This window comes from Lactuca sativa, chromosome 3 (assembly GCF_002870075.4).
Source record: "Lactuca sativa cultivar Salinas chromosome 3, Lsat_Salinas_v11, whole genome shotgun sequence".
Lineage (NCBI taxonomy): Eukaryota > Viridiplantae > Streptophyta > Magnoliopsida > Asterales > Asteraceae > Lactuca > Lactuca sativa.
The window spans coordinates 237510646-237582734 of NC_056625.2; the positions used below are offsets into that span (position 1 = coordinate 237510646).

The following is a 72089-nucleotide window of genomic DNA, read 5'->3' on the forward strand; positions in this document are numbered from 1 at the left end:
GAACTAAAAGTATACCTCAAATATAAGTATTTTCAAAAGTATACAAGTATACCTGACAGTCGAAAATCCGTAACTACAAGTAGAACATAACATAAGTAAATGGGTGTTGTACACTGCGGTTAAACCTGGGCAGTTATGTAGTCGTATCTAGTATCAATATAGCCTGGCCAACTATATTCATGCAAGACACGGCCAACATGTGCTTGGGAGTGACTGTGGTACGCAGCATGCCTAAGACTTACCCAATACCCAAACAATGAGCCGTTGCTGCAGCGAATCATGAAATACTATGGGAGTATTTCTTGAGCCAAATCCGTTATAGAATTTCTCATGCTAGCGTTACTCCTTAATCATTTCTTTAGCGATAATTTATCTGTTTGATAAATCCTTCCTGCTTTATCGCCTAATAGAATTCTATGTATGCCATAAAGAGATATCCTTTGTATCATATCTCTTGATTCAACTTAGAGGGCTTATCATCCTCTCTTCCTGATCTTATTAGATCAAGATGCCTCCAAGAAAGAGACCCAGCTCGCAGAACAACAACAACCCTCCTCAAACACCACCTTCTCTTCAAATCGACCTGGCAACCCTTCAGTCAGTTTTAACTGCAGCATTTTCAGCAGCCACGTCGCAAACAAACCCCGGTAGTTCGGGAGGTGGTCCCCAACCTCAAAACCAGGAAAATAGCCAGGAACACCGAAAGGAGTGTTCCTATTAAGACTTTATGCATGCGAAACCTACATTCTTCGATGGCACCGGAGGTGTCATTGCTCTAACTCGATGGTTAGAAAGAATCGAATCCATCTTCGAGATCTGTGCTTGTTCAGAATCCGACAAAGTGAAGTTTGCCGCTTGCACTCTCACCAACAAAGCCCTGACTTGGTGGAACAGCCGAGTCAAATCTCTAACTCTACCTGTAACCAATGCTATGGGTTGGGAAGTTATGAAGGAACTTTTGCACGCTGAGTATTGCTATTGGGGTGAAATCCAGAAGTTGGAGCATGAACTTTGGAATTTGAAGATGAAAGGTTCCGATATCGCTGCCTACACATCCATATTCGATGACTTAGCACTTCTTTGTCCAGGGATGGTTACCCCTGAAAGTAAGAAGATTGAGAGGTTTATCTGTGGATTAACCCAACCAACAAAAGGGAACGTCTTAGCTGCGAGGCCGGATACATACGACAGCGCCAAATGCCTAGCGCAAATCTTGATTGACCATAGTGAGGACGTAGAGGAAGCAGCCACCACTCCTGAGCCAACAGAAAGAAGTGGTGAGAAAAGAAAGTACTGGGAGGCAGGGGATAAATATCAGCCTTCCCAGGAGTACTCGAAGAAACAACAAATGGTGACAGTCCACGCTGCCACTACCCCTGCTGTTGTACCCGTCATCGGTTCCTCAGCTCGAGCACCTATTACCGGATATGCCGGTGTCCTCCCATGGTGTAACCAGTGCAGTTACCACCACTATATTCCCGGTCCCTGTCGTATAAAACTTTGCAAAAATTGTGGCCAAGAGGGTCACCCTGCGCGGAATTGTAGAACACCAACAAATCAAGCTCACGGAGCGGGCATTAATCAAGTCTGTTATGGTTGCGGAAAGGTCGGGCATTATAAGAGAAACTGCCCCAATGCAACAATAGCTGGCAACTCTGGAAGAGTCCTAGCTATAGGACAAGGTGAGACATCCACCGATCCCACAGTTGCCCCAGGTATATTCTTTTTCGACGATCATTTCGCTTGCAGTTCTTTTTCAACTCTAACCTAGAAAGATAAATTGTTGTCTATTCATTCGAATCTCTCCATAAACGTAGAACTTTTCGAAATCCTCATTAGGATTGATCCCGTAACCTACAAACTTCGATTAACCTCAAAACTTAGAGACATTCCTATGGTGCGTCACGTCTCGGTCTTTTAGAAATATCTACCCAACGAAACCTAGACGCTTCCCGATAGTGAGGGTTCACTTGAACGTCTAGTGGAGACTCGATTCTACGTGGAAGCGTGAAGATCCGAAGCAGTAAACTCAGCCACGATTCTCTTTTCAACTTGCAATTTGAGTCCAAATCTTTGAATTTCGGGACGAAATTCCCTCTAACGGGGGGATAATGTAACAACTCGAAGTTTTCCATCGTCGAAAAGTTGTTCTACCCGTGAGACTTCGCCGTCAATCGATTCGTTTCGTTCTCGCTTCGGGTTAATTATTTAAATTTATATGTTATTATAATTGATTGAGTGTCCAAACCTCTTGGAACTCATGAAATTAACCCAAAAGTGTTCATTTCAAAAAGTTAGAAACATTCCCGCCGGGTGACGGTAACTTAATCGGGTGCGACCAAAAGCCCCGTTTAATGTCGGTATCGGGTAGAATTCCACCGCGTCCAAGTTTTGGGAACTATATAAACGTGTTAAACCCTTCATTTGAAGCTTTTTCCTTCTCTCTCTACTCTCTCTCTAACCTCTCTCCTAAAATCCAAGATTAGGGTCCAAAACTCAATTTTAAGGCCTCAAATCCTTAAGGTAACTTCCTAACCTCATTGTATGGCTTATTTGGCTTCCAAATTCGACATTTAATCATGAAATGGGACAACATCTATGAGTTTACGGCCCAGGAGGCTGCCTAGGCCGTAAACACCAATTTGAAGGATTTTAAGCCCTTAAACTCCTTCCTAAACTCATTTGGACTTTAGATATGGCTAAGGGACTTCAAGATATGGACTTTAAACAATTAAAACATGAACTTTGTGAGGTTTGAAAGAGTCTACGGCCAAGGATCATTCTTGGGCCGTAAACTCATATATCTAGGGTTTTCATGCCCTTAAACCCTTCCAAACCACTCATATGTCTTAGTTATGAATTATAGAACGCAGATCTTTGCATTTGGACACTTAAAACATCAATTTTTGGGGGACTTACATGAGTTTATGGCCAAGGCTTGTGCTTGGGCCGTAAACTCCATGAAACATGGTGCAAATCCAATTCTAGGGTGTTTGAAAGCCATCCAACACCACCAAAAGCCTTGGAATAAATCAAAGGACCAACCAAAAATAGTTTTAAGGCCTTACAAACATCAAAACCCCACATTTGAGAGTTTATGGCCATAGAACATGTCTCATGGCCGTAAAGTCATAAAAGGGTGTCAAATGGTGCCCTAAACTCATTTCTAGGCTTGTGGGAATTTTTAGAATCACATGTGATTGATTTTAACACCTTAAAAACACTAAATCTTGGAGATTTGAGAGTTTACGGCCAAAGACCCCATGCCTAGGCCGTAAACTCCCTTATGTATTGTAAATAATGTTTTTAATTCAATCCAAGCTTTAAGAAAAATTAATCCAAGCATTTCAAAGTGTCCATATCCATTTATGACCCAAATTTGCACCATAAACCACCCTACCATGAGTTTACGGCCGTAAACTCATGGGGAATGGGTGTTTTGGACCAAAAACTATTGTATGAGTTTATTCATGGGGAGTAAACACAAGTCCCAAGTCCCTCGCTTCAATTCCCGTCCTTAAACGCCACTCGGGTCCCTCCAAACACTCGTAATGGAGTGTTTCCGCGATTGCAAGCAATAGTCCTTATCAAATAATCAATCTAGGTCCTAATTAGATACAAATGTGTATCTTTACATTATACTTAGGAACCTCATGTGTTTGCAAGCCCCGGACCAACATTTAGCATCCGAATTCGCCACATTTCTTGTCCGGTGAGTTCATACCCCTACCCTTTTTCAACTGTTTTCACTGTTTTCAGGGGGGGGGGGGGGGGGAATACAAGCAAAAGTACAAGGAAATCTTGTACTCAAACTCATTGTTTTCAGTTTAAACGTTTTCATTTTGTATGTTCTAATATCAATAACTGTGTTTATCAAATAGTTCGAATTACGAATTTAACTTTCAAACTAATCATAGATTTCTCGATAAAATGCTCTAATCTAAACTATGTTTCATAATATACGAATAACTTATACTAATTCCCAATTATAACAAATTACGAATAAGAATACGAACACGAAGCTATAAATAGGAATAGAACGAATACGAAACTATAACTAGAAAATAGAACGAATAACACATCTATAACTAGGAACAGAATGGATAACGAAACTATAATTAGGAACAGAACGAATACGAATACGACTGCGAATACGAATACGAATAGTATTAGGAGTAAAATTAGGGATAGGAATGCGACTACGAATACGAATACGAATACGACTGCGAATACGAATATGAATACGAATACGACTGCGAATAGTATTAGGAGTAGGATTAGGGATAGGAATGCGACTACGAATACGAATACGAATACGACTGCGAATACGAATACGAATACGAATAGTAATAGGAGTAGGAATAAGGAAACGAATACAGTAACGAATACGAATACGAATACGAATAAGTACAATCATAACTATTTAAGAATAAGAACACGAATATGAAGATGTGAATTTAAGTACATTCCGAAATATTACCATTAGAATATCAGCATAACTAGATAATACAATAGGTACGAATGGAAACAAATCAGTATATCGAAGTTCAATAAATAACAATTACTTTTAGGAAAGTACGGGACTTTCCTGGGGAAAACAAAACATTACCTAATCACGTGTATATCTTTTACATCTTTAACATCTTTCACATTAGAAACCAACATGCAGGAAAGCATGGGGCTTTCCTGGGTAACAATTATATAACTAGAAAGAGTAGCAAACTGAATAACATTACATATTTCACAACTAGTAATGTACAATTAGGAAAGTATGGGACTTTCCTGGGTTCATAGTTAAACATAACCAGAATCTTGTAACCTAACAATAAATTAACCTTCTCTCTTAAGAAAATATGGGATTTTCTTGGATAACAACTTTTCAATAAACAAAAAGAAACTCGTACATTTTCACAAAGCAAACATCTTATGAACTCATCAGCTTTATGCTGATTTTCAAATTGCTTGTATTCTCAGGTCCACATTAGACACGTACCTAGCAAATCTTTTGGAGAAGACGGAGCGTACAGAAGACTCGTCTCTACTTTTGTTCATATATATTATGTATTACAAATGTACAACTTTACTTTTGAACAAATGTAAACTTTGATATGTAATGTAATGGTTGTTTACTTTGCTTACTATGTACATTGGATTTGATACACAACGTGGTAGTCCACCTCGGAAATGTTTCCGCCTTTGATTTTTGGGGTGTGACAAAAAGTCCATCAGAATTTTTAATTGCTTTTGCTCTTAGTAACCAAGAACAATTTTTCGAAACACACACAACTTCATACCTTGATTTGGTGGATCTACTTGTCCTCGTCTGGAAACCTTCTCGAAGACATTTTTTACCAATACATCGCTTTAAAAGTTCTTTGTTCTTAAATATACTCTCACATTGAATCTTTTGAAGATTCATGTCTACCATCTGTGTTGGGATATCTTCATTAATATCAACTGGCCATGCTGGTACAGGGGGCATACCGTGAAAAAGGTTATCAGGAAACTTAGCTTTAACTTCATCACCCAACTCATCTCTATCGGAATTGCTTTGTAGCTCGGTTATATCTAAACATACATCACCAACATCAACATAATGCCCGTAAACATGATTTTTTCATTTTTTTGACTTGAATTTTTTTTTCTTTTTAGTTTTATCTACCACACGCCTACTTATAACTTTAACTTCTTGTTCGGCAACATCATCACAACGACCACCCACATCATCAAGATAAGTACCAACATCATCATCACCAACATGCTTGTAATTCTTAGAATCCACATAGTGAATAGGTGAATAATTAACATTAACATTTTCAGCAACACTGTGAAACTGAGGTACACTAGGAGTATTGAAAGTACCTATCGGATCGTTGCTCCCTTTATAACTGCATAAATTACCAACAAGCTGGTTTCCAATTTCACCACCCTCATTAACCTCCTCAACTTCATCAACCACCACAAACACTTTCACAGCCCTTCCTCCACTACATTTGATTATGTTTATCAACATTCTAACATCCATGTCTTCAACTATAGCTATATAATAATTTAATTCAGGATGGTGGAAACGAAGACTAATTCTATATTTGTCTAACAAACCAATTTTGCTTCTTACCAAAGATACAAAATCACTATAACTAATATACTCAGAAAATATCAAAGCAAGTTCAGAAATACCTTCCTGTGGACATATGTATTCCAGATTAGTTCCATTAACTTGTCGTCTCCCACCGGTTACAAGACAAACCAAATATTCAATCATTTTTTGAGCAAATTGTAGAGAAAGTTCCTAAACAAATAACAACCAAAATGATATTTTTCTACAAAACTTTTTATATAGCAACATGATTTCGTAGTCAAACCAATTCATTTCATAGTCAAACTAAAAAAAAATACAAAAAAAAAATACAAAAAAAATCCACCATTTCGCAGATACAGTGAGAGTAAATCGCAGATGGGCCTATTTACCCCTATATATACAGAAAAAAAAATTAAAAAACAAATAAATAAAACCACCTGCGAATGTACAAGCACCTAAAGCACAGCTGTGTTTTAGGTGCTTATACATTCGCAGATGAGATGTTGATTTCGCAGATGGGGCATCTTCATCTGCGAAATCGTTGGCTAATTTTGTAATTTCGATTTTTTTGGCTATTTTTGTAATGTCATTAGTGTAAATAAGCTATTTTTTAGGTAACAAATAATTATTTATAACAAAATTTTATATGTTAAAAATAAAAAGGTTATGACATTTTAAAAAATTATACTAACAGCTTAAAAACATGTTTTTTGATTAATTTTAGAAGCTCAAAATCATGTTATAATTTATTATATTTATATAATTAATATATGTAAATATATGTGTAATTTATTAACGGGGTCCCCATGGGGAGTTCAGAACGGGATTGCCTACCCCCGCCCCGCCCCTGAAATTAAAACGGGGGTTAACCTTGCCCCCACCCCCGTCCCCGCCCCCGATTTGTTTTTAAAAAAATCCCCCAAACGGGATGGAGCCCCCACGGGAACGGGGTCCCACGCGGACTTTTTGACATCCCTATAATAAATTATTCATTTTTGAACCGTTGTGACTTGTGAGTCGGATACCGATCAAATGAAAAACGAATCACCCAGCAAGTATCATGTCCCTCCCCCAATATCTCTTAGTGCTTGTTCTCTAACATTATTTAATTCCGTTAATTATTCTTTCATTACTTCACCAGGTTAAATAGGAAATTCATTGGTCGTTTTGGGTTTTATCACTACGCAAACAATCATCTTTTTCTTATCTATAAATTTTTCGTCGACTTTGTTGACTAAAATTTACCAATTCAAACGCTGAAACTTCGTGTTCTACAACTACGTTTTGAGTAATAGTTTCTTCAATTTGGTACTCTCTCCGTAATTTCCCCTTTACTTTTTTAGTTGTTGACTCCGGTATACATTATGTATACATGTTTACTATTGTTTCAGGAACCATTATTCATTATTCGGTGTTTTATTTTTGAGGGATGTTTCCTTTTAATTCGTTAAAAGATTTCTGGAATCTGAAACCAAGGGATGATGGTGGAGCAGCGTTACGGAGTCATAGGAATAATTTTATTGTTGTAGAGGACGCTTATCAACGGTCTCCCACCAATCAGGTCCATAATCTGTTTCACACCATCTTTTTCACAACTTTGAATTCACGAGTGGTTTTATCAAATTAAATTAAATTGTAGATAGTAACATTTGAATCTTCAATCAAAGTTTTTATGATGTAACTCGAATGTCACAGATTATAATACTATTACCAAGATAAATTACACAAAACAAGTTTTATTGTTTACTGTCTTAATCTATTAAAACAATTAAGGCTGGACTATTAACAACACATAAACATAATCCTGTCAATTATCTAATATGACTTTATAAGATTTCAACATAAACTTGTCAATTATCTAATATTACTTTATAAGATTTGAGCCAGTGAAGAGTAATACAGAATACACTGTACACATTAATATACTATAGACTATAAATACGTTATCCGTCCAAAAGTAATTATTTTAAAATTTAAATTATGCTACTAATTGAATAATAATATTGATAATAACAGTAAATCGCTATAAGCTTTAAAAATGCAAAGAAGTAATAAAACAAATGCCTAAAAAATAATTGGGTAAATTACACGAATGATCCTTGTGGTTTGGAGCAATTTGAACGTTTGGTCCCTACCAAACACAAAATGATGTTTGAGGGACCATCCGAGTTAAAAAAAAAAAGTTTTAGAAACCAAACGTACAGATTACCCTAAACCACATGGACCATTCTTGTAATTTACCCAAAATAATTTTAAAATATATTTTATTATTATATTTTTGATATCGGATAATCTGAATATCCAAATTTTTAAAAAATATTATCTGTATCTGAATCCGAAAAATCAAATATCCAAAGTTTTGGATATTTGTTATTTCGGATTTTCGGATCAGGTAGACGGATTCGGATGTTTGAGGGACCTTCCGAGTTAAAAAAAAGTCTTAAGGACCAAACATGCAGATTACCCTAAACCACATGGACAATTCTTGTAATTTACCCAAAATAATTTATAAAATATATTTTATTATTATATTTTTGATATCAGATAATCTGAATATCCAAATTTTTAAAAAATATTATCCGTATCTGAATCCAAAAAATCGAATATCCAAAGTTTCAGATATTTGTTATTTTGGATTTTCGGATCAGGTAAGTGGATTCGGATGTTTTTGAACACCCCTACTTAAATCTATAATGTCTTTAGTTTATTAATACGTTTTGACAAAAAAGTCTTTAGGCTTAGCAATATCCATGTGTGTCCCTCCTTAAGTGGTTGGGGTTTAAGTCTTGTAGTATACAAAATGTCATCACATAATAAAAGTCTACAAAAATAGCATTTGTTTTTATAAATATACGAAAGATTGATTTTGGAGCTGGGATATATTAAAGTTAGGTATCGAATGCGTACGAGTTCCAAAATGTCAAGAACATGAACTGGTCCCATTGGTTTCGGGTCAAGAATTGTTGATTTTGCTTTGTGTTTGGTTCCAGAAGTGACTAACCGATTTCAATGATCATCCCTAATAACATGGTGTCCACTAATTTGCTATTTGAGTCACTTATATTTTAATTGCACGCAATAGAACAACAAAGTATTTTTGGCATATTTATTATGTCAATGTAATCAATTTCAACCAGTTAATCGGTATCTAATCCTGTTCCTACGTGACATCCAATATGGCTATATTTGTCACATTTACATCTCCCCAGCTATCTAATTTTCCCGTACATCTACAAATACTTAATGTGTACTCCATATTATTTAATATTTTTTAGTCAACATGATTAGTATGTTTGTCCGTGCATAGTTGTCACTAGTGTTCATAGCGGGATCTATCACGTTAGGCGTAGCGTTGGACCACTACGGAGCTATCATGCATTTAGCGAGAAAGCGATGGTTCAACGTTTTTTTCTTAATAAATAATATAAATAGAAAATAAGAAAGTTGGTGTTGAAATCAATAACAACATATTCTCTCTTTGAACTGCTGAAATATAAAAATACTATAAACTAATTAAAATATTACTCGATGGAGGTCTCGGACTTCATAGTTCCTAACATGAGGCTTCTCAATCTTAAATCGTCTAATCTCTCTGCTATGTGTGACCTTCAACGTTTTTTTTATATAAGTTAGCTATTCTTATAACCATGCTTGTTATTATTATAATATTTCTTATCCTAATTACTCTAAATCAGTTACAATTATGGTTTTTGGTAAATGTGAATTGATAGTTGAAAGACTGAAAGACCTAAAATGAGAGTTGGAGCATTTGATAACTTAATGAAACTTCTAGAAATTAAATGGAGCATCTAGAATTCAATGGAGCATATAGAAATTGAATAGAGCATCTAGATATTATATAGAGCATATAGAAATTGAATGGAATATCTAGAATTGAATGGAGCATCTACAATTGAATGGAGCATTTGGAAGCACAAAGGAGCATCTAGAAACTAAATGGCACATTTAGAGTTGGGATGGAGCATCTAATAGATGACCGGAGAATTAGAAGAAATGTCATGCAAATGATGCACCATCAAGTGACTAGGTGTGCTACTAATGGCACAAGGTACACAACTTTTGGTCAAGGTGCGCCACCTTATGGTCATGATGCGTCATTTTGGTGATCCTAATGAGCTTTTGAGTGTTGATTTGTTGCTTATGTAATACTAGAAGGATGATGCTCCACCAAAGGGATTGATGTGCGATCATTTCACATGATGCACCATTGTGATGAACGGTGTACTATTGGCTTGGATGAGGTACACTAGGTTGTTCAAGGATGTCCCAAGTTAATTAGAAGTTGAAGTCAAGGTGGATGCCCAATGGAGCATGATGTGCCCTTGTGGCATCACGGTGCACTCCGTGCGCATGGTTGGTTCTCATGTACTATCTCTTAAGGTTTAAGGTTGTAGAAGTAGTTGGATGGGGGATTGTGTTTGGTTGACACCTTTCATGGACCTATGGATTAATGGGATCGACCCATTAGGGTTTTAGGTATGATCCCTAGTCTATAAATAGGGATTCCTGATAAATCATTTATTGGTATCTTTATATCTTGAATCCTTAATAAGTAGGCTGAATCTTTGATGAGTTATATTTGTAATCTCTGTTTGAAAACTATTAAATAAGAATACTTTCTCTTAACAATGGACTTAAGCCAACATAACTAAACCATATAAATATCACGTCTTTGTATGTGTGTGGTTTCGTTAGTTATCTACTTTATTTCCTAACAAATATTAGTAGTGCTTGGAAAGTGGTATATGTGTCACACCCCCGAACCAGGCGGCGGAAACGTTCGGGGGCTGTTGTGACTCAATTGTATACCATAACATTGAATATATATGAAACATAACCACATTCGTCACCATGCATTAATATAGTACAACCAGTAGCGTTTACATGAAATACACTGTTTAAATATTACATTCCCAAAAATAAATTGTTCGATTCGTACATAAATAAACTGCAAGCCATCACTGAATATGATTTCCTTTGATTCATTGGTTCCCTGAGAATACAAGTATTTTGAAAAAAACGTCAACATATGGAATGTTGGTGAGTTCATAAGTTGCATTTGAAAAACAATGTTTAGTATCGTTTGAAAACCACCAGAAAATCCGATATTTTCTGAAAAGAGAAGCTTTTGAAAACGGTTGTGAAGGTCCATAAGTATGCTTGTTTGTTTTCTATACTTGTAAAAATTGTTTATTGGAATTGTATGTATTTCGAATCTGTATGTATTGAAAAACCCTAGGAAAACCCGATGTTTTCTTAATTCTTTGAATTCCATGAATTTATTTTGAAACCATTGCAACGCATGAAGATATCATTACCAGACGACATTGGATTATTTTGAGCATGATTATCTGCTACAAACACGCGTTACACAAACGACTCGTCTATAGCAATACTAACGATCCCGTAGGCGTCGTCCGTACTAATCACGTTATCCAACCGTCCTGACTACGTGTAGTCCCACATCCGAAGAGAAAGAGGACACGAAGGCCTCGATGACTCCCTTAGCCGGTTGGGGATAAAAAGGTACGAGGGGTCCCAGACCCGCCTCGCAAAAAGGCAGACTTTACTAGCGACACTAAAGGACCCTTGGGGACCAGTAGTCTACAAGCCATTGAAAGTCCGGTTACGTCGTGTCGGATCGGTAAAACCCAACACTTCGTAAGATTGAAGTCTTTGGGCCTTAAGATCGGGTCGTCGGACTAGCTAGGCTCAACGAACAAGATTTTACACTTGTGGGGCCCAAAGATAGTGCGTAGACGTCTGTGCACATTCGCATGTATACTGAATTCCAAATCGTTAGTTGTATGAATCGTAGTGTTGTAGTATCATAGTGTCGTCGCGTTAGTAGTTTCGGATTTTTATTGGTTCGAGACCGAACCAATTCGTTTAACAACGACTTTTGGTGTTATAATGTATTGTATTTTGTCGGTAGTCGTGGTACCCTTATTTGGTCAAATTGTATGTATTGAATTAGTCTTGAAATTTTTCTGTTTTCAGCCCCTCCTTGTTTGCAAAATTTACTTTTTCACCCCTTTATTCAAATACTTTTCGGTTTGGTCCTTAAACCAATTTTCTTGACATTTTAACACCAAAAATTATTGAAATAAATATTTTCCAGCATATTTTTCATAGAAAACAGCTTAAGTCCCTGAAATTTCAGTTTTCTCGGTTATAACCCTTCTTTTTCGCAAGTTTGACAATTTTGGCCCAAATTGAAATTTTTTTGCAACTTTGGTCCTTTTTAATTTAAAAAGCATTTTAAACCTTTGAAAAGGACTTGGATCACTTATGGTCCACTTTTTTACAGAAAATCACAGTTTTGGCCCTCCAAAACAGAAAAATTCGCATAATGGGCCTCATTGGGCCGAAATTGTCAATTTTAGCCCATTAAGCTTGAAATTTATATTTTTAATCCTCTAAATGAGTATATTTCCAGAAATTGTTTTATTGAAACTGTTTTGGCACACCTCATCCATCAGAATTCGTGATATGCCAATTTGGACCCTTAATTTTGTATTTTTCACATTTTAGGCCCAAAATTTGTGTTTTTAACCCAAAGAAAATTGTTACTAAACTACTTAACCATTTTTCTTGAAACAATTTGTATGTAGAAATATATTTGAAGCTAAAATCATTTAACACAAGATATACCTCGGTTTTGAGGGGTTTTATGGCTAGATCCAACATTATAACACACAAATGCATACATATAAGCATGGAAATCATACAAGGCATACAAAACACATATAGATCTACACTTTCACTTGTATTCCCCCCCCCCCCCACAAAACTCATAAAAACAGAAAATAGGGGGTATGAAGCTCACCTTGGGTGTGGGGGCTCGGTTTTGCAAAGAAAATGGAAGGAAAATGAAGTGATTTTTGGCCTAAGCACCCTTTGGTGAAGATTTCGACCTCTAGGATGCAAGATCACAAATATGAATGAATTTAGAAGAGATTTTAATGAAATAGAGGGAGTTAGATCATAAGTTAAACATTAACTTACCTTAGATGGTGATTTTGTGGGAAAAGCCTCCTTGAGAAGCTCTTGATTCTCGAAATTTTTGAAGAAGGGGGAAGGAGATGTTCTTCAAGATTTAGAGAGAGTAGAATAGATTTTTGTGAGTGTGTGTGTGTTGTGTTTGGCCGAGAGCAAGAAGAAAGAGAAGAGAAAAGGTTGAGTTGACATTCCTTGATACATGTTGGTCCATGCATGGAGATATGTGGGATATTAGTGAGGTGGCAACCCAAGGTCAACTCTCCCTTTTTCCTTGGGCTTGGGCCGAGAATGGGGAGAGAAGAAAGGATTTTTGGGCTTTTTGCCCCTAAGCCCAATATTAGAGGTAGTTTGGGTGTTCATTGGCCTTATAAAATAAAATTGTGATTTTTATGCTTTAATAAGCTAGATTAGGTTAATCATGGATCAAGGCTTTCATTTCATTTCATTCTAGGCCCAACATGGCCCAAAATGTTGAAATAAATTAGTGTGGGTCCAATTAGAGCCCAATTAGGGTTCTAAGCCCATGATAGTGTAATTGGAAGCTTATTGGTCCATTTGGATCCAATAGGGGAGTCCTAGTCCAAAATGGACTTAACAAGGACTTTTAGGGTCTCCAATTGTTTGATGACTATTTGTAGTACTAGTATGATGTATTTGATTGAAGTTTTTGATTCACATTAGCTTGAATGTATAGATTACATGACACAAAATTTCCAGTTGTGACATCATCCCCCCGTTAGAGGGAATTTCGTCCCGAAATTCTGTTTGAAAGCTAGATTTGAGAATGCTAGAATAGGTGAGGGTACTTCTGCTTCATTTGATCCTCGCGTTCCCACGTGAATTCTGGCCCACGCTTTGCGTTCCACCGTACCTTCACGATCGGGATGCGACTTTGCTTAGTACGCTTCACTTCCCTGTCCATGATTTTGATGGGTTCTTCGACGAACAGGAGATTCTCATTGATTTCGATTTCGTCAAGAGGAATGACAAGGGTTTCATCTGATAGACACTTCTTCAGATTAGAGACATGAAACACGGGGTGTACACCGTTTAGCTCCGCGGGTAGTTGTAGTTTTTATGCTACCGGACCTATTCGGGCGACGATTTCGAAAGGTCCAATGTACCGTGGGTTTAGCTTTCCCCGTTTTCCGAAACGTATAACCCCTTTCCAGGGTGAGACTTTTAACAGTACCCGATCGCCGACCTGGAATTCTAAGGGCTTTCGCCGTTTATCGGCGTAGCTCTTTTGTCGGTCACGCGACGCTTGCAATCGAGCTCTGATCTGAACGATCTTTTCTGTGGTTTCGCGAATGATTTCCGGTCCTGTTAGTGCTCTGTCCGACGTATGTGTTTTTGCTAGCTGGGTATCACCTACTTCAGCCCAACATAATGGGGATCTACATTTACGCCCGTACAGTGCTTCGAAAGGAGCCACCTTGATGCTTGAATGGTAACTATTGTTATATGAGAACTCAATCAACGGCAGGTGGGTATCCCAGGACTTTCCAAAGTCTATTACACATGCACGAAGCATGTCTTCAAGCGTCTGAATGGTTCGTTCACTTTGACCGTCCGTTTGTGGGTGATATACGGTACTCATATCGAGATGAGTTCCCATTGCCTTGTGGAGTGATTGCCAAAAGCGCGATGTGAACCTACTGTCCCTATCCGAGATGATAGATTTTGGCACTCCATGGAGTCTTACGATTTCTCGTAGGTACAACCGCGTCAGTCTCTCCATCTTGTAGGATTCTTTGATTGGCAGGAAATGGGCAGATTTCGTCAGTCGGTCGATTATTACCCATATGGTGTCCAGTCCGTCCGACGTCTTGGGCAGCTTGGTCACGAAATCCATAGAAATCCCCTCCCATTTCCACTCAGGGATTGCCGGTTGCTGTAACAATCCGGAAGGTTTCTGGTATTCCACCTTTACTTTGGCGCATGTAAGGCACTTGCTAACATAGGTTGCGATTTCCGCCTTCATGTTAGGCCACCAATAGTGTTGTTTAATGTCCAAATACATCTTGTCCAAACCTGGATGAATGGAGTATCGTGTCTTGTGGGCTTCCTTCATAACGGTCTCCCTAAATCCTCCGATTTTTGGGACCCAAATACGGTTCATGAAGTAGTATACCCCATTCTCTTTTGCTTCTAGGTTCTTCTCCATCCCGCGCAACGCCTCGCTAGTTCTATTTTCCGCTTTCATAGCCTCTGACTAGACTGATGCAATTTGAGTGGCCATATGAGATTGAATGGTTATCGAGTGTGTCCTCGTACGACGACTAGAGTACTCCTTCCGACTTAATGCATCAGCTACTACGTTGGCCTTGCCTGGACGGTACTTGATCTCGCATTCATAGTCGTTTAGCAATTCCACCCATCTTCGTTGTCTCATGTTCAGCTCCTTCTGATTCAAGATGTGCTGGAGGCTCTTGTGGTCCGTGAAGATGGTGCACTTTGTACCGTACAGGTAGTGTCTCCAAATTTTCAGAGCGAAGACCACGGCTCCCAGTTCTAGGTCATGGGTCGTGTAATTTACTTCGTGCGTCTTTAGCTGGCGGGACGCATATGCTATCACTCTTCCACATTGCATGAGAACGCAACCTAAGCCTTGATTCGATGCGTCACAGTAGACTACAAGATCTTCCGTTCCTTCAGGTAGAGATAGTACAGGAGCTCTGCAGAGGGCTTGCTTCAAGGTTCGAAACGCAATCTCTTGTCGGTCTGTCCATTTGAATGGTATGCCCTTTTGCGTAAGCAAGGTAAGCGGCTTGGCGATCTTAGAGAAGTTTTGGATGAATCTCCTATAGTAGCCTGCTAGGCCTAAGAACTGACGAATTTCTGTGGGCATAGTCGGAGTTGCCCATCCTTCCACAGCTTTGACCTTAGAGGGATCCACATGAATTCCATCTTGGCTAACTACGTGACCTAGAAAATTCACGCTCCGTAGCCAAAACTCACACTTAGAGAGTTTGGCGTAAAGCTTTTCCGATCGCAGCGTCTCTAGGACTTGTCGGCGATGTTGGCCATGCTCCTCTTTGCTTCGAGAATAGACGAGGATGTCATCGATAAACACAATGACGAACTTGTCCAGGAACGGTCGACAGATTCGATTCATTAGGTCCATGAATGCGGCAGGTGCATTTGTTAGACCGAAGGGCATTACGACGAATTCATAATGTCCGTAGCGGGTTCGGAAAGCGGTTTTAGGAATATCTTCCTCTCGGACTTTGAGTTGGTGGTATCCGGACCGTAAATCTATTTTAGAAAAATAGCTAGCTCCTTGGAGCTGGTCGAATAGATCATCGATTCGCGGGAGTGGGTAGCGGTTTTTAACAGTGAGCTTATTTAACTCTCTGTAATCGATACACATTCTGAAAGATCTGTCCTTCTTTTTTACGAAGAGCACCGGAGCTCCCCATGGCGAGTAGCTAGGTCGGATAAATCCCTTGTCCAGAAGCTCACTGAGTTGGCTGGACAATTCCTGCATTTCAGCAGGAGCCAATCGATATGGTGATTTAGCGAGAGGAGTTGCTCCTGGAACGAGGTCGATTCGGAACTCAACCTGTCTCTCTGGGGGTACTCCTGGAAGATCTTCGGGAAACACGTCCGGAAATTCACACGCTACCGGGATGTCTTGGATGTTAGTTTCTTCTTTGGCCTTGTCCACTATGTGAGCCAAGAACGCCAAATTGTTCTTTCGCAAGTGTTTTTGTGCTTTGATGCACGAGATGAGACGAAGATTCGTACTGGGTTTGTCTCCGTAAATTACTAGGGTTTCGTGATTTGGGAGACGAAGGCGAATGGCCTTCTCATGGCACATAATCTCAGCATGGTGGGGGCTTAACCAATCCATGCCGATAATCACATCGAAACTCCTAATTGATACTGGCATTAGGTTTATTCGAAAAACGTGTTGGTTGAGGGTTAGGGTACATCCGATGTAGATCTCCCTAGTGGATTCGGTTTTCCCATTGGCCATTTCCACCGTATAGGTTTCATTTAGCTTCTGGGGTTGTTGTTTTAGTAAATGTTTAAACTTCTCACTTACGAAACTTCGCTCCGCTCCGGTATCAAATAAGATGCATGCATAAGTGTGGTTTAGGAGGAACGTACCGGTCACAACTGCGGGGTCCTGAACTGCATCACTCTGACCCATAGTCAGCATTCTTCCTGCTCCTCTGTTTCCTGAGTTGTTGTTGTTAGGGCAATCTCGACGGAAGTGTCCCGTCCTTCCGCACCCGAAACAGGTGTGGCTATGCCCTGTATTGTTGCTGCCGGCATTGGTGTTGTTGTTATTGCGGTGGTTGTTGTTGTTCTGGTTGTTTCCCTGACTTTGGTTCTGAGGAGGGTATGTCCTGCAGAACCTTGCAGTGTGTCCCCTTCGGTTGCAACTGGTGCAATGGAGTTCCCTACATTCGCCGTGGTGATGGAGGCCGCACTTATTGCATTTGGGAAGATTACCGGAATAGGGTCTTGAAGCATTTGAAGCAGCTGAGGCTGGAGCATGTGGTGTGGCTGGAACCGGCGCAGTGACAGCGTTAACTGCCACTGTTTGCTGCTTTTTAGAGGTCTCGGGGCCCTGACGCCCCTTTCTCTTGTTGTTCCATCCTTTCTTACCATCACCCTCCTTCTTCTTCTCTGTCTCCACTAGTTTCTCGCCCTTCTTGTTGTTGTGATCATATAGCCTCTTTGCCAATCTCTTTGCACTGTCAAACGTTTCAGGGTTCGCAGCTATCACATTCCCTTGAATGGGGGGTGTCAGTCCCCAGATGAATCGTTCGATCTTCTTTCCTTCTGATGTGATCATACCCGGGCACAACAGAGATAGTTCGCTGAATCTCGATATGTAAGCATCGATGTTCCCATTCTGCACCGTGAGATTCCATAGTTCCTGTTCCATCTTCTGTATTTCGCCTCGGGGGCAGTACTCCGCCATTAACATTTCTTTCATTTCTGCCCAGGGAATAGAGTTGGCGACAGGGAGCGTCATAGCTTCTACGTGTCCATTCCACCAAGTAAGTGCTTGATCCACAAAAGTGCAGGCCGCAAACTTCACCTTCATCTGCTCGGGGCACTCACATATCTCGAATACCGACTCTACCTTCTCGATCCATCGCTTCAGAGCGATCACTCCTCCAGTGCCGTTGAAAGTTCGGGGTTTAGCGTTCGCAAAGTCCTTGTAGGTGCACGTTTTAGTGGGTCCTTGGTTCGTCCCGTTGTTCGAACTTCCGGATCCTTGCCCGTTACCTCCTTCGTTGTTCCCTCGGTGAAGTTGTGCCATAGCTGCTGTGACCGCAGCAGACACGACTGCCTGGAAAGCAGTGGAGTCAACTTCGGGCGGGGTTGGTTCGGGATTTCCGCGAGTAGCTGGGCGAGGCATCTTTCTGTCATGAAACGGAAAGATGTTGGGTGTACGTGGTTTCCGTGAGGTTGTGGTCCTACCGACTAGGTGTATGGCACGAACTTAAGTACTTCTATCATTTAGCATACAATCATAGATTCGCAACACATAGCAAAACACGTAAAAGTTCACTAATATTATCCTATGCCTCTTCCACTATTGCAGACTAAACAGACGTTCTCTTTTTGGTGATAAAGGGTATAGTTTTAGGTTCCCTAGCTATCCTGATCTCATCAAGACGTGTGTTAGTTTTACTTTGGAGAGAATGTAGTTGATCAGGCTACATTCATTCCTTGGTATCACTAAGAACAATCCCGAATTAACCGAGATACCAGCATTATTGTGTTTGATTCGGCGTTAGATCCTTATTCCTAATGCAAGCAAGTGTGTTTTATTTACTTGTTTTGTTCAGAGTTATGTTAGTCCCTCTTTTTGGTTTATAGTTGCATATCAATGTGTGGCTCGACATGCTAGTTCACTATAAACAAAGCTCTGATATCAACCTGTCACACCCCCGAACCAGGCGGCGGAAACGTTCGGGGGCTGTTGTGACTCAATTGTATACCATAACATTGAATATATATGAAACATAACCACATTCGTCACCATGCATTAATATAGTACAACCAGTAGCGTTTACATGAAATACACTGTTTAAATATTACATTCCCAAAAATAAATTGTTCGATTCGTACATAAATAAACTGCAAGCCATCACTGAATATGATTTCCTTTGATTCATTGGTTCCCTGAGAATACAAGTATTTTGAAAAAAACGTCAACATATGGAATGTTGGTGAGTTCATAAGTTGCATTTGAAAAACAATGTTTAGTATCGTTTGAAAACCACCAGAAAATCCGATATTTTCTGAAAAGAGAAGCTTTTGAAAACGGTTGTGAAGGTCCATAAGTATGCTTGTTTGTTTTCTATACTTGTAAAAATTGTTTATTGGAATTGTATGTATTTCGAATCTGTATGTATTGAAAAACCCTAGGAAAACCCGATGTTTTCTTAATTCTTTGAATTCCATGAATTTATTTTGAAACCATTGCAACGCATGAAGATATCATTACCAGACGACATTGGATTATTTTGAGCATGATTATCTGCTACAAACACGCGTTACACAAACGACTCGTCTATAGCAATACTAACGATCCCGTAGGCGTCGTCCGTACTAATCACGTTATCCAACCGTCCTGACTACGTGTAGTCCCACATCCGAAGAGAAAGAGGACACGAAGGCCTCGATGACTCCCTTAGCCGGTTGGGGATAAAAAGGTACGAGGGGTCCCAGACCCGCCTCGCAAAAAGGCAGACTTTACTAGCGACACTAAAGGACCCTTGGGGACCAGTAGTCTACAAGCCATTGAAAGTCCGGTTACGTCGTGTCGAAACAGTAAAACCCAACACTTCGTAAGATTGAAGTCTTTGGGCCTTAAGATCGGGTCGTCGGGCTAGCTAGGCTCAACAAACAAGATTTTACACTTGTGGGGCCCAAAGATAGTGCGTAGACGTCTGTGCACATTCGCATGTATACTGAATTCCAAATCGTTAGTTGTATGAATCGTAGTGTTGTAGTATCATAGTGTCGACGCGTTAGTAGTTTCGGATTTTTATTGGTTCGAGACCGAACCAATTCGTTTAACAACGACTTTTGGTGTTGTAATGTATTGTATTTTGTCGGTAGTCGTGGTACCCTTATTTGGTGAAATTGTATGTATTGAATTAGTCTTGAAAATTTTCTGTTTTCAGCCCCTCCTTGTTTGCAAAATTTACTTTTTCACCCCTTTATTCAAATACTTTCCGGTTTGGTCCTTAAACCAATTTTCTTGACATTTTAACACCAAAAATTATTGAAATAAATATTTTCCAGCATATTTTTCATAGAAAACAGCTTAAGTCCCTGAAATTTCAGTTTTCTCGGTTATAACCCTTCTTTTTCGCAAGTTTGACAATTTTGGCCCAAATTGAAAATTTTTTGCAACTTTGGTCCTTTTTAATTTAAAAAGCATTTTAAACCTTTGAAAAGGACTTGGATCACTTATGGTCCACTTTTTTACAGAAAATCACAGTTTTGGCCCTCCAAAACAGAAAAATTCGCATAATGGGCCTCATTGGGCCGAAATTGTCAATTTTAGCCCATTAAGCTTGAAATTTATATTTTTAATCCTCTAAATGAGTATATTTCCAGAAATTGTTTTATTGAAACTGTTTTGGCACACCTCATCCATCAAAATTCGTGATATGCCAATTTGGACCCTTAATTTTGTATTTTTCACATTTTAGGCCCAAAATTTGTGTTTTTAACCCAAAGAAAATTGTTACTAAACTACTTAACCATTTTTCTTGAAACACTTTGTATGTAGAAATATATTTGAAGCTAAAATCATTTAACACAAGATATACCTCGGTTTTGAGGGGTTTTATGGCTAGATCCAACATTATAACACACAAATGCATACATATAAGCATGGAAATCATACAAGGCATACAAAACACATATAGATCTACACTTTCACTTGTATTCCCCCCCCCCCCCCCCCCACAAAACTCATAAAAACAGAAAATAGGGGGTCTGAAGCTCACCTTGGGTGTGGGGGCTCGGTTTTGCAAAGAAAATGGAAGGAAAATGAAGTGATTTTTGGCCTAAGCACCCTTTGGTGAAGATTTCGACCTCTAGGATGCAAGATCACAAATATGAATGAATTTAGAAGAGATTTTAATGAAATAGAGGGAGTTAGATCATAAGTTAAACATTAACTTACCTTAGATGGTGATTTTGTGGGAAAAGCCTCCTTGAGAAGCTCTTGATTCTCGAAATTTTTGAAGAAGGGGGAAGGAGATGTTCTTCAAGATTTAGAGAGAGTAGAATAGATTTTTGTGAGTGTGTGTGTGTTGTGTTTGGCCGAGAGCAAGAAGAAAGAGAAGAGAAAAGGTTGAGTTGACATTCCTTGATACATGTTGGTCCATGCATGGAGATATGTGGGATATTAGTGAGGTGGCAACCCAAGGTTAACTCTCCCTTTTTCCTTGGGCTTGGGCCGAGAATGGGGAGAGAAGAAAGGATTTTTGGGCTTTTTGCCCCTAAGCCCAATATTAGAGGTAGTTTGGGTGTTCATTGGCCTTATAAAATAAAATTGTGATTTTTATGCTTTAATAAGCTAGATTAGGTTAATCATGGATCAAGGCTTTCATTTCATTTCATTCTAGGCCCAACATGGCCCAAAATGTTGAAATAAATTAGTGTGGGTCCAATTAGAGCCCAATTAGGGTTCTAAGCCCATGATAGTCTAATTGGAAGCTTTGTTGGTCCATTTGGATCCAATAGGGGAGTCCTAGTCCAAAATGGACTTAACAAGGACTTTTAGGGTCTCCAATTGTTTGATGACTATTTGTAGTACTAGTATGATGTATTTGATTGAAGTTTTTGATTCACATTAGCTTGAATGTATAGATTACATGACACAAAATTTCCTGTTGTGACAATATGATATATTATGAATTTGACAAGTGTCGTCTGATTCATAACAAGTGGTATCAGAGCTGCGGTTTGTTTATGTTGATTGAAGATGGCATCGACAAGTTCCATTTGAAGAAATTTAAGGGTTTAGGTTATTTTTGGTCACTTAACTTTTGGTTTTGGGCTTATTTGGTCACTTAACTATTTTTAAGTTTTAAAAGGTCATCAAATTTTTGACTTTGTGCTCATTTAGTCACTTAACTTTTGGTTTGGTCACATTTAGTCACTTAACTTTTAGATTTGTGCTCATTTGGTCACCTAACTTTTAAAATTTTGCTCATTTAGTCACCAAACTTTTAAAAAAATTTAAAAGTTTAGTGATCAAATGAGCACAATTTTAAAAGTTAGGTTACTAAATGTGACCAAACCAAAAGTTATGTGACTAAATGAGCACAAAGGCAAAAGTTTGATGACCTTTTAAAACTTAAAAAGAGTTAAGTGACCAAATAAGCACAAAACCAAAAGTTAAGTGACCAAAAATGACCTAAACCCGAAATTTAATGGTTCGAATGATTTCACTTTGTGAAAGGTAAAGACGAGGGAACTTCTAGTTCAAAAGGGTGGTGCGGAAAAATTAGAAGGAGAAGCGAAATTGCCGAAAGACATTACGACTGAGAAAAGGGTAGATATTCTAGAAAAAGCGCACAACACAATTTTGTTGAGTTTGACAAAAGAAGTACTACGAGAGATCGTTGATCAAACAAGAGTTGTTGTCCTTTGGGAGTAACTTTGTGACAAATATCAAAACAATTATCTGAAAAATAGAATGTATTAGAAGCAACGTTTTTATATTCTTAAAATGTTTGAAAATACCCAAGTGAAGGATCATCGAGATAACTTCAATAGGATCATCTTGAATTTATAAGGTGTGAATGTAATGATTGAAGATGGATATCAAACACTTATCCTTTTATGTTAACTTCCAAAGTCTCATAATAATCTCATTGATACCATGCTATATGGTAGGACGACAATTACTATGAATGATGTGAATTTTTTTTTGTTTTCCAAATAACTTAAACTAAAGGTGTCGGTTAGTGAATATATTTTCGGTTTCGGTTTATTCACATGCAAAGGAAGAACATCAGATAGAGGTGGAGGTACTCGAAGGAATTCGTGTTACAATACTAAAACTTCGGCTAATATTAGATGTTATCACTTCATGGAAAAAAATGCACTTCATAAGAGATTGTATATTGCTGAAGAAAGGGAATCACAAAGCTCAATCAAGGAACAATAATAATGTTGATGTGGTTTAAGAGAGTTCTGATCAAGGGGATAACGGTGATGTTTTGACTGTATGTACAACTAGTTCTACACATGTTTGTATCTTGGAAACATGAGCATCATCATATGACTTAAAATCATGTCTGGTTTGAATCATTTAAAGAGTGTAATGACACGGTGAAGATGGGTGATGATGGGATGTGTAGTATCAAGGTAGTGGCACAATGCAAATCAAAATGCATAGTGATATGGTATGGATGGGCTGAAGTATTCTGCTGAAGGAGGCTAGGTAAAGGTCTCCAAAGGTGCTTTGATAGTTATGAAAACTAAGTTGCAACATGGAATTTATTTTTTGGAAGGTTGCACAGTAAGAGGAATGATGACAGTATCCCAATCCTTGGATCAGTTTAATTATAAAATAGATTTAAGGCATCATAGGTTGGGATATATAAGCAAGAAGGGCATGGCAATATTGAGTAAATAGGGGTTGTTTGGTGGAGAAGTAACTAGAAAGGCTAAAACCGGTGAAGCTTGTGTTCAAGAAATGCAACAAAGGGTGAAGTTTAGTTTGGTTCAACAATCAAGAAAGGAGATCCTTGAGTAGTATCACTCAGATTTATGGCATCCCTCTCTAGTGAAGTCTCATGGTGGATGTCAATACTTTGTGAATTTTATCGATGGCTACTCAATGAAGGTTTCTGGTACTTTTTGAAGACAAAAAATGAAGATAAATTGTTTAGGTGGTTCAAGGAGTAGAAGACTATGATTTAAAAAAAGCAGATTGGGAACTAGGTAGTGTCACTTGGAACAAAAAATGGGTGCAAGTTCTCCAAGAATTCATTTCATAACTTTTATAAAATAGAAGGAATAGTGAGGCATCACACTCCACGACATAAACCACAACAAAATATGGTGGCAGAACAAATGAACCAACCACTGATGCAGCATGCTAGAAGCATGCGACTATTTGTTAATTTATCAAAAAATTATTGAGCGGAAGTAGTCAACATTACTTGCTATCTGGTGAATAGATCTCCATCAGATGCAACTGATTGTAAGACTCCTCAAGAGGTGTGGTTAGGGAAATCCTCTAATTATTATGGTTTAAGAATGTTTGGATGCTCTTCTTATGCTCGTTTGAATGGTGGTAAGTTGGAGTCGATGGCAATACCGTGCATATTTCTAGGATATACATCTAAAAGTAAATGTTTGTATGTGGTGTATAGAAAAATGAAAGACTCCAAATTCGTTATGATGGTTTTTGATAGCTTAAAAGCAATCTTTTTTCTTATTATGACTAATGGAAGTGATTTTAAAATAACCGTTATTTTAAGACCATTTTAAAACAAAACCATCAAGGATCTGTTTACATGGGTTAGAAAGAATAGAAAAAACCATATGATGCTTAGATGACAACCTTTAAGGACTATGATCTTAGTTGGCAATTGGCGATTTGATGAAGATGGCAAAAGACAAGAAGCTTGGTCTTCTCTAAAGGTATCCACTAACAAGTATGTGTCACTAAGAATGCTAGTTCTCGTCTTATATTAAGTACTTATTCAGTCTTTAAGAACTAAACACCATTTAGTCTTAAAGGAGAAGCACTTAAACACTTAATCTCTTCACTACATTTCAAAATATAGAAAGAGGAGTGGGAGAGAGAGATCTCGGGTTTGAGGAAGAAAAGAAAGAAGCAACCATAAAACAAAAGTATATATCACTCTTCTATACACGCACATATGTGTTAATGGCAATGCTTTCATTAAATGCAAAGGGATCGCTTTGTAAGAAACATGTCTTCTATAAGGGGAGATTGACAAGCAAACACCCATCCCTCATGGAAGCTCATGGGTTGAGAGGAAATAAGTGAGGGGTGGAGTGTCAACACTTTAAGCCTTAATTCTCATTTGTACAAGATTTATCCAATGAACTTATAAAGGACCAAAATAATGTACACAACATATAAAATCATACTATATGAGTTAACGACTAGTTATACTCTCTAAAATATTATTTTCATAAAATAATAATTTCCCAATTAAATAATATTTCCATAAAATAATAAATTTTCAAAAATTAAATACAAGAATTGAATGTATTTATTAGTAAATAAATTCTTAATAAATATTCAGTAAGTGACAACTTGCTAAACGTGTGACCATATATGATCATATGTTAATGGAAAACATTATTCTAAAATGATTCTTGAGTATATAGATCTAATAATCTCCCACTTGCACAAGATTTATTATAGATTTGCATAGATAGTGGTTGACATCTAACAACAAACTACTGCCCCCAACAACACACGAAGAGGTGGCATCTGTAACTACTAATTTCCAAGAGCTCATAGCTAAAAATGGTATATAATGTGTTGTTTCAGTTATCACTTTGTTACAGACATCATGTTGATCATGAAATATGGATCACAATGATGTCATATGGTATTCAACTTTCAGTAAGGCCTTAGATGTTTACCTCTCAATGAATCAGAGGAACAAATATCGTATTGACTACATATGTATCTTATATAATTCATACAATACCCAATGATGAATTTTATAACTCCACGATTATGAACAATGTTTAACCATGTTAAAGAATAGTAATTCATATACTCGAGTCCCTAATATGTATTTGAGGTTGAAGAATACAACGATGCTACCTTTCATTAAGATCGCTCACGACTACAATCCATGAAGTGATCTTGATGTGGGTCATGTCTAATACTTATTCTCAGTTCAAGTACATATGAACTGGGTTACAACCATTTGTTATTTTAATCTCCATGAAAATCAACCAATCAAATTCATATTTGTCTTATTTCATAGATACTCCCACAACTATGAAAAACTATAGACATATAGAATAACTAGATTATTAAAGGATTAAACATGATAATATAGAACACAACAAGGATTATAATGAAAATATCATATCCAATATATCAAGATATTTCAATATTTATTTCTTATATTGTTCCAATATCCAAATACTAAATTTCAATAAAATCCAATCACTAGAATAAGAAAGTCCTATAGATTTAGCGTAACTCATGCTTTATCTAGAGAATGGGTTTTGTTAAGTGGATTTGAACAATTTGATATGTACAAACTTTGCGAATACTAACATTTTTCGTCTTATTTATATGCCATATATAAGAGAAAGCTGTTGAGAATGTTTCAGATGCTTAAATATGACATAGATACCAATATATGCGTAATGGGACTACTCATAGTCATAAATGAACTCTTCACCTAAGCATCTTCAGATGCAGTTTCTTAAACAACAATCTATTCTGACTCTATAGTGTTATTGCAACTAAAATTTTCTTGGAACTCCTTTCCATGCAACATTTCCTTCATTTATAATGAGTACATGCATGATTGTGATCGATGATCATCTCAATCTATTTCGAAGTTGGCATATGTGTAACAATTTACACTTAGTTTTCTTTCAAATACTCCGAAAATAAGAAATATGTATTTAGTTCTTCATAAGTACTTTAGAATATTCCCCTAAGTCATCCTATGACTTAATCTCAGATTACACTAGTGTCTCTTTGTCATGCTAAAATCATACGATGTATCTAGTTTTTATGCATAGCATGGCATATATGATGAATGTAATTGAAACATCATATGGAATCTAATCATACTATCTTGCTCACCTTTGTGCTAGGAGTTTGAGGCATGCTCAAAATCGTGTATGTGGTATTGGATAAAAAAACTCTCTTAGAGTCTTTTATCTTGAAAATTTCAAAATCTTGAAAATCAATGCAATTTCATGTAATCCTTTAAGTTTCCATTTTCTATCTGTACATATATTTATTCCAAGACTCAATGTGTTGTTTACATACAAGAATAGGAAAGTAAATACGATCCCACTAGTTTTCTAGAAAAAACCAGAGTCATCTTTAATTATAATGAAATCACACTTTGCGTTTTTTTCTTATAAAAGGAGGATTTTTACTATGACATGTTGAATTTAAGTCTGAGTAGCTTTCAATCCATATATGCTTTCTCATTTGGAAACTCACTTACTCCTTATAACCGTACTATGTAGAGGAAGATTAATAAAGCCCATACTTGATTATCATACATGAATGCATCTCCGTGTGTTCATGGCTTTAATCTATTTGTCAGATTTACAATCCGATAGAGCAATTTAGTAGTCTAAAGTGCTTACTATAAAACTTTCAACATCAGATATGAGAATTTAAAATTTCTCTACCTTCAGATGAATTATACCAAATCCGCGAACACTTTGTGTTTTATTAGTGTATGATCAACCATTTGAACAATTTCAACAAACTGTTGTTGACTTGCTAGTTCCAAGTATGATGCATTTAGTTTATGATTCTTTAACCGTTAAAGTTCCATATTGCTCCCACTTATAAAAAACTTTCTAAGGATATATCTTCTGGAATAACGATAGTGGGATTATAGAAACTTTATCTTATACAATCTTTTTGGATATTCTACATAAATGCACTTAGATGATGTTAGGTCGAGTTAAGCTTCTTGTCTTACATATGCTCCATAACTATATACCTTTTAGTTAAAGATATAACATTTCATCCTTAGTATTATTAATTTATTTAATCTACTTGTTTGGTTGGAAATATATATTCACAATATATATGTGTTCCAGTGAGCATGACTCCAAAAATTTAAAGGAAAGAGTTCTTCGAGTCATCATAGAGGAGACCACATCATATAAGGTTTGATTCATTCTCTTGAACATAAAAAGATGTTCAAAGTGGAATGAGTTGTGATCTAATTCCACATCTCCTAAAGATGATCGAAGAAAACTTTGTTTAAAACTCGTTTTCTTTATTAGAATAAAAGTTTTTTATGGTCTCATTGATTTGAGCATTTAATCTTTCACTATTAAATAGTTTGAGCATTTCAAATTTTCAACAATAAAAAAAGAAGTCGTCAGTGAAGTTAATTAATTATCTATCACCATATCTATTTATAGGATTGAAAAGACTGCATACTTCACTATGTACAATTCTTTAGCAAACCGTTTGCATTTTCACTACTATTAGAAAAAGATGCTTCTGAATCATTTTTCCATATAAATATATTCACATATACATAATGAATCCTCATTTCCCATCAAAATAACATCTTTTTAAGTTGGTTTATGTGTTTCTTATTTATATGGTCATGATGATAATGTTATAGATAAGATTGAATCAAATGTCGTTTGATTCTTTTGTTGTTATCTTTAGAATTATGAAAACATATAGACTAACTTCATAAAAAACATTATGAGAACATATAATTAACATATAATACATTGTTTTAGAACATGAATATAAATATCCATTAAACGATAAGTAAATGTAGATTGCTTCAAAATTTGCAATTACTACATTTTCCTAGTCGTAACAAAATGTAAACAACTATTGCTTATAATCAAATGCACACTATTTGGTAATCAAAACTTCCATCAATTTTCACCCAAGATTATCAAAATCGCCATCTTGATTGTACAATCTTAGGTATAAAAAATGAATCAGATCGTATCTAGGGTCAGATGACAAGTAAGATCATAGGATCGTAGATAGGATTGTAGAATTCGAATTTGATCCGATCCACCCTCCCTTGATTTTAGCTTTTGAAAAAAAATTTAAAAAACATAAAAAAAATAAAAAACATTAAAAAAATAAAAAACTAAAGTTACCACTTTACAACTTTTACTCTTTACCGTTTTACCGTTCACCTTTTTTTGTGACTAATGTTTTGAAGTATTTATAGGTGTTGAACGGAAAACTGAATGTTGGAGATATATTTCATGTTTTGAACCTATAGGTGATTTTTGTAATGGGATCTTAGAATCTCATCCCAGTCTTGTAAACCCAAAAACAATCCTGCATAGGATTTCGATCTTGACAACCTTGGTTTTAACAACATTTTTTCTCCAGCATGGAATACCACTCTACATGTAATCAGTTGCTTACGTCTTCTAAACATCTACACATTATATCAAATATTAGTGTCATTTCAGTATCATATACTCAAGTGTATAGTGAAATTTAAATAGTTCTATCATATAGATACCTAAACTGCAAGTCGTACCATACTTCCTCAGCTCAGAGATATAAGATGAGGAGTTCCTTCTATAATATCTTGTTTCTCCAAAATAGAAACAAGACTGATCATTGTGGTCCTTTCCTCATTTGTTGGGTTTATGTTGTCTTTCCCATTTATGAGCTATATGCCTCTTAGAGAATACACTGTTACTCTTATCGACCATTCCATTATCCAATGCTTGAACAGGTTCGAACCAGGGTCTATTGTTCTGAATGAATATCTTCCTCACTTGACAAAACGTCTATATGCTTCGTAATTTTCCAAGACCTTCTTCATGTCAAGGGTCATTGTTCCTAGTATTATCTAAGACACGTCAATAGCATCACACTAATGCTTCCACCAAGCATCATGATCATATAGACTGGTTGGGAAATGTTGTTCAGGAATAGTACCTTTAAGAATGTATAGTTTTTGTTCGTTCTTGTGAAAATTTTCAAGGCATGACACCAGTTGTAGAAATTATAATCATCAAATGTTATTGTGTCTTATAAATCAACAAGAAAAGGTGGTACATGGGCGTAAGAGTGGCTTTTATAGTCATCTACATAATTTGAAAAAATTTCATTTAGTATTTTCAATATTTAAGTCTTAAAAAATTAATACCATTTACTGTTTCCAAAACATTAATTAGTTAACGTATAATATCCAAGTTACGAAACAAGTAAATGGTTAGGTGATATTTATCCCTTCCACTTAGTCTGTAACACCCCAATTTTTTTTCAAAACTTTTTCAAAGCTATGGTTATAAAATCATTTCAGGTGTTAACCAACAATTAACAAAACCAGTCCCATAGAAATATTTACATTTAAAACATTGAGAGTTACTATTAAGAATCAATACAACAATAGCAAGCAAATATTAATTACATCAATAACATTAAATAAGGAACTTAACAAGTTCCACTCCATCTATCAGTTTTCTCTTTGAATACAACCTGAGATACATGACATTAAAAACAGATACGTATGACAATAATGCCTCGTGAGTTACATGGGTTTGTGACCCAAAACATTTCAAAGAATTTACGTGAAAATCTTTTCATACATAACATAACATAGTTTTAGTCAATAAAACCTTTTCAAGCATTTTCAAGGAAACCTCTTTTCATACATGTCATAAATATCATTTCATATCTTATCATTTTCTTTTCTTTCATTTAATTTCAAAAGACATTTTTGCATATTTCATTTTCTTTTATCATTAAGGGCTAATTCTAGTATTGAACCATTTCTTTTTTTATACTTAGGGTACCCCCAAGTCTATACTTAGGTGGAAAGAGCAAATCAATCCACCAAGGCATCATGCAAACTAGGACATGTACTTCATGAAGGGGATGTACAACCCCATTAGATTCCTCTAGACCTCTTATGACGCATCATGGACCAATTAACTTTCATTATTTCTTTACTTTCTTTCCTTTTTACTTTCTTTTCATCTTTCACTTTCCATATTAACAATACTCATACCATAATTTGTAATATCATAGGTTATTAAGAAGATATACTCTGAAAAGATACATTTCACATACCAAACACTCGTTCTTCTAAAATATTCTTTGCTTTCAAAACATTCTTACTTTCAAAGCCTTCTTTTCAAAAACATTTAGCACTTTCATTTCAAAACATTTCATATATCAGAGCATTGAATTTCATTATCATAAAATCATTTTTTCGTGTACCCCAAAGTGGGAAAATGCCAACACATACTCACATCAATCACACGTAGGTTAACTATTGCTCTTCTAGTTCCTTTCCCTAGAGGAATCATCTTCAAATACTACTTACACCATATATGGATATAAGTCACTAACATGATCAAAATACCCCACAAGGATCCCATTACTAAATTTCATTCCTTCAAACCATTCCTCATGAAAAACTATAACATAGGCGAAAATCGCGCATAAATCTGAGTTTGTATGCAAAAGTTATGAAGAATATACCAACATTCAAATTTTTGATCGAGCTAGGCACTCTGATGCATGTGCGTGGGTCGCATGCTTGATCATGCAGATCGCATCCCGAAACAACCCAAACACACCCAAAAAGTCACTTTTTGAGTCTTAAACTTACTTGGATGGTTTTGGTCTTTTAGGTAACCATTTGTAACATTTTTAAGGTTTCCAAACACTACTAGAGGGCATTTTATCATGTCAAAACATTAAACATAATTCATTATGTACTAAATCAAAATTCTAAGCTCATAATGTATACAAACACTCAAATGAATGGGGCAAGAGCTCAAGTTGCTCAGAAACAATCTTTAACCGATATCACTTATTTCCAAATCATTTAATACATCATTGGGTGTTGTTAAGTACGTAAAACCACCATTAATGTCATTGCAAGTAATCAATCCAACAATGGAATCCTCAATTCCATTCCATGTTTAAATTGCCCTTTGGGCCAAAACAATCACTAGAGCTAGAAACTTACTAGTATCCCTTCATTTTTGTGTTCCAATATCATCTATAGAGTGTTATTTCATTTTCATGTCATTAACTTCTTAAATGTTAATCATTGTGTAGCTATCCATAGGTTTCACAAAATACCCTTATGACCACAAATTCCATGGATTCATCCAATAATCAATCAACAGTTAGTATTTTGTATCCAAATCGTTCCAATTTTGTGCATTCATGGTTATGAACTTTATTTTCTCAACAATTCCTCAACTACATAGGATTCCATTGTTTTCATCATATTGTCCCTAAATCCATTTCAATCCAAGCTTATACATGATTCTACCATCATGGATGAGTTTGATCATTCCAACTGGATTTATTTTTGTCAAACATCATCTAGGTTATAGAATCCAATCTCATTTCATCATCAATTGCAATATCTTAATTTAGGTTTTATAGGGTTCATGGAGCTTTTTACCCAAATTGTCAAATCTATCAATGGGATGATTGGATTGAGATTAGAACCATGGAAACCAATCAAAAGAGGTTATAAAACCAAACCTTAATCAATATTTCTCAACAAATTTGACATTGGGATTTTACCCACTTCACAAATTGGATTTCTAGGTTGAAAGAGAGAGAAATTATACCTTGTAAGCCTTTTATTCCTCTTCCTTTTCCTTGAATGCTCCAATCTCCACTTGAATCAAATCTAGGAGCTCTTAAGGTCAAAATCTCCATTAGAGGAGGAATGATGAAGTTCAAACATGTTTTTCTTCCATAAGAGAAGAATTGTGCATCTTATTTCCTAAAACTTTACCATTTGGTCCTTCCAGTTTGCTCATTTTGTCAATTTCCAACATCAACTCATATTTTGTGATTTTAACTTAATATTTGACGTAATAAGTCCTCATCCCTCCATTATATAACTTTTCTAGTCCTTTCCAATAATTGAGTCAACTATTTGGTCAAATCACTCTGCCAACATGACACGTTTGACCCTTTAACTTTAAAATGTTATTATTTTCACTTCTAACTATCTAAACTTCATATAAATTAATGATATAGTTATTCCTTGGTGATATATATATATATATATATATATATATATATATATATATATATATATATATATATATACATATATATATATATATATATATATATATATATATTCATTTATTTACTTTATTAGTTTAAGAACATAGTCTTATAAGATTCTCGATCAATTCATCATTCTTGAAAAATGTCTAAAACAACTTTTGTTTAACATAACCTGCTTGATCCATAAAGGATCCTAAAACAACTTTTGTTTAACATAACCTGCTCGATCCCATTTACGTCAGGCCTCTCATGCTTATGTGACATTTGTCTTACAAGATTCTCGATCAAGTCATCATTCTTGAAAAATGCCTAGCATCGACATTTAACTAGCGATTATATGACCTTTATCCTACTAAAAAACAACCTCGATCATCTTAAGAAACAGGCAAGTGGTTAGGTGACACATCGTCTATAATGAGCATGCAAATGATGCGTGAGTGTTCTTCAAAAGGGACAACATTGACTTGCATTTTAAGAAATCGTTTTACATATGTTTCATAAATCTAGTTAAAAAACATGGTCTCGTGAATATTGCATGCATCTAACAAATTAATCTTGTTATCTTTTATAAAAGTCTTAATTCTTATATTCATGTTACCATTTGTAAAAATAATAATTCTTATATAAGGTTCTTTTGGTTCAAAATAAAACTTCGTTTTATTAACCCTTTAGTAGTGATCATTGATATCTTATATTAAGGTTTAGCGATCGTGTGCTTTTTAAAACCAATTATATTCTTTTAATAAAACTTCATTTTATTGTTAAGACTTCGAGTTTTGATGAGTTTTAAAATCATTGTTTTAAATCTTCTTTAGTAATCAAATTTTTTTGATGTTATGAATTTGTAGAATAAAACTCATTTTAAACCTCTTATGTTTAACAATCATACGTTGAGAAACCAAAACCATGTGATCGTAATTATGTTCTAAATCATATACAGTATGCATAAACATAATATCATCATAACGAGTTATGTTTTGAAACACAATATCATATATATAGTTTAGACATAAAAATAATATTTAATATTATTGCTTTACATAATAAAGTTGTAAATCGAATTTTAGTTGTTTTTTAATAAAACATCCGTTCATTATAAAATACATGGAGTTTAGATTTACTTTAAAACATATTTAAAAACCATTCTCAACATTTTCAAAGTTGACTATTAAGAGTTTTACAATATAAAAACTCAATTTTAAACATTTTAAAAATACTTTTTTAAGAAACCTCATTTTTAAACATCTCACCTTATAATCAAAATATTTAATTCTAAAACTCCAAGTTATGTTAATTTATGATAAAATATTATTTATAATCCGAAAATCCTTTTCATACACATAGCATTAACATAAAATAAATAACCCAAGCATGCGGAAAATGTATAAACCAAGTCATTTACAAGTAATAATTTTTGTGAACCAGCACAAGAATTATGAAGTAATTTATATAGAGTTTAAGTGAGAATTCAAAAGGTCTTCTAGTTCCTACTTGGCAAAACAACACTTGCTTGCAAAAAACACTTCAAGACTCCATGTGTTGTGATGGCATTAGACTTACACCATTAAGACCATAATTAAGCATACAAACTCAAGTTGCGATTAGTCATAAGTGGTTAAGACATCGAACAATCTTCCAAACTTGGTAATATCTTTATCTTGCTATATTTGTAAAAGAATAAAACTAGTCTAAACAAAATTATTACATACAATTAAACAAATGAAAAATAACCTGTTTATCTAATACATCTTTATGAACAAATAAATAACAACCAACACAACACAAGCATCCTAATGGCTTGTTTATACACAATATCATCATATGAAACAAACAAACAAACACTTAGTTTATCTAAGGCAACTTTATGAAACCAAAATGTATGAAAAAATTGCTAGCATAAAATAACAATTATAAAACAACAACTTTCCATATAAAATATATTTGGTCATTTCTTTGCAAAAAGAAATGTCATGCATATTTTCCAAAACCAAAGGTTATAAAACATAATAATAAATATGTTTACTTGTAAAAGAGGCTTTGATACCACTAAGAGTTTTTGATACCTCAAAAATGATACTTTTCTTATTACGGAAAATAGAAGGGACTTTAAAATAACCATTATTTTAAGACCATTTTAAAACAAAACCACCAGTAATCCATTTACATGGGTTAGATATATTATAAACAACGATAGGATGTTTAGATGGAAAACTTTGAAAATCCTTTCATCCTACTTGGAAATTGGGGAGTTGATGAAGATGGAAAAATACAAAAAGCTTGATCTTGTCTAAACGTATCACCAACAAGTATGTGTCACTAAGAATGTTAGTTCTCTTCTTGCATTAAGTATTTATTAAGCCTTTAAGAACTAAACACCATTTTGTCTTAAAGGAAAAACACTTAAGCACTTACTCTCTTCACTACAGTTTAAAATATAGAAATAGGAAAGAGAGAGAGAGAGAGAGAGAGAGAGAGAGAGATAGATAGATAAAGAGAGGGAGGGAGGGAGCTCTTAGGTTTGAGGAAGAAAATAAATAAGCAATCCTAAAGCGAAAGCCTCTAATTCTCTTATGTACACAAACATATATGTCTTAAAGGACAATCTTCTATTTAATGGAAATGGATTGCTTTATAAGGAACATGTCTTGTGTAATAGGGAAGTTAACAACCAACTTGCCATAACTCATTGAAGCTCATGGATTTGATAGGGGTGAAGGGAGGAGTGAAGAGCGTTAATTCTCATTTGTACAACATTTATCTAGTGAACTTATAAATGTCCAAAATAATGTACACACCATATTAAATCATACTATATGATTTAATAACAAGTTATAGTCTCTAAAATATTTATTTCATAAAATAACAATTTCTCCAAAATTAAATACAAGAGTTGAATGTATTTATTAATAATAAGATTCTTAATAAATATTAAATATATGACAACATGCTAAAAATGTGACCTTGTAGGATTATATGTTATTGGAATCATCATTAGAAAATGATAGTTGGGCATATAGACTCAACATTTATTAGTAGAGATGTGACATTTGATGAATCGTATATGTATAACCAGAGAGGAGGCGGTACAAGTGTTGCAAGGAATGATTGGAGTGCTAGCTAGAATGTGGATTTGGCAAAAGAAAACCCACACTGTTTTGTGATAAGTGAGGAACAAAAAGGTCTCAAAGAACATCATAGACGTGAGGAATCCCATGTACAACCCATGGAAGAAGGGTCTGGAGATATTGATGCCGAAAAAGATAACTTGAAGGAGCTTTAAAAAATGAGTTTGTGATGAAAGATTTAGGAGCTAAAAAGAAGATATCAGAGATTCAGATTTAAAGGGGTAGAAGAGTGGGATGGTTATACATTTCTCACTACATTGAGAAAGTCTTGCAGTCGTTCTATTTTGACAATTCCAAACCTATTGGTAATCCTTTGGTAGTTCAATGCAATCTTAGTAAAGCTTATTAGGAAGTGGTCAAGTGTATCTTGCGACACCTAAAGGCAACATTTGATGTTTTTATGGTGTATCGTTCTAACAGTCGACATACTGACTTGGTTGGATTTGTAGACTAAGACCATGATGATGATTTGGTTATACGAAGATCAGTGGTGTATGGTCTCGTTCAAAGTCTTGGTTTGAAGGTGGAGAAACCTATCATGTTTTGTGATAGGTTTTACATTTAAATGATTGATACCAAGGATAATCTAGACGGCATGCTACAAGGTCGTTTCCTAGAGTGAAGCTCAAGCTTTGTCTAAACTTGGTTGAATTTTGCAGGTGTTAAGTCCCTTCAGGGCGGGATGAGAAAGAAAGTTCTAGGTTTCTGGAGTTACTCAGAAAATGCTCAAGTAGAGATGGGGATTGTTAAATGTGACTTGAGAGTTGAAGATCTGAAATGAGAATTAGAGCATTTGACAATTCAATTGAGTATCTAGAAATTAAATGGAACATCTAGATATTTTATGGGGCATCTTGAAATTGAATGGAGCGTCTATAATTGAAAGGGGGATCTAGAATTGAATGTAGCATCTAGAAATTAAAAGGAGCATCTAGATATCCAGTGGGGTATTTAGAAATTGAATGGAGCATCTAGAAATTCAATGTAGCATCTAGATCTTGAATGGAGCATTTGGAAGCATAGTGGAACATCCAAACACTAAATGGAGTATTTTACGTTAGGATAGAGCATCTGACATATCATTAGAGCATCAGAAGAAGCACCGTGTACATGATACACCACCAAGTGACAATGTGCACTGCCAATAGTACAAGGTGCTCCATTGTTGGTCAAGGTGCACCACGTTGTGGTCATGATGCACCATCTTGGTGACCCTGATGATTTTCTCAGTGTTGATATGTTGTTTATGTACTATTGGAAAGATGATGCTCCACCAACGGGCTTAGTGTGCTATCATGGTACATAAGGTGTCATTGATGTCACGTGTTGCATCATTGGATTAGATGAGGTACCCCTCTAGCTTTGAGGTACGCTAAGGTGTTGAAGGAAGTCCCGAGTTGCTCGAAATTTGAAGGTGCTCAAGGTGGATGCCCCATGGAGCATGATGCACCCTTGTGACATCATGGTGCACTCCATAGGAATGGCTGGACCCATTACAGTTTTTGGTATGATCCGTAGTCTATAAATAGGGATGTCTACTAAGTCGTTTATTGGTATCTTTGTATCTTGAATACTTAGTGAGTAGGTCAGATCTTTATTAAGTTGTACTTGTAATCTTTATTTGAGAACTCTTGAATAAGAATACTCCCTCTTGTCCTTGGATGTAGGTAACCTTGATCGCACCATATAAATAATGTGTCTTTATGGGTGTAGTTTCGTGAGTTATCCTCTTTACTTTCTAACAACTATTATCCGAGTTTGGGAAGTGGCATATGATCTGTTTTGGCAAGTGGCATATTCTTCTATTCAACTATTAATTATTAAAGTATTATCTAATTTCATTCATTCAAATACTAAGGTATTATCTAATTTCATGAATTCAAATAAGAAATAATTTTTAATTCTCAAAGTGGATCATATTTTTAATTATTAAAGTATAAAAAACGAATCATATTTTTAAGTATTAAAGTATTAAAACTGCACTGGATCATGTTTGCTCACTGAATGTAAACCCAAAAACTTAAAGCAATGTTTTTTAGATTATAATGACCAAAGTTTATTTATTTTAGATAATAATGACTATAGTTTACTTTATTTTTAGATTATAATTGCTAACATAGTTATGGTATTTGCATATTTAATTTTCTATTAACTTGTTGCTAAACATGAAATAGCGAACACTATTTCATCGTTATCGCTACGTAGCATATATGTAGTTTATGGCTCGTCTCCTATTCACTTTTGAAAAATATGTGTCCGTGAAAAATATGTGTCCGTGTAATTCATGAATTTACACAATGTGATTAAACAAACCAAATTTATATATAAATGAAAATGTAAAAACAGCTCATTTTTGTGTTAGTGTTATACAAGGGATTCAAACACCGAACCTACATTAATTACGCATCACTCTTACCAATACTAGACCTCAAATGCATTAGTTACACCTTAGACTTCTGAATTACTAGATACGGCATCGAATGAATTTTAAACATTAAAGTTTTGTGTCTTACTACATTGTGCAAATACACAAGAAGTATATATATGTATACATGTTTACTATTGTTTCGTGAATCATTATTGATTATTCAGGGTTTTTTTAAGGGATATTGAGTTATAATTTGCATGCAAAATTTGTGGGAAGTGCAGCAAAAGCAAGATGCTAGAGAGGCGTTACAGAGACATCGTAAAAATTTTGGTGCTGCTAAGCCGCATACCAATCAGGTCAATAATCTTATTTGACACCCTTTCTTTCACTATTTAGAACATTTCCACAAACGCTTGGGATCTTCATCAAAACATACCCCCTATAAAAAAATTAATCACTCATCTATAATGTCATTAGTTTATCAATATGTTTGGACAGCTAAACCTTTGGATAAAAAATATTTTGGCTTAGCACTATCCAGGTGTGTTAGAAATGTGTCCCCCCTTAAGTCGTGGACAAAATGTGTATAATTAGGAGCATGATTAGATGAATGTGTCTTATCCGTTGTAAAAGAAAAGAAAAAAAGATCATTGTGTTTGGACTTGATGCTTTTTATTCTAAATCTAAATACAAAAATAAACAAAGTATGTCAAAACTTGTGTTTTAGATGTGCTTTAGTGCTTACTAATTTTTTCTTCATTCCAAATCCTAAAAATGGTTGAATATATTAACTTTAAAATGGGTATATGTCAATGTGGTAAAGCATCTCAAAACGTTAAGAAAAAGTGCTACATTTCGTTTATTTTATTTATGATTTTGTTCAGTGCATGTTTTAATTTGAATACGCGTACAAGGTTGCAACGGCTGCTATAAAACCGAATGAAAGTTTGCAATTTAGAAGAAAAAATTTATTTTCACTATTTTGTATTAATCAACACCACATAATAAAAGTCTAAACAAATAACATATATTTTTCTAAATATCTGAAAATAGAGTTTGGTGTTGAGATATATACAAAGTGGGTATCGAGCGAGTAACAGTTCCAAAATGTCAAGAACAAGAACCGATCCCATCTGCTTCGGTTCAAGAATTGCTGATTTTGCATTAGGTCTGGCTCCAAATGTGGGTAACGGATTTCAACGTTCAGCCCTAATAACATGGCGTCCACTAATTTTCTATCTAATTCACTTATATTTTAGTTTCACTCAATGGGGAAAGTTAATTTGGATAAATTGTATATTGTATAATATCATACGGGTAAAGATACAAAGGAATATAAATAGAATTCGTATTTACAGTTAGCCTCCTCTAACTATTCAAGTAATCTAATATAGACTCAACTACTTTGTCTAATATTCCCCCTCAAGCTAATGTCGGGTATCGACTTGTAGCTTGGATCTAAGATTCGTAAACTGTTGAGTAGGTAGCGGTTTGGTGAAGACATCCGCTATCTGATCTTCAGTAGAGATATGTTGAATGGATAGTTTCTTGTCCACAACCTTTTCTCGAACAAAGTGAAAGTCAACCTCAACATGTTTTGTTCGTGCGTGGAAGACTGGATTTGCAGATAAATAAGTGGCTCCAAGATTATCACACCACAAAACCGGAGTTGTAGTAGTGGGAGCACGAAGTTCATGCACGAGATATTCTAACCAGGTAACTTCAACGACGGTATCGACTAAGGCTTTGTATTCAGATTCTGTGGAGGAATGAGAGACTGTCTTCTGCTTTTTGGCTGACCACGAGACAAGATTAGAACCAAGATCTATAGCAAATCCCCCCGTGGATCGGTGGTCATCTGGACAACCAGCCAGTCTGCATCAGAGTACGCATGCAGAGAAGGAGAGTGTGCATCAGTATAAGCATGCAATGTGGAGTCTAGGTTGCACCGGAAGCGAAGGCCGTGATTAACAGTGCCTTGTAAGTAACAAAGGATGCGCTTGACCGCTGACCAATGGTTCTCTGTTGGAGAATGCATGAATTGGCAAACTTTGTTGACAACATAACTAATGTCTGGCCTAGATAAAGTTGCATATTGTAGAGCCCCAACGACTTGACGATATCGTACAGGGTTCTCAAACGGCGGACTGTCCCCAATAGCTAAATTGGCGGTTGTGATAATGGGGTTTGTCAACAGGTTTAGCATGAGATAGTCCAACTTTTTGAAGAATGTCCAAGATGTACTTTCTTTGGGATAGAATAAGATCAGGTCCTTGTTTAGTCACCTCTATCCCAAGAAAATAAGAAAGAGGACCCATATCCTGAACTGCAAAGGTTGTACTCAATCGGTTGACAATGTTGTCAATGGCAGTAAGATTGTTACCCGTAAGGATGATGTCATCCACATAAACAAGCATGTACAAAAGGGTGCCGCCAGAGGAGTATATGAACAAGGAAGGATCGGTTTTGGATCCCCGAAAACCAAGAGAGACCAGTGCTCATGAGAGACGATGAAACCAGGATCGTGGTGCTTGTTTGAGCCCGTAGATGGATTTGTGAAGACGACATACATGATTCGGACGTTTCGGATCTGTAAAGCCAGGTGGTTGTCGAAGATAAACAATCTCTGTCAGATCACCGTGAAGAAATGCATTTTGAACATCCAATTGATGAAGAGGTCAACATTATGAGACTGCAAGAGAAAGAACAGCTCTAACGGTTGTAAATTTGATGACCGGGCTAAACGTCCCATGGTAATCAATACCAGGTTGTTGATGAAAACCTTTGGCAACGAGTCTAGCTTTGTAACGTTTGACAGCACCTGATTGACCTCTCTTAATTTTGTAGACCCACTTACAGTCAACAATATTAGCATGCTTAACAGGAAGGATTAAGGACCAAGTGCCATTGCGCATAAGCGTGTCATATTCTTCAGCCATGGCTTTCCGCCATTGGGGAGACTGATTAGCAACAGAGAATGACGAAGGCTCAATTTCGCTGGGTGCTGAAGTGTGATATGTTGCTGGGTCATAAGGAACCCTTGGTTTTGGATTGGGACGCAGATTCGCGGGACGAGCCCGGCTTGACGTGGCTGTCGTGGTCGGTTGAGCAGCGATCGGTTCAGCAGTAGGCGGTGTAGTGGTGACGGGTTCAGCAGTGGGAGCTGTTGGTTCGTCGACGGGTTCGTTGACAAAATCGGGTGTTGTAGATGGTATGGGGGTTTGCCGACGTTGGTGAACGTAAGTACGAAGCGGTATGTTTGCTGATGGCGTATCGATGGGAGCTTGATCAGTAGGGTAGCTAGATACGTAAGGATCTGGTGGTGATGGGTTAGGAATTTGGTGACCAGATGCGTCATACCAAAAAGGGGAAGTGTTGTTCGTTGAAACGAACATGTCGGACAATGTAAGTTCGTCCGGTAGTGATATCTAGACACCGATAGCCATGATGTGATGGACTATAGCCGAGGAAAACACAGGCTATGGACCGAAAATCCATCTTATGCTTGTTATAGGGTCTAATGTGAGGAAAACATTATGAACCAAAGACCCGTAAGAATGAATAGTCAGGTTTCCGTGTGAACAGGTATTCAAAGGGAGATTTGTTAGCAAGGTTCCGTGAGGGCATCCGATTAATGAGATAAACAGTGGTGTCATAAGCAAAGTGCCAATACTTACGCGGAACCCCAGATTGTGAAAGAAGGGTGAGGCTGGTTTCGACCACATGCCGGTGGAGGCGTTCAACAACGCCGTTCTGTTCACTTGTGTAGGGGCATGAAAGTCGGTGAATAATCCCAAGAGAGGTGAGAAATTGTGATAGATTTCGAAATTCCCCACCCCAGTCGGTTTGGACAGATTTAATTTTGGTACTAAATTGACGTTCGATCATGATGGTAAACTGTTTAAAAACCCCTAACACATCCGTATTTTGTTTCAACGGAAAGAACCACATATATTTAGAGTAATCATCAACGCACAATAAAAAATAGTGATGACCATCAATGGAAGGGATAGGGGCGGGGCCCATACATCACACATAATTAAATCCAAAAACTGATTACTCTTAAAATTTGAGGAAGACAAATGTAATTTGGACGATTTGCCAATATGACAAGAATTACAAAAAGAAACAGAATTTTTATTGCAAACTGGAAGACTAAATCTAGAGAGCATAGTATTTAAAAGTTGGGAGTGCGGATATCCAAGTCTTTGGTGCCCAATGTCTGGAGAAACACGAACAGCTGTAAAAGCGACTTTCGGAAGACTGCAAAATTGTCGGAGATGCATGGAATAGAGTCCGTTGTTACTTGGACCCGTGAGGAGGGTGGTGCGTGTGAGCTTGTCCTTAACAACAAAAAAAAGAGGAGTGAAATTCAAAGAAAACATGATTATCTTGACAAAAACGTTGAACAGAAAGAAGATTTTTTTTTTTGGAACATGAAGAATATTTGGGAGAGAGAAGGTTTTAGAGGGTGAGTGAAAACTAGTGGAACCGACATGAAGAATAGGTAAGCCCTTACCATTGCCCACGTGGAGGAAATCATCACCGTAGTAAGGTTCATGGTGATCGAAGGTCGATGTGTCTTGTGTGACATGGCTGTTTGACCCGGTATCAGGAACCCAAGTATGCATTTGTTGAGATCTGAAGTCTGTGAAATTGGCAGATGGTTGCTGAGGTGGTCGTTTCATGGTAGCGGGATCACGGTTAGGGCATTGGGAGGGTACATGACCAATGCCACACCTATTGCAGGTTCCGTAAATAGTGTTCTGATTGGTTGCCTAGTTGAACTGTTGGTTTCTGTTTCCCCTTGTTTGTTGATTGTACGAGCCTCGCCCACGACCGCGGCCATGTCCGCGAGAATTCTGGGAACAAGATGAGTAGAATGCCTGAGCAGGTTGGTTAACCGGTTGTAGTTGTAAGCCAAGTTGAGATGCCAGTTGTTGTAGAGCTTGAATTGTATCAGCTTGAGGAGCAGATGTAGTAGAGGGTAGTCGATTGGTGGTAGCAGTAAAAGCTTGAATAGGAGAGATGGCAGGTGCAAATTTCCGAATCATATAGTCATGATCAAATAAGAGGCCCTGTAGCTCGACAAAGGCGATGGGATGTTCTCGGGCGAGAATGTTAGACTTAAGGCCATTGTATTCATCGCGGAGACCGGAAACAACACACATAACGAGGTCCTTTTCTTTGACCTGTTCTCCAATGTTTGCGAGGGCTTCGGTTTATTCTTTGGCACTGGAAAGAAAGGTAGAGATAGATTCTTCGGGTTGCATCTCTATCTTGAGAAGTTGTGACTTGAGGGTGTATTCCCTATAGATCGATTAAGGAGCATATGCACGTACGAGGGAGAGCCATATATCTCTGGAGGTATCGCCTTGAACATGTGGGAAGGAGGCTTCGGAGATTGTAGAGATGATCAACATGAGAACGCGTGCATCATTCAAGATCCAGATAGCATAATCTGGATTCTGTTGAGTTTTGGGTTGTGCTTCGGTGGATACACCTGGTAGTGTTTGAGATGGACATGGAAGAGAGCCATCAACGTATTGGAAAAGATTGTTTGTGATAAGAAACGGTTGGATCATTGTTTTCCAGAAACCGTAATTTGTTCGAGATAGGGTGAAAGCAAATTTGTGTGAGTTGTGCGAGTGTTTTTCTGCTGTTGTGAAGGATTGAATTGTCATGGTGAGCTAACGAAAAAGACAGGAGAAAAACGAAGATGTTGTTGCAGAGGGTAGGGCCGGCTAGCTCTGATACCAAGTTAATTTGGGTAAATTGTATATTGTATATCGTACGGGTAAAGATACAAAGGAATATAAATAGAATTCATATTTACAGTTAGCCTCCTCTAACTATTCAAGTAATCTAATATAGACTAAACTACTTTGTCTAATAGAGAAACAAATAATTTTCGGTACATTTATTAAGTCCTCGTAATCGATTTCAACCATTTAACACGTATCTAGTCCTATTCCTACCAGACATCCAATATGGCTAAATTTGTCACATTCTTGTGTACCCCAACTATCTAATGTTCTCTCTCATCCACAAATACTTAATGTGTACTCCTTATTATTTAATATTTCCTTAAGTCAACCTGTGTTAGTGTATGTTATTTTTCTTTGCAATCCATGAATTTACAAAATATGATTAAACAAACCAAATTTGTACATAAATGAAAATGTTGAATCACTTCATTTTCGTGTTAGTGTTTTGGATATTGGAAATATTTTGAGAATTTGGGTGTCCTAAGGATTGTAACACCTAAACTACATTAATCACGCACACTCTTATCAATCACTAGATCTTAAATGCATTAGTTATGCCTTAAAATCTCAATTCAATTTACTTCTAAACAACAAAATTTTGTGTCCCACTACATCGTGCAGGTACTTACGTACTTCAGTTTTGTTTACTTTTGTTTCATGAATCATTATTTATTATTAAGGGTTTTTATTTTTGAGGGATGTGGAGTTATAATTTGCATGCGAATGTGTGGGTGCAGCAAAAGCTGGATGTTAAAAAGGCGTTAAAGAGACATGCGAAAAATTTTGTTGTTGTAGAGGAACCTTATCAACGGCCACATTACTTTCCTAACCTCCCCAAAGTTGCTTATATGCCTCGTACTAATCAGGTCAATAATCTTATTTTACACACTTTCTTTAACTATTTGGGACATTTCCACAAAGACTTGGGATCCTCATCGAAGCAACCCCCCGATGAACAATTAATCACTTAAATCTATGATGTATCTTTAGTTTATCAATCTATTTGGACAAAAAGGCCTTTGTGTTATAGCAATATCCAGTTGCCATGTGAAGATGTCTCTCCTCAAGTGGTTGAGGGTGCAACTCATGTGGTGGACAAAAAGGTGTATAATTATGAGCATGATTAGACGAATGCGTGTCTTAGCTGTTTAAAAAAAAATCAAAGTGTTTGGACTTGATGCTTTCCATGTTAAAACTAAATACAAAAATAAACAAAGTATATATATGTGAAAATACAAAATCATATTATACATAAATAACTACCTATATTATAATAGTTTTTACCATAGATTGTCATATTAATTAATGTATATCTAATTTAGTAGCCTATGCACATATATTAAAAAAAGTAAAATATCATATTCATATCCTTATCATTATCATGTGTTTTGAGTAAAATTAAGCATACCACAAAGAAAATTATTTTATGTAGATAAAGGACCTTTATATTGCTATATATAACCAACTTTCAATTTTCACCAAGTCAGGTTGTGAGTAAAAGGTCCAAGACCAAGTACAAAAATGTTTGGACCGGATGGACAAGCTCGATGTGGGTTTCGTTTACTGACATCATAAAAATACCAGTTTGACTAAATGCAAGAAGTAGGTTTCATTCTTTTACTTAGTAAGGAGTTGTACTTTTAAAAAATCTAATAAATTTGAACATTATACTTACAGTTTTTTCTCATCAAGACGATTTTTAACATATATATCGATTAATACCAAAAGAGTTGCTTTATATGCTATTGACATTGATATATTGGTTGGATTCTTTAATATTGAAGGTCCTAATATGAAGAAATAAACGAAGGTTTATTTAATTAAAAAATCAATAAAAAAACATTGCTATTTCTTTCTGTTAACTGTACTCTAAAAACAGCGTCTCAACCTAAAAACTGTTTTGGGTATAGTAGATGGCTTCTTCCATGTAGAAACTGTTTTGTAACATGTATGAAAACTTCAACTTAACCGGTATATATATATATATATATATATATATATATATATATATATATATATATATATATATATATATATATATATATATATATATATATATATATATAAGTTTTGTGAGACTTGTTGAATATTAATTATTTGAGATTATGTTCCAATGAAACAGCCGAAAGACCTCAAAATACCCTTCCATGTGATAAAAGATTGTACCCAAGACTTCAACGAAAAAAATTTCATCGCGAAGGGTGGTTACGGAAGGGTCTATAAGGGAATCCTCACCTGGGCAGATCATGTAAACCAACTAGTTGCTGTAAAACGGCTAGATGTCTCCGGATTTCAAGGCAGCAAGGAGTTCCGCACAGAGGTTACAATGCTTTCAGAGTATCAACACAAAAACATTATAAAACTTATAGGATTTTGTGATGATAACAAGGAGATGATCCTTGTTTACGAATATGCAAGCCATGGAAGCCTTGACAAATATTTAAGTGACACTAAAATGTCGGGTGGGCTATCTTGGTCACAACTCCATAAAATATGTATTGGTGTTACTTATGCGTTGGACTATCTTCATAACCACGTGGCTGAGAAACACAGAATAATACATCGCGATGTGAAAAGCGCGAATGTGTTATTGGATGAGAATTGGAATGCAAAACTTTCCGATTTTGGTTTGGCTAGAATAGGTTTAGCAAATCAACTTAACACCTTTGTGATCACTAACCCTGCTGGCACATATGGTTATACTGACCCACAATACATAAGAACAGGGTTTTTAACAAAAGAGTCGGATATTTATTCGTTTGGTGTGGTTTTGTTTGAAGTTTTGTGTGGAAGGTTGGCGTGTGTCTCCAGTTACCATGATGAGCGGCGATTCCTACATCATTTGGCTCGAACCTGCTACAAAAATGGAGAGTTGGATAAGATTATTGATCAAAGAATAAAGAAAGATATCAATTCAGGAACATTAAGCATGTTTTCAGCTATTGCATATCAATGCTTACAAGAAACTCGGGAGGAACGACCTACAATTGCTGAGGTTGCATTCCAACTTAAGGAAGCGTATAAAATCAAAGTATGTTTGAATATTGTTTTTATCAATTAGTTCAACATGGACATCTTTTTAGGGGAAAAATAAGGATGTCTACATAAAAGTATATGGGTTGCTGACACAACATTTTTTGTTGATCAGCATTAGTTTACACAAGTTTTCAAGATAAGAAGATGAAACCATCCTCGGTCGATTCACAAAAATGAATCTTTGGTGAGTCTTTATAATCAAGGGAGACATGGATGAATTAAATCTAAAGTAAAACTTCGGTTTTATGGTTGTCTATGGACTGTATCGTTGAATAATCATCTTATCATTACAATTAAAATTGTAAAAAAAAAAAAAAAATTAATGCAACCACCTTTATCTGGATATGAATAAATGACTATAAGTCACATATCTTATGTGCAAAATTGTAATGTACCCAACCATATTGTCGGTCAGGCTAAATATGGGTCAAAAGTTGGTAGCAATCTACTATTTGAAATATTTATTTTAGTTTTTTAAAATTATTAAACATTTTATGGTGATGAGGAGTGAAGACTTTAAAGTAGTTTAACACATGAACAAGTTTTACTTTGAGATTGTTATTCACTTATGTTTCATTAATTGGCTAGATTCTTCAAATTTTAATGTCGTAATATAAGAAAATAGAAGTAAGATGCTATAATAATCAAATCAATTAAAGTGCATTGCTATTTCTTGTAATAGAAGGATAAATAAGAGCACGTGTGTTCATTAATCATTAGTATTGGTAAGAAAAGAATGTTAAAATCTAAAAGAAAAGAAGATATAACATGAAATGAAGATATATTTTAGATTTAATTTTTTTTCCATATGTATCTTGTGAATCTTGTGTGAATCGTGTAACTATTTTAATCATTCTGTAGCCACAAGAATATTGTATTAGACATTTAGACGATTAGTATCACAACAAAAAAGAGAGAAAACATAGATAAGTGTGGCATCACTTCCACCAACCTAAGGCAAAGACGACAACCAATAGTTTATGCATTTCGTACTCATTCATTCTTCACTATTTGTTAAGATGTTTTCAAATTACGCAATGCTTAATGACAAGCAGCTAGAAATGAAAAGATAAAATAGATAATGATAATAAAAGTACTTATTGATGAAGTTCTTCTTATTCTTTTTTCCGTGAACCCTTCATAACAAAAAAATAAATAATACATAAAAAAAACAAATAAACAGAACAAAACCATTTTTATTTTATGAATCTATTCGCAAAGACAGAACCTCCTGGTGGCGTAAAGGAGATTATCCCTGCTCATCATAATTCATATTCATGTCACCCTTGATGAAGACAATTTATCTAATACCCTGTGAGCATACCACTATTTAAAAAAGAGCATTACCGACGGCAAAACCGTCGGTAATTGTTTTCACTGACGGAATTGCAACAGACCAAAATCCGTCGGTATATTCTTGTTGCCAATTGTTTGTAACGGATTTCCGACGGCTAAGATAAATTTTATCGATGGATTTTTCCGTTGTTATTAGTAACCGATCACCGACATTAATATTTTTTGCAATGAACTATCGACAGTATCCGCATAATCACTAACAGATTACTGACATATTTTATGTCGTGACAGCTTAGCAACGGATTTTGGCATTATAAAAAATTAAAATGTTCATGAAAAAATTAAAAATAATTACATATTCAACAAGGAAAATTTGTCAGGCTTGTATTGCTTCAAAAGTTCACTCATTTGTCCAAGAAGACGACTTTCTATCTCCTCTTGTAACTTTACATCTCTATCAAGACGGGCTTGTATTTCCTCTTGTTCCTTCACTTCCCGTTCCATCATGCTCTCTAATTCATTTACCTAAAATATGTTCCAACAAACATATATAATTAATATAAAATAGAGATGGAAACAAGAACATATTAATCCTTCATTAAACCAATATATATAATAAGAACATACTTAACTATGTTTTACCACAATATAGTGAATGCATCCATAATGGAAACATAATTTACATAATAACAAATTTAAATCTTATACATATTAACAATGAACTTTGCCTTTATTTACCAATATAGTCAGCGTACATATATTTTTATAAGAACATACTATATACACACATTTTGTACCTAATAGCAACTTACTTTACTATTTTTATCATAATATAAATATACTTTATTTTTTATTGATGAAAACACAATAAGTAAATCAATATACCTTCTTTTGAGATAAGGCGTAATCATGGGAGGATGAATCACAGTCGTAAGGTGTCCCCAACACGACGTAGCCCGGATCTGATGATCCCACCCCATAAACTCACCTCTTTTTTCTCTGCCACCGAAATGCTCCCATATTTCAGCATTAGGTGATGCTGACTAGGGTCGGGGCCATATTTCTCACTCATTGCCTTCTCATATTTGTCCTACAACTTACCAAAACATAATCATCGTTATTACTCTAAACACTTGAAAACTAATGAAATAGCAACATGTAAGGTCTTTTTATTAAAGTAAACTGTCTGTAGGGGTAGAAATATAAAGTGCATTGTTTATATTGGTAAAAAAGGGTAAATTATGTTGCTAGTCTAAGCAATTTGGATTACAAAAAAGATAAAATTTGTTTCTTGGAAATACTCCGTACACCATTAATAGCTGCCATGGATGAAGATGACACCCCAAAATTGAGTGAAGTTGCCAAGATTCTAGAAGAAACTCTAAATGTCAGATTTATCCTAATTTCTATATAAAATACTTTTTGAATATGGGTTTATTTTCTTTTTTAGTAAAAGATGTTTTTTTAATTAACCATTAGATAAACAATGTTCCACTGAAAGTAAGAAAACTGGTAGTGAAAATATGTGATGTGGTGACAAGAAGTGATGTAAGGTTGGCTGTTGCGGGCATTATGAGATTTTTTAAAAAGATCGGTAGAGATGTGACTATAGGGATTACAAGTGGAAGGGTTAAAAGTGGAAAAGTGGAAAAATATGAAGAACAGTTGTAGCAATAGAAGGTGGAGGCATCAGTGTTGCTCATAAACCGATTGGATCAGAAGGCTAAAAAACACGCATAAGGTGGATTTCATTGGAATTCAAGAAACAAGTTCACAAGAGTGACCGATTTTGGCTCAATTGACACCATCAGATGTTGGGGATTAATGAACTTTGACTGTGATCACATTAACCCTACAGGAGGTTCCGGTGGACTTCTAAATTTGTGGGATGCCTCGAACCTTTGTAAATCACAAACAGTCTCCACAAGAAACTACATCGCCACATCAGGATATTAGAAGGGCTTCCCAGGTACTACCACACTTGTTAATGTATATGCTCCACAATCGATCATAGATAAATGGAAATTATAGGAGGAGCTAGAAGAGCTTAAGCAGAGTTTAAATGGCATATGGGTCTTTTTAGGAGATTTTAATGTCGTCAGAGCTCCCTGTGAAAGATTAAACTCAAGTTTCTGCCAATATACAACTAACGACTTCAATAGATTTATTTCAAATACTGGTCTACATGAGTTCAATGCAGGTGGTAGAAAATATACCTTCCTACGAGATGTTGGTCTGAAGTTTAGTAAATTAGACAGATTTCTAGTTTGTCAGAACTTTGTCAACATTCAACCCCTTACTACAATGACTATTCTTCCACGAGAACATTCTGATCACTCACCGGTAATCTTGAAGCCTTCCAACATGGAGTTTGGTCGCCATCCTTTTAGACTCATGAACTCCTGGAGGCTACACAATGATTTCAATTCCGTTTTTGACTATGCTTGGAACAACTTTTGTGGTTTTGGTGCCTTAGATAGATCCTTAATGGAAAAACTCAAACACTCACTAAAAGATTGGAGACCGGTAGTAGCACTGAATGAATCCGGGTCCTTAAAAACCCTTAGAAAAGTAGACAACCTGGAATTGAAGGCTGAATGTTGGTGATTTTATATCACTAATATTATTTAAGTGTAATGGGGTTAATTTGTTGATCAATGTCACTTTGACAATTATCAAACAAATTAGTATGGTGCGGAGTGCACATTTGTTTGATTTTGACATTGTTGAAAGTATACTGCTATTTAGAGGCGAAGCCCTTGAACTGACGGGGGTCCGGGGGCAGCGCCCCTGGGAGCGGGGTCCAAGGGGCGGCAGCCCCTAGCTGGGGTCGGGCTGGACAGGAAGTTTATGACACCCGGTTTTGTGATCCATTTATAGACCCGGTTTTATGGTAGTTTATGACAGGTAATATGGCCGTTTTTGGACATGAAGTTATTTATATATAACTACCATATGGCAATTTTAAGACAGAAAGTTAGTTTTCTGTTATATATGATCAATTTCGGATTCTCTTTTTGGGTACAGATTCATAACATCTTCTTCATTCTATATTCTAGAAAAATAGTGAGTTTCATCCGATTAGAGATTTTGAGTGTACCCTCGAAATGCTTTAATCTGAAAGTGTTTCACAACTCTCACTGATCCAAGTTTATCTATACCCCGAATTTTTAACACTGAATCATGTACTCTCTCAGATTCTGAAATCTTTCAAAGGAGGGACGCTAAACTCGAAATTTGTGCACTCGAGAAAATAGCAAAACTTGATCTTCAACAAAAAGCCAAAGTCAAATGGATATGCGATGAGGATGAAAACAGTCGATTCTTTCATGGGATTCTAAAAAACAAACACCGGAAAAAATGGATTCATGGTATACATATTAATGGAACTTGGTCTTAGGATCCAATCTCCATTAGAAAAGAGATCTTTGGCTTTTATTGCATGAAATTTCATGACCCGTGGCCTTCCAGACCTAAGCTAATCAACTCTTTATTCAAACAACTTTCTCCCAACCAGAGTTCATTCCTTGAATAAAGCATCTCCATCAAGGAAATTAAAAGTGTTGTTTGGGGGTGTGGAGTTGAAAAAGCCCCGAGACCAGATGATTATACATTTAAACTCATAAAAAACAAATGGGGGATCATGAAAGAAGATGTTTTCCGATACATCAAGCACTTTGAGATGACTGGAACATTTTCACAGGGATGCAACTCATCATTTATCACTCTTGTCTCTAAAGTGAAGGATCCTATCTCCGTTACAGGCCCATTAGTCTTATTGGATGTCTATACAAAGTTGTTTCCAATTATTTGCAAATAGATTGAAAGGAGTTGTCGATTGCATTGTCGATGAAGTACAATCTGCTGACATTGAAGTTAGAAATATCCTGGACAAGCCACTTCACTACTAGAAAATAGGTAATACAATACACCCTCATCTAATATGGTTGTAATGAAAACCATATTATAAAAGCTTAAATTAATCTAATACACACAAATGAAGAAATCTAATATTGTTAATTAGGTGTACTAGATAGTATTTCTAATTAAAATTTGTTATTTTACAATTATTAACAAACTTTAGCCTTTGCATCGACCAGAATGTTTAACAAAACATTGGATGTTCATTTGACGCACGCCAAAATTGAATTGACCGTTCATTTTTATTTTTCCCATTTTGCCCCTGTAGATCGCCTTCACTCTTTTCTGGTCAAGCGACTTACTTATCAAAGCATCGATGAACGGCAACATCAACTGCGAAAATGATCACTCTCTCTCTTGATGGATCGATCGACATACTCTGTCACCTCTCTTCACTGGCGAGCACCTCTTCAAAACTCATTGTCAATCCAGCTAATTCAGTGTCTCTTCATCGCCGATTCAAAATCGATTTCAGATTCGTGTATCTTCACCGCCGATTCAAAATTTATTTCAGATTTAAATTCGTCGAGTCTTCAATATTGAACAACCAGGTATTCTTTCTAATCAATTGTTTAATTAATGTCACAATACATTAACAATTGATAGAACTAATTCAGTGTTCAAACTGTTCATTCATTGCATATTTGGTCATTTGATTTCCATCTATTGGAGTACATTGAGAACTGTATATGCATGAAACTTACGTTTCTTCACATGGTTCGTTCTTTGCAGCTCAAGTTCCTCACCCTCATCTCCAACCTTCATCAGAGAACCTTCTGTAACTATTTCCCATGGCGTCTGCTTCATCTCTGCACATTTCAATAACGATTCCGATCTCCTCAACTTCAAATCCCCTCTCCTTTAGCAACATTTCTTCAATTGGATTTTCCAAGAGAAAGAAATTGTTCATTCTTAACATTGTTCCTAATTTTTGATTTTCTTAGCATCATTTTACATGACCAGTTGAAATTTTGGGTTTTAGCTACATGTTTTCACTATGGTTTGAATATAACCTGTCTTTTTTATAAATTGAAATAATTAACTGAAACAAACAAACTGATGCCAAACCGAGATTGGTATGAATCTACGTATCTGGTAGATAATAATAATTGATTATATTGATTACGAACGAGAGTATTCTCATTCTAATGATTTTCAATGGATAATGAGATTTGTGTTACATCTGCCACTAACTTTGATATCCTTATCGAGTTTGATTAATGTTAGAATTGTTAATATGGAGATTGTTGTTGCTAATGTGGTATAGATCCCTTGGAATTAACTTTGTTTATCTTAGTGCATAACTAAAATTTGACTGTTGATTTCAACATTCTAGAACTGAATGATGGCTATGGTTTCTTGAATAGTGCAGAAGCATCCAAAATAATCAGAGTTTTGTTCATAGAATCATGTGTTCATCAAAAGAGCCACTAGCAAAAACATGGCTCACATCAAAAGCATTTGAATCACTAAAGATTAGGTCATCAACCATCATAGTGGAAGCTCCTAAAATGTTGAAGACAACAGGTTCTTTGCCTTGTCTCAGAGTTAATTCTTGTTTAGTTAAAGCCGATGATGTTGGCAGGTAAATTTTTTACTAAAAATCTATAATAAGAGAGCTTTTTGGTGGAATTTTTTGCATTATAAAACTTTAAATGAAAAAGATCCTTTTATCTCCACAATAGAAACATTATTTTAGTTTGTTGTTTGTGGGGCCCTTATATATGTTGTCTATTAGTTGAAAACCCATAGATCCACCAAATCCTTGAAAGCTTGTTAATTAACAAACTCTTTGAAAAAGATCATCCAATAACTTATTCAATTTTCTTGAGTTTATTTTTATTTTTATTTTATTTTAATTTTTTTTTAACATGAAAAAGCTCTTATTGTGATGTTCTTATTAACTAGTTATTTGGTTTCATTCCATACCTTTTTTAGTAAATATCATGTATGCTTAATAAATTTGGAACCAGTTAAAAGGGTGAAGGCTATCTTTAATTAATATACACTAACAGAGACAATGGCATGTTTAAAGAGAAATTTATTAATTTCATGAACAAAAGTTGATTTGTATTATAGCAAATTTTTCTGAAGGTAGTATTCAAATTAAACAACTGATTTTGATATTTCCATTTCTACACTATAATTAAAAGTATTACTTTGATGGAAGATCATAGACACATCCTCAAGATTATAGTTTTTGATTAAAGTAAATAACTAAGAATACTCATTTGATATATAAGAAATAAGGAATATTATTACCACAACCATAGCAGGTCACCGATGTTATCTTGTTTAATGCACCTTGTGTGCAAGATTTTATTAAGGCATTGTATTTTTTTTTTCAAATTTACCATTTATAGTATCGTACTTTCAACTTTTCTTTTTGTTTTTTAGACATTATTCTTTGAAAATTTTATAAACTACTTTGTAATTTGTAGAGATTGATCCTTCAGTCACAACTCACACAGGAGGAACAATGAGTTTTTTACATCATTATAAATGGTGATAACATGTTTCAAGAGATTGATATTGTCAAAATGAGTGGAGATATTAATAGTGCTCTTGTGCTAACAGTCCATGTTAGCGGGAGGAGTTTGACAATAATTTTGCAGCTTGTAAAAGGTAGTCATACCAGTCATACCATAATCAATGCCATAGAGACCATAGAGATCTTTAAAATTGTTAGAGCTGAGACCAATACTTCAATTGATGAAGGTAGTTTTAAAACATTTCTTGGAATTTGAAGCTTTGAAAAGGATTCTTATGAAGTAAAAATTCTTTCTTTATGTTGTAGTGAAAGATTTGCAGAAATTAAAGAGTTATTTTCAGTTGGAATGGTGATCCATGTGTTCCACAGCAGCATCCATCGAGTGGAATTGGGTGATGAATAAGGTTGGAATGCACAGCCGGAATGGGTTGGAATGCAATCAGGAATGGATTGCATGAATGAGGGATGTGACATCAAGTACGGTTGTTTATGGTGTATTAGATGCTAATATCTGATGTAATAAATTCTTTTATGCGATGGTTGTAAAAAGTAGATTGGATACATATAGAGTACGGTTAAATAGCCGTACTCTATTAGGCATGTAATCTAATACACCCCTCTATTAATACGGGCTTAAACTATGTACTATATTCATATTTTCAACTGTATTATATTACACTTTTTCTAGTAGTGCTTGTGATGCACAAATTATTTAATTTGGCAAAGAAAACAAAAAAGTCAACTTATTTCTTTAAAGTTGACTTTGAAAAAGCTTTTGATTCAATAAATTAGGGATATCTAGACTCAATAATGGAACAGATGGTGTGTAGCGGAAAATGGAGGCATTGGATATACGACTGTCTTTCTAGCTCTAGAGCTAGTAAATGGGTCACCTACGGAAGAATTCCAAATCACTAAGGGTGTCAGACAAGGTGACCCGCTATCGCCATTCCTATTCATCCTGGCTATGGAAGGATTACATGTGCCAATGAAAGGAGCAAGAGACAAAAATTTGATTCACGGAATCAAATTCCCTCATTCCAGACCTGAGATATCTCATCTATTCTATGCTGATGATGCCATATTTGTAGGAGAATGGAATCACTACAACCTCAGGAGCCTCTCGAGAATACTAAAATGCTTCCAAATATCTTTAGGTTCAAAAGTTAACTTCCAAAAATCCAGACTCATTGGAATTTGTACCACCGATTACGAATTGCAATGTATGGCCAGAACCCTTGGTTGTCTGAAGAGCTCATTCCTATTCACATATCTTGGGGTACCCGTCGGCACCATCATGTTACCGAAAAAACACTAGGACCCGATAATTAAAAAATTCCAATCCAAGCTCTTTAACTGGAAGGAAAACACATTGTCATTTGGTGGTAGATTTACACTGATCAAATCAGTTTTGGGAAGCCTACCTACTTATTACCTATCCTTATTCAAGGCACCTCAAGGAATTTTAGACACCTTGGAAAAAAAATAAGACGAAGATTTCTTTGGGGAGGCAACGAAGATCAGTGCCGGTCCAAGACGATTTTCAACCCGGGGCAAAATAAAATTTTAGGCCCTTCACTGCCGCACCTCGGAAAATTTTGTTAAATTTAAAAACTTAATACACTATTTTTAAATTGTCTTTGATCCCTTACAAACTTCGTTTTTATAGTTTTCATTTTTATTAATATAATTTCTAAATTATTATTTACTCCCTCATACATAATTGTTTGAACCGAAACTTTATTTTTATAAATTGTAGTCCACTTTGCAAATGAGTTCTCCTTTGCATCGCGTGTTGTATTAAATACTAATCGTATAAAAGATAAAGTTAATACGATAAAACAAAATAAAATAAAAAATATCGTAAAAATCACCTTATAGAATAAAACCTAAACCTAGCATAATCTAATTGATTAAATCAACCACGCGCAAAGGTTCACAAAAAAAATAATGTTTTGTTATTGAATCAGAATTTAATTTCCTTTCGGAAGCTGTCGACATGAACTAATAATATTCCCTTCATTATTTTTTATGATCTTTCCATTTGAATTTGTATAACATAATAGGAAATTTTGTTGTTGAATTGAAAGTTTTAAGAGGGCACTTTTGAGAAAAAAAAAAGATATGTTTACACACATAGAATTTCAACAATAGCAATGTTTGATGTGGGTGATTTCTTCCACGTTTTTTAGAGGGGCCTTAACATTTAGTAATATATATATATATATATATATATATATATATATATATATATATATATATATATATATATATATATATATATATATATATATATAAAGGACCTCTTTTGGGAGCAGTGAGGTTCGAACACGGATCAACAACCACAACCATTCTTGCGCTTCAAACCAAATGAACTACAAGCATCTTTCGTTATTTTTGGGATGCGTGTAGTATTTATCATTTTAAAACTATATATATAATATTAATCCCTATTTGGGGCCCCGAGATTTGGCGAGGCCCAGGGCGGTTGCCCAGCTTGCCCACCCTCTAGGGCCGGCCCTGACGAAGATAAACGGAAAATACATTGGGTCGATTGGTCAAATGTTGTATCAGATAAAAAATTTGGAGGGCTTGGAGTGGGTACTTTGCAAGCTCAGAATACTACACTCCTAGTCAAGTGGTGTTGGAGATTAAAAAAGGAACACGGTCGGTTATGGGTAGATGTTATTGAAAGTATCCATAATCTTCGAAAACTGCCAACTATCTGTCATGGAAAGGAGCTACCGGCATGTGGAGCAACATATTCAAGTCAGTGAAGTGTCTGAATGATCACAACATTGATCTCAATTTCCTTTTTTCGCTTATCCCAGGATCCAACACTAAAATCCTTTTCTGGAAAGACATTTGGTGTAGTGACACTACACTTCAATCCCGATTTCCCAACCTATACAAGTTAGAAAATGTGAAAAAAAATGCATAGTTATGGATCAAATTTGCAGTACTGGTTTTGCATGGAATTGGAATGACAACTCAACCATTGAAAACTACAAATTGGAATTAAATGAATTTTACTCCTTATTTGGATCAATCAAGTTCATTCTATATTCAAAATTTGTATTCCGACTGAATCTTCACACAGACAGGTTGTATAGGTTAATATATTGAGGTGACTGATAGACTCAAAACATATTCAATCCATTGGACCCGTTATCAATTGGTCAAAACTTATACCACACAAAAAACCAATGTTTCATCTGGAGAGCAGTTCTAGAAAGAATCCCAGTGGGAGACACATTAGCACACATCGGTATTATCGTCTCACACCCAAATTGTCACTTGTGTGAAACGGATTTTGAATCCACAAATCATCTTTTGGTGGAGTGTAATTTTTCAAAAACAGTATTCAAGTGGATTTCTCGGTTGTGCGGTTTTCAAAACACCCATTTTACAAAAGTATGGGAGGTCATTGAGTTTGCTAAGAACCGGGGAAATTGCTTTAATCAAAGACAAATCATCAATGTGATTTTATACTCCACATTTTGGAACATACGGTTGACACGTAATGACAAAATCTTCAAGAACATCAAAGTATCACAAAGTAAAACGATGGACCAAATCATAACACAATCGTATGATTGATGTAGGTACAGGGGCAAATTCAAAAAAGGCTGGGAGGAATGGTATTGCTCCCCTTTCTAATGCTTCTATGTTAATTTCTACTTCCTTTACTGTAATGACTATTATATTTCCCTCTTTAGCATCTTGCTATTATTTGGGTACTTTTAATGATTATTCGCCTTTTCTAAAAAAAGATTATATTTAAGCTACACGATTTTTAAGGTGATTATATATACAAGGTTTTAAAAATCGGTTGAGGCATACAACTCAAGGCGTGCCTCAAATTGAAGTGGTCAAAAAACACTTATATGTGTCGCCTCATAGGGGGAGAATGGGACATATACCTTAGTAAGTGAGGCAGCAAAAATAGGGCAAAACGAGTCAAAGTGAATCGAATCGTATAAGGCGTCCAAAGTTTTTTTTTTTTTTTTTTTTTTTTTTTTTTTACATTTTTTGTTTGACTTTTTGACCATATATAACATTAGAAAATAACGGGACATCTTTATCTTCCCTAATTTCTTCCAGCCGCTTTTTACTCCTCCTTTTCTTATTTTTCTTTCTCCCCTGTTAACAAAATTGAACCTTTTCTTCAATTCGGGGTTTCTAATTGAAGTTTTTCTCCACTTGTGAATTTAAAATCTAGTTGTTGATCACTCTCCTCCCGTTGCTTACTTGTTCAGTTGTTGATTTCCTTCAAATCAAAGGTAAGAACTAAGAAACGATCTTGTGCGACATTTTAACTTATGATTTCTTGACTAGTAACTAGATATACACTTATCTTGTGCAACATTGCTGATTTGCTTTACACTTGACTTTGCAGTATGTTTTTTTTCTACATGTAATTTTTTGTTGTCTCATTTCACTACAGATTATTTGTTAAGTTCCTGGACCTAGAATGGCGTCTAAAGGAGCACGGAAAGATCCATCATGGAGACATAGTGAAGAGATAGAAGTACCCATGGTGGCAAAATCACTTACAAATATTTCAAGTGTAAAATTTATACCAAGTTCATCAAGGATGTATGTGTGTGTGGGTGGGTTGGGGGGGGGGGGGGGGGGGGTGTTAAAACGAATGATGGAAAATCTTACTTGATCACACAAAGATGTTGTACCTTCTGTAAACATGCTCATTAAAGTAAAATAAGAAATACAATATTATCTAAAAGCATTTCAAGATATAAAATTCGCTAATCAGTGAAATTTTGAGGAAAATATGGGGTGTGGATGATACTATATGAGAAATAGCAGTACTAATGGTGCTACTACAGGTGCAACTTTGTGTCCTAGTGTTTGCACCAGAGATGTTAGAGGCCCGATAGACTGATATATGGAGATTCCTAATGATGATGATCTAGGCACATTACCAGTTGAGAAGACGACACCGGAGAAGAACACTGCAATAGAGTTTTCTTGGATATTGGGCAGTACTTTTATGAGCCTGGGATGTCATTTAATATTGCGTCGAGTCTGACAATTATAAATATGGTGCATTCAATCGGTAGTTATAGGCATCACTTAAAACCTCCTTCAACACACGAGTTGAGGACTTGGATTTTAAACGAAGGAGTCAACACAACCACTAGATTTGTCGATGACATAGAAGCTACTTGGAAGCAAACAGGGATTTCATTGGTATTAGATGGCTAGTCTGATATTAAACATAAGCCTCATCAGCTTTCTTGTGAACAATCAATATGGTAAAGTATTTTTGAAAATTGTTAACGCGTCTGATTGCATAAAATATGCCCAGAAGTTGTTCGAGTTACTTCATGATGTTGTTGAGGAAGTCATTGAAGATATTGTTATTCAAGTGATCACAGATAATGTAAGTGCATACATAGCCGCCGGTACCTTATTTATGGAAAACCAAAAACATTTATATTGGACTTCGCGTGCTGCATATTGCACCGATTTGATGCTTGAGAAGATTGGGGGTTGCCAAAATTACAAAAAACGCTTTACCTAAGGCCAAAAACGTGAGTTATTTTATTCATAACCATCAGTGGGTTTTTAGCATAGGAAAAAAGTTTTCAAAGAAAGATCTTCTTCGGCCGGCGACCACCCGATTTCCAAGTGTCTTTTTAACATTAGTGTTGGGCTTATAGTGTTGCGGCATGGGCTCGGTCATTAACCCAGTTTTGGTATCCAGTTTGGGCTTGTCTAACTGTGATTGTTTTTATTCTAGGGTTTTAGTATTTAAGGTGCATGCATGCATCCTTAGTAAGTAACACTTTCATAATTTTCTTTTCATAAGTATTGTAAACCCTAGCTCGCCTCTATAGCGGAAGTTCTTTATCGAGCTCTGCTGAGGCGTGACTATATTTGAATCATAAACTTCATATTGATTCCATATTGTGTTCTTAATTGTATTGTGATTGAATTGTTTGTTCTTTATCAATATACCTGTGTAAGATCTAAACGATCTAGAGATTCCATATTGTGTTCTTAATTGTATTGTGATTGAAGAAATTATTAGGGTTTTTCAAGCATTGATTCATATTAATTGAGCCGTCATTACAAATTGGCGTATCTCATTAATTGTCGATCTTGCCCTAATAATAAATTACAAGTCTGATCTTAAACAGGTTATTGATCAAATGTCACAATGTCTATGGACGATTCCCAATCCAATCTAATCAACATCTCCAACAGTATTGGATCAACAACAAGAATTCCAATCTTATACACTCAGGACTATGAAGTATGGACGCATCACTTCAAAGATTATGTTATTGGCTCAGAGGATAATGGGTACTTGATCTGGGAAGCAATCACAGTTGGTCCGTTTGCTCATTCAAGCTCTTCAAAGATTGTCAAAAGTCAAAAGGAGTACAATCAGCTCTTGAATGATGTGAAAGACATTCCCCAAGACGAGAAAGAGAAGTTTCGATGCAACATCAAAGCCTTAAGAATGATTAGGTTTGCTTTACAATCGGACACGTTTCAATTGGTGAGTTAATGTGCTACAGCAAAAGAGATATGGGATAGGTTAAAGGAATTGTATTCTACTAATGGAGATCTAGAACATTCGATTTAAACGTTGCTGCTTTCTGAGTTTGGTGATTTCAAACAGAAGACCGAAGAAAAACTTATTCAAGCCTTTGATCGATTTAATCATCTTCTTAGTAAGATGATAAAGCACGGGATCGAAAGGAAGGTTATTGAGAAGGTCACCTTCATGAACGGTCTCAGACCCGAATGGATGGCAGTTGTGTCCACTGTGAAGGCACATGAACAGTTCAAATCATACTCTCTGGAGAAACTGGTGGGAATTCTGAAGTCCCATGAAAGTGCGTTGTCAAAGGAAACGAACGTGGTTTCTAGTTTGGGGTCATTAACTCTTGGTTCAAAAGGAAAAGGTGATGTTGAAGAAGAAGAAGAATTGGATCTTGCTGACTATGATCTAACTGGTGAAGAGTATGCCCTGATGGTTTCCAATCCAAGAAAGTTTAGCAAAAGAAAATTCCCAGCCAACAAGAACCGAAACTAGCAGGGAAGTTATAGTTCTGAAAAGGAGGAGGAACCGAATTGGTGGTGACTCAGGTTTTGATTGTCATTACTGTGGAGGCAAGAATCATTTTGCCAAAGACAGCATGTTAAAGAAAATGTCTGAAAAGGTCGATGAAGATGATGAGGAAGCGAATCTCCTGAGTTGATTGGAGGAGATCAAGAAAAGGAAGTCAGCAGCTAACAATAACACCATGAATGCTTTGATTGTATAGGATACAGGTGACAATGATGAATTTGGTGGAGTGCAGGTGTGGTCCACAGATTCAGAGGAGGAAGAAGTGAGAAAGCCGACTCATGGCAAGGCTATGCTGGTGAAAGAAGAATATGCTGCAGGAAGAGGTTTGATGGTGACAGAAGGTGTATCACAAATGCGAGGATCCACAACAGATGGTAGATTGGAAGATGAGAAGGAGCGAGAGGACAGGTGTTTCGCTGCAAAACCAGTCAGTGCACAGATCAACGAATGTGATGAGTTGATCAAGAAGGTACAAAATATTCTTGCTTCTCTGAAAATTCCTATTACTAACTATGAAAAGGAACTGAATAGCTTAAAATCTAAATTTTCTAGTATATGTAGTAGTCTTACCCAAACTCTTGTGACAAACTCTAACCTGACTAATCAAATTAGCAGGATATCGTCGAAGAGTGAGGAAAGGAGGATGTGGATTGAGCAGAAGGAGAAAGAGTTAATTAGGTCTAAGGATGAGTCAATCTATTTACAACGAGACGATCTTAAGCTTTTAAAACAGTGAAATGTTTTCTGTTTGATTGCGAAAAGACTTTATTTTAATATCACTCAATTGCATCTCGATTGTGAAATAGGAAAGAAGATACATCGCATGATATTACCCTTCCTTGAGTTAAAGGAGGATGAAGTCGATGTTGAAGCTTACAACTGTGAAAATGTTGTATCTTCTAAAGAAATCTCTTCTGCCTACAAAATTGGTCTTGACAAAATAGAGTCCTACATAAAGTCAAAAGACCATAAGTACATGCTCAAAAATCTATTAGATGGAAATGATAAATTGAAACTATGAACTGAAACTGTACAAAAAATTGACTCGTTGAATGCCAAATTAAGTTCAGAAAATAAAATTGATGTTGACAATGCATCTGAACTTAATGAGGATGATGACAAGAGTGAAATCTCTGTAGAGGACGTGGTGGACTGTTCTGAATTTGTCAAAAGCGAACCCAAACCTAGTAAAAATCTGATTTCTGAAAACTCCGTTGAGTTTGCTCGCTCATCGACAGACAAGACCAAAGTTCTCAAGGCAAAAGCTGTTGTATATCAAAAGGTTCAAACCACTCCAAATCAAGTGTACACAGTTTAAGGAGTCACAACATAACAAACAGCCGAACTGACAACATTGGTGGAAGAAGATAATGCTAATGGTTGTGATGAATTTTTCTGGTCAGCACCCATAGATAACGCTGATGAAACAAAAGGTTTATCTCAGAAAACCTCTTGGAGAGTGAAGGGTAGATATGTGCCGGAACCACTTAATGAACCTACAATATATGATGTACCAAGCACAAGTGGTACCAAAACATCTTCGGGCAAACCAGTAATAACGTCCAGTGAGACATGTTCATCAAAGAGCGAAAGCCATGCTCAAGTGCCAAAGAAAAGGCCAATATTCATAAGAATCCAAAACCGGTGGCAGAACGAAAACACCAACGTAATCTGAGATACAAGAAGAATCTCTCAGAAAGAAAACAGTTTTGGCGATCTCAGAATCCTCATTACGAAAGGTATGAAAAAACACGTAAGTCATGAGGAGAACCAAGAAGCAACCGAAAGGAAGGTTTCGGTCTTCGGCATGAAAGCAACCGAAAGGAAGGCTTCGGTCCTCGGCAAGAAAGCAACTGAAAGGAGGGTTTCAGTACTCAGCTGGTAAGAAACCGAAAGAAAGGTTTTGGTCCTCAACATAACAACAGCTGAAAGGATGGGTTCAGTAACAGGTACATTGATAGTGGCTGCTCGCGTCACATGACAGGATGAAAGGAAGAACTAAGGGAGTTTCGATCTCTCAAGGATGGTGGAATAGTGAAGTATGGCAACAATTCGTTTGGTAGTATCAAAGGCTATGGAATGATTACGAATGGTGATTTCTCAATAAGAAAGGTCAGAGACGTTGAAGGATTGCAGCACAACCTCATAAGTGTATCACAGCTAGTAGTTGGGACCGGATTGAAGGTCTCCTTTGATGATGAAGGCTCAGAGATAGTCGAAAAGAAGTCAAATAACATACTGCTGAAGTCGAAGCGAAAGGGAGAAACGTACCCTTTGAATCTCAATCCAATTCGAGGGAAACCAGCAGTTTGCTTGCTAACAAAGGCACACTCAGACGAAAGCTGGTTATGGCATCGAAGGCTCTCTCATCTCAATTTCAAAGATATCAACAAGCTGGTGCTAGGAGATCATGTTAGAGGACTTCCAGTTCTCAAATTCGACAAAGAACATCTATATGCAGCTTGTGAAATGGGAAAGCAAAGTCGACAAAGTCATCCTTCAATTATCAACAAAAAGGTGATAGAACCATTGGAGCTGTTACATATTGATCTATGTGGTCCCTCTTCTATTGAAAGCATTGGTGGGAACAAGTTCATTCTTGTCATAGTTGACGACTTCTCTCTCTGCACATGGGTATTTTTCTTGAAGAAAAAATCAGAAGCAACTCCTAAGCTCAAGCTCTTCATAAAGCAAGTAGAGGTTCAACTGCGAAAAGTAGTTCATAACGTAAGATGCGACGATGGCTTGGAATTCAAAAACAAGGATTTCGAAGATTTTCTGGCTGAGAAGGGAACGACTCACAATTTCTCTGCTCCATATACTCCACAACAGAATGGAATCGTCGAAAGGAGAAACCGATCTCTGTGAGAATTGGCTCGAACTATACTGAGCTTCGCTTCCCTGCCTTTATATTTCTGGGCTGATGCTATTGCTGCTGCATGTTACACTCAGAATAGATAATATCTAAACAAGCGATTCTCTATCACTCCCTATGAGATCTTGAACAACTGCAAGCCTAATGTGAAGTTCTTTCACGTGTTCGGTTCTAGATGCTTCATCTTCAACTCAAAGGAGAATCAAAACAAGTTTGATGCTAAGGCCAATGAAGGGATCTTTTTGGGCTACTCATTGCACTCTAAGGAGTATAGATTTCTGAATAAATACTCAAAGAAGATTGAAGAGACATACTATGTCACTTTTGATGACAATTATATCAAGAAGCTGAAGACACCTGAAGGTGGAATGCCGGAAATCTTTCTAAAGTCTAGTCAAGTCACTGTGCCTATCTCAAATCTTTTTGAGCAATATATGCTTCTCTTTGATGAAACTGAAAAGGCTATCGTTTCTGAATCCAAGGATGAAGATAACAAAGTCGACAGTTTGAAGCAAATTATTGACGATGTTGCACAGAAGATGGCAGCTGAACAACCAAAGGCATGCAAAAAGCCTGACTCAAGCGAACCTTCTGGCGGCTGTTCTTTTGTCCAGGGGGAGGGTTCGTCTCTACCAAATGATTAGGATTCATCAATTCAGGGGGAGAATTCATCGTCACAATCATCTAGCTCAACCGATAGTCCAAACGAAGGGGAATGTTCTGATCCAAAAATAGAAATAGTGTCATCATTCGAGGGGGAGAATACAAATGTCAATGATGATGATACACAATTAGCATTGGAAGAAGAGGTCAATGCAGAACTGGATCCCTCTTGTGATGCTAATTACCCTCCTCTCATTAAATGGACCAAAGACCATCCTCAAAGTCAAATCATTGGGGAATCTTCAGAAAAGGTATTAACTAGACCACAGGTCAAAGCAAAACAAGCTGAAGTATTCTCTCAAGTAGAATTTTGCATGTTAAACTCTATTGTCTCCAAAGTTGAACCAAAGATTGTGAATTCGGCTCTTGACCATTCTGATTGGGTTCAAGCCATGCAAGACGAGTTGAACGAGTTCGAAAGAAACAAAGTATGGCGTCTAATTCCAACTCCAAAGGATGCTTCGGTTGTCGGTCTCAAATGGGTATTCAGAAATAAGATGGATAAGGAAGGGAATGTGATTCGTAACAAGGCTCGGTTGGTTGTAAAAGGATACTGCCAAGAGGAAGGTATATATTATGAAGAGACCTTCGCTCCAGTTGCAAGATTAGAGTCGGTTCAAATCTTTCTTGCTTATGCAACACACAAAAACTTTGAAGTCTATCAAATGGACGTAAAGTGTGCATTTCTCAACGGAGAACTTGAAGAAACTGTGTACGTTGAGCAACCGCCAGGCTTCGTGAACGAAAAGCATCCAGATCACTGCTACATTCTAGACAAAGCAATATATGGCCTGAAGCAAGCTCCCAAAGCATGCTTTGAAACTCTCACTCGATTTTTAAAAATGTCCAAATTTAAACAAGGTTCGGTTGACCCAACCTTCTTACGCAATAGAGAGGGTAACCACCTTATGACAGTCCAAATTTATGTTGATGACATCATCTTCAGCTCCACGAATCCTAGCCTAACAGTTGAATTCAGGAAGTTGATGGAAACTAAATTTGAGATGAGCTCAATGGGTCCAATTAACTTTTTCCTTGGCTTAAATATTAGACAGGGACACAAAGGCATTTTTATCAATTAGGAGGCATATACAAAGACATTGCTTGCCAAGTTTGGATTGATGGAAGACTCCAAAGTGAAAGTTCCTATGGCTTTTGGGACTAAGCTTACACCATCTTTGGATAAGCCAGCTGCTGACATGACGCTTTATCGTCAAATGATTGTGTCACTGATGTTTCTCACAGCCAGCAGACCAGACATCATGTTCTCAGTCTGTTATTGTGCCCGATTCCAAGCTAACCCACACGAACCTCACATGATAGCCGTGAAAAACATCTTTCGCTATCTGAAGCGAACTTCCTCTCTCGGTCTATGGTATCCGGTTAACTCAGGTTTCTTTGTCCAAGCATTCTCAGATGCTGACTTAGGAGGTTGTGGATTGGATCGTAATAGCACTATTGGAGGTTGCCAATTTCTTGATGGTAAATTGGTTAGTTGGCAATCAAAGAAACACACCTATGTTTCTCTCTCCACAGCTGAAGCTGAATACATAGCCGCCGCCTCATGCACATCTCAGGTTGTTTGGATACAAAGTCAGCTTAGAGACTATGGGCTGAACATGAAGAAAATCCCACTATATTGTGACTCTGAAAGTGCAATTATGATTTGTCATAACCCAGTGCAACACTCGAAGACAAAACATATAGCACTGCGATATCACTTCATCAAAGATCATGTGGAAGATGGTAATGTAGAAATTCATTTCATTAGAACCACTGATCAACTAGCAAATATATTCACTAAGGCTTTACCAAAAGCAAGTTTCAACAAGATCTTACAAGGCCTAAGAATGATGGAAGCTGAATCAGTACCAAAATCGCCTTCGCCTCACTAAAGGTAAGAAGCGAAATAGAGCGAACGCTCAGTCTATTTCGGGTTCGGTCCTTCGGAACTCGTTCGCTTCTTTTTCTTAAAAGGGATTTTGATTGTATTCTTTTGTACACTATTTTACATACTCATTTTTATGTTTTTTTTATTCTTTTTATAAAACCAAAAATATTTTTCCTTTTTGTTTTATTAAAAATTTTCCACAAAATACAAAAATATTTATTTTATTTTATTTTATTTTATTTTTCTCATGCTTTTCTTTGTATAAATGCTACTCTCAATGGTCAACCTCAAGCAGGTATACATTCTTTTATTTGAATTCATTAAGTGTCCCTAGATGCATGCTGCTGCATGTTGACCAAAGCCTCTACAGATTTTGAGTGAAGCCTTAATAATGTGATATATACAAATCATGTTTTCCCAAACTAGGTTGTTACATTCATTCTAATCCTGAGCTACCTTACTCTTCTCATATTGAGTTTAGAGTTTTCTGTTTGGTCCTTCTTTTATAGCAAGGGTACATTTGCTTCTTATACCACCTAACCCTTGAGACTCTCAGCCTTACCACTGAGGTTTATGGTTACACAAAATTCTATGTTAATGATCTTGGTCTCGTGTCACTACGTACTAAGTGAAACCCACAATTCAAAACCCTGAATGTATTGGCGGTGAACCATTACCATGATAAAGTTCTTGAATGAAATCTCCTTTTATTTTGAGCGATCCTTATGAAACTGTCTATCACCAAGACTTTTCTTCCCAAGGATCCAGTTATAATTTTTTTTTGAGATTTCTCAATTGTCAACAAGTCACTGAATATGTTTCCCACCTACTTGTTTAACAGGCCACATTGGTCTCACAAGTACTTTGTTCATTTTTGGTCTTATATCAAGTACCGAAATCATGAATTGGAGCGAAAGCCACCCTGTATGGCTTTAAATAAAAAGATGCCATTCAATACTTCTTAACAAGTACTTGATCGTTATTTAACGAGAAGCCATACAAGCACTTTGAAGTCTCTCTTGAATTTAAAGGATGAGATTCGTGCCCGGAATCAGTCGCTTTATGTCTTAACAAACATCACAAATTCCCATAAAAGTTTTCTTTATTTCTTTATCATTCACACTCTATGCACGAAAATCTTTGATTTTCCAAAAATCTGGTTCTATTAACGATGAGCTAATTTTTACAGCTTCATTTCTAAAAAGCATTATGGTGATCGATAAAGATAAAGGTGATGATGGTTCATGTAAATTTTATGGGTGACGTTTCAGATAAAGTTCTTGGATGAGTCAGCAATTATCCAATCATTTTGACGATTTGAAAAAGGTGCTTTTTATGGAAAGGCACGTAATAAGTCAAACGTTTGTTCTCTCTCCTACGTCATCATCGGGGTTGCCAACTGTCTCCTCCCCATCTCATCAGGAGCTATTTCACAAAAGGACAAGATTTTCGTCGGATCTTTCTCTCTCCTACAATCACGTATAAAAGGGGCTCTCATGATCAACTTTACTCTTTTACCTCTCACCAAAGAAAAAAAGCGATCTCTCTAACTGTTCATCATCTTCTTCTCAAGCTCCATCCATGGCGGAATCATCCTCTGTTCAAGATACCTCTATTCACTCAAACCTTTTGACCATTAAGCCCCAACAAAACCTCATCATTGAACTCACGCCGTTTGTTTATGATTCCTATATGTTATACATGGTAGAATGCCTCAAATATTCTCCACTTGTCACTGCTCTTACAAAGGTGGAAATTGTTCCTATGTCTTATCTCTCTGTCATCTACTCAACCGCTTACTATGATAAGGTTGCTGAGAGGATTCACTTTGACATTCACAACCACAAGACCTCGATCTCTATGAATCGTTTATGTGCCCTACTTGGTCTTGCTTACGAACCAACCCTGGTGAACCCTGACTCCATCACTACCGGTCAACTATTCTCGATGTTCTATCAAATGGGGTACACTGAAACCTTAACCACTGTTATGAAGTTCAAGAAGTCCTGCCTTCCCCCACAATTGAATGGCCTCCTTACTCTCTTGTTCAAAGGTCTTTCTGAGCAAAGCATTGGATCGGACGGTGCAAGCAAGTCTTTTATGACTGTGCTTTATGGGTTGTACAATGGTGTGAATCTGGACTTTGGAGCGGTTATATGGCAAAAACTTGTTGAGAGTTTATGTTCTTCATCTCGCCATTCTGAGATTTCATGCGGCAGGTACTGGTCTATTGTCACAAGGTGGGCAATGAATCGTCTTCACGTTCCAACCATGGCGGACTCTCTCCTATCATCCATTGCAACATTTCACACAACGAAGATTATCATTACTGATACGTCCAAGTTTCTCTTCATCGGATCGATTCCAGAAGCCATGTATGCCTTTGTGTCTGAGGCAAGTACTGTTATTCAAGGATACAAGAAGCTTCCTTCTTCAGGACCCAGGGAACTTACTCCTGGCATGATTCGCTCTATAGAGGAAGCAGATAAGCCTGTAAAAAGGGGAAAGAAACAAGATAACATAAAAGGAGCTAAGGGGAAAACTCCACAGAAACGAAAGGCTGAGAAAGCAGCACCTTCACAGCCCAAGCAGAAAAAGGTAAAGAAGCCTGCTCGAAGGCTTATTCTTCAGTCTTCTAGTGATTCTGACTCTAATTATGTTCCTACTGGACATAAACGAACATCTCCTACTACATCTGAGAGCGAAAGTTCTGGTGAGGAGGATTCGGTGCGTCGTGATACACCGCCTCGCTTGCCTGCTCCAGAGGTACCTATTCGGTCTCAAGCACCTTCTCCTCCACCTATTTCTGTACCTATCTCCTTCCCTCTTATTTTTTCCTATCATTACATCTAAACCATCCTCTACCATTCCCATTTTTGCACCCATCTTCACTAAGGCTACTACCACCACCACTACTGGAGTTCAAACAAGCGTATTTGATACGGGGGCTCGTTCTTCAGCACCTGAACCTCCTGTCACTACCGAACCTCCAGTGACTACCAAACCACCATCACCTACCCCATCTACCGAAACCAACACTGTTATTGGGGTGAGGAATTGGAGTTTGATTCCACTTACTTCAGTCCTTATCGTGTTCAAAGTGATGATGATGACGATGCTCCAGCTACCAAGCGCTACCTCAAGGTTGTTACTGATAAGCTCGATCAGTTACTTTCTTCCTCCTCCACTGGTGCTTACTCCGAAGCTGCTCTTAAGGCTTTGTTCTCTTCGGTTGTTAAAGAGCATGATGCCTTTCTCTCTCTGCTGCAACAAAGACTATTGATGCCTCTACTTCTCATTGTCAGAAGGCTTCACTTGCTGTTGAGGCGTCAACGAAAGAATGTGCCGCAGCGACCGCAAAAGTCAAAAAACTAATTTCTGAGGCTCAGCTATTCCTTGATTCTTTGCAAGCTGCTGCTCAAAAGAACTCTCAGACAGTGAACGCTTCGGTTGATAATCTCCAGCGTTTTGTTGAACATGAAAGGACTAATCTTGAAGTCTCTCTTAAGGCCATTGAAGCTGCTAATGCCAATCTTCACGCTAATGTCAATGAACGTCTGACTCAGCTGGAAGCCGAACTGGCTGTTGAAAATAGCATTATGGATGAGCTTGACTAACGTACCTCTCAGCTCAAAATTCAAAATCTTAAGCTTCGTTCTACCACAACTGAGCTTAATGATTTAAAGTCTGAAAGAGAGGTAATTAGAAGCTCCGTGGGTGACGTTCATTCCATTTTGCTACATCTTCTTGAAGCCCAAGACTCTATTCTGACTATATCTATTAGACGCCATTTGGCTGAAAAACTCAGACCTACGTTGGATATCCTAAGTCGGATAGAGGGTGTTTAGGTGACTTCTGTCCAGCCAAAACAAGGGGGAGAAAAGGAAAAGGAAAAAGTTAATACTCAACCTCCTCCCGAACATAAATCAACAGCTACACCGAAGGATAATGTAGCTTCGGTCAGCAAAAGGGATAAGAAGAAGAAGAAAATTGGTGAAGATGACGTAGATGATGATGATGAATTTGAAGATATCTTGGGTGAAAATCCCTCTAAGCCTTTTCAGAAAACAAAACTTTCTGACAAGGAACTTGCAGAAAAGATCAAGAGATAATCGATTGAGCTAGAGAAAAAGCTTAAAGAAAAAGAGCTCCTGGAGAAAAAGAAGTCCATTTTTGCAGAATGGACCACTGATTCGCTCCAGAGAGAAGCGATTGATGAACCAAGCTCTCATTGGCTTGAACCTGTTATGTCATTCGGCCTTGAAAACTCGAAGGATGTGTAATTTGATATGCCGATCACTCGAAAGGCATTTATTTTTCATTGCTTCAACTTAACGGCTGTCATTCCCTCTCCGGACCCGAAGGTGGATTGGGATCTATTGGAGTTTTATATGGAATTCGCTCAGCCTCAGTACTTGACCTGGAGCTCACAGAATATTACTACTGTCAAGGTACTAAAGCCTTATTTAGCTGGGAAATTTGTCAATGTAAAATTTAAAGTGACCCGAGGCTCTGAAGGCTCGGTTCATAATTTTTCCCTGGCTTATCTACCGAACCTTAACCCTCACGACTGGATACTCCTCAACAACATTTTGTTGTCCAATCCTCAGGAGTATAAGCCGATTATAGACCATGTCAAGCGAATGCTTGTTTGCTACATTCATGAAGTAGCAAAAA

The 72089-nt window shown here is 36.4% G+C and overlaps 1 protein-coding gene across 2 annotated transcripts; it reads left to right on the forward strand.

Annotated features, from left to right (window-relative positions):
- The first annotated feature begins 7264 nt into the window (after positions 1–7264).
- On the forward strand, positions 7265–47628 carry LOC111902454 (putative receptor-like protein kinase At5g39000). Of its 2 annotated transcripts, none has more exons than XM_052769527.1 (6): positions 7265–7390; positions 7474–7643; positions 38648–38722; positions 44872–45000; positions 46257–47165; positions 47283–47628. In XM_052769527.1, exons 2-6 carry the CDS (start codon positions 7512–7514, stop codon positions 47286–47288), a joined length of 1251 nt encoding a protein of 416 aa, XP_052625487.1. In that variant the 5' UTR covers positions 7265–7390; positions 7474–7511; the 3' UTR covers positions 47289–47628. The 2 variants fall into 2 exon arrangements, with proteins under 2 accessions (XP_052625487.1, XP_052625488.1); XM_052769528.1 differs by having other exon boundaries at positions 7356–7370.
- The last annotated feature ends 24461 nt before the right edge of the window (positions 47629–72089 follow it).

Coding starts and splice junctions, on each gene's coding strand:
- LOC111902454 (XM_052769527.1), top strand. CDS start 7,512: ATGTTTCCTTTTAATTCGTTAAAAGATTTCTGGAATCTGAAACCAAGG. Junction 7,644..38,647: donor AACGGTCTCCCACCAATCAG/GTCCATAATCTG, acceptor TGGGAAGTGCAG/CAAAAGCAAGATGCTAGAGA. Junction 38,723..44,871: donor CTAAGCCGCATACCAATCAG/GTCAATAATCTT, acceptor GTGTGGGTGCAG/CAAAAGCTGGATGTTAAAAA.